Source organism: Thalassophryne amazonica, unplaced genomic scaffold (genome assembly GCF_902500255.1).
Source record: "Thalassophryne amazonica unplaced genomic scaffold, fThaAma1.1, whole genome shotgun sequence".
Lineage (NCBI taxonomy): Eukaryota > Metazoa > Chordata > Actinopteri > Batrachoidiformes > Batrachoididae > Thalassophryne > Thalassophryne amazonica.
Window position 1 is genome coordinate 364 of NW_022986352.1, and position 72,089 is coordinate 72,452.

Genomic DNA, 72,089 nt, shown 5'->3' on the forward strand with positions numbered 1-72,089 from the left:
GACTCGATGCATATCCCAGAAGGCCTATCGTGAGTCAATCAATCAATCAATCAATCAATTTTTTTATATAGCGCCAAATCACAACAAACAGTTGCCCCAAGGCGCTTTATATTGTAAGGTAAGGCCATACAATAATTATGTAAAACCCCAACGGTCAAAACGACCCCCTGTGAGCAAGCACTTGGCTACAGTGCATATCACAAAACGGCTGTCAGGATTCGATGCATATCACAAAACGGCTGTCAGGAGTCGATGCATATCACAAAAGGCCTATCAAGAGTCGATGCATATCACAAAAGGGCTATCACGAGTCGATGCATATCGCAAAAGGCCTATCACGAGTCGATGCATATCGCAAAAGGCCTATCACGAGTCGATGCATATCCCAAAAGTCCTATCACGAGTTGATGCGTAACACAAAACGGCTGTCAGGAGTCGATAAGTATCACAAAACGGCTGTCAGGAGTCGATGCGTATCACAAAACGGCTGTCAGGAGTCGATGCGTATCACAAAACGGCTGTCAGGAGTCGATGCGTATCACAAAACGGCTGTCACGAATCGATGCGTAACACAAAATGGCTGTCACGAGTCAATTCGTAACACAAAATGGTTGTCACAGGTCGATGCACATCACAAAACGCCTACACAGTAAATTTTGCTGAGTAAAATTTACTCTGCCGGGATGACATTTGGTCCCAGTCTTGTCTTTGGTACCATCTTGTGAAATCAAGTGTTTCTACTCCAGTAAGAGTTGATTTTACACTGTGATAGAGTTGATTTAGCACTGTGATAGAGTATATTTAACTCTATTTTGACGGGGACCAAATGTTATCCCAGCAGGCTAAATTTTACTCTGCAAAACTTACTGTTTATCAGGATTCGATGCATATCTCAAAAGGCCTATCACGAGTCAATGCATATCCCAAAAGGGCTATCACGAGTCGATGCATATCCCAAAAGGGCTATCACGAGTCGATGCATAATACAAAACAGCTGTCACGAGTCGATGCATATCACAAAACGGCTGTCAGGAGTCGATGCATATCACAAAACGGCTGTCAGGAGTCGATGCATATCACAAAAGGCCTATCACGAGTCGATGCATATCACAAAAGGCCTATCACGAGTCGATGCATAACACAAAATGGCTGTCACGAGTCGATGCATATCAAAAGGCTTATCAAGAGTCAATGCATATCACAAAAGGCCTATCACGAGTCGATGCATATCACAAAAGGCCTATCACGAGTCGATGCATATCACAAAAGGCCTATCACGAGTCGATGCATAACACAAAAGGCCTATCACGAGTCGATGCATAACACAAAATGGCTGTCACGAGTCGATGCATAACACACAAGGCTTATCACGAGTCGATGCATAACACACAAGGCTTATCACGAGTCGATGCATAACACACAAGGCTTATCACGAGTCGATGCATAACACAAAACGGCTGTCAGGAGTCGATGTATAACACAAAGGCCTATCGCGAGTCGATGCATATCACAAAAGGCTTATCGCGACTCGATGCATATCACAAAAGGCCTATCGCGACTCGATGCATATCCCAAAAGGTTTATCGCGAGTCGATGCATATCCCAAAAGGCCTATGGCGAGTCGATGCATATCCCAAAAGGCCTATCGCGACTCGATGCATATCCCAGAAGGCCTATCGCAACTCGATGCATATCACAAAACGGCTGTCAGGATTCGATGCATATCACAAAACGGCTGTCAGGAGGCGATGCATATCACAAAACGGCTGTCAGGAGTCGATGCATATCCCAAAACGGCTGTCAGGAGTCGATGCATATCCCAAAAGGCCTATTCCGAGTTGTCACGAGTCTATGCGTAACACTAAACGGCTGTCACGAGTCGATGCGTAACACTAAACAGCTGTCACGAGTCGATGCGTAACACTAAACGGCTGTCACAAGTCGATGCGTAACACTAAACGGCTGTCACAAGTCGATGCGTAACACTAAACGGCTGTCACAAGTCGATGCGTAACACTAAACGGCTGTCACGAGTCGATGCGTAACACTAAACGGCTGTCACGAGTCGATGCGTATCACAAAACGGCTGTCAGGAGTCGATGCACATCACAAAATGCCTACACAGTAAATTTTGCTGAATAAAATTTACTTTGCCAGGATGACATTTGGTCCCAGTGTTGTCTTTGGTACCATCTTGTCAAATCAAGTGTTTCTACTCCAGTAAGAGTTGATTTTACACTGTGATAGAGTTGATTTAGCACTGTGATAGAGTATATTTAACTCTATTTTGACAGGGACCAAATGTTATCCCAGCAGAGTAAATTTTACTCTGCAAAACGTACTGTTCATCAGGATCCGATGCATATCACAAAAGGCCTATCACGAGTCGATGCATATCCCAAAAGGACTATCACGAGTCGATGCATATCCCAAAAGGGCTATCACGAGTCGATGCATATCCCAAAAGGGCTATCACGAGTTGATGCATAATACAAAACGGCTGTCACGAGTCGATGCATATCACAAAACGGCTGTCAGGAGTCGATGCATATCACAAAAGGCCTATCACGAGTCGATGCATAACACAAAACGGCTGTCACGAGTCGATGCATATCACAAAAGGCTTATCATGAGTCGATGCATATCACAAAAGGCCTATCATGATTCGATGCAAATCACAAAAGGCCTATCATGAGTCGATGCAAATCACAAAACACCAATCAGGATTTGATGCATATCACAAAAGGCCTGTTACGAGTCGATGCATAACACAAAATGGCTGTCACGAGTCGATGCATAACACAAAAGGCTTATCAAGAGTCGATGCATATCACAAAAGGCCTATCACGAGTCGATGCATATCACAAAAGGCCTATCACGAGTCGATGCATAACACAAAACGGCTGTCAGGAGTCGATGCATAACACAAAACGGCTGTCAGGAGTCGATGCATAACACAAAACGGCTGTCAGGAGTCGATGCATAACACAAAAGGCCTATCGCGAGTCGATGCATTACACAAAAGGGTTATCGCGAGTCGATGCATATCCCAAAAGGCCTATCGTGAGTCGATGCATATCCCAAAAGGCCTATCGCGAGTCGATGCATATCCCAAAAGGCCTATCGCGAGTCGATGCATATCCCAAAAGGCCTATCGCAACTCGATGCATATCCCAAAAGGCCTATCGCAACTCGATGCATATCCCAGAAGGCCTATCGTGAGTCAATCAATCAATCAATCAATCAATTTTTTTATATAGCGCCAAATCACAACAAACAGTTGCCCCAAGGCGCTTTATATTGTAAGGTAAGGCCATACAATAATTATGTAAAACCCCAACGGTCAAAACGACCCCCTGTGAGCAAGCACTTGGCTACAGTGCATATCACAAAACGGCTGTCAGGATTCGATGCATATCACAAAACGGCTGTCAGGAGTCGATGCATATCACAAAAGGCCTATCAAGAGTCGATGCATATCACAACAGGCCTATCACGAGTCGTTGCATATCACAAAAGGCCTATCAAGAGTCGATGCATATCACAAAAGGCCTATCACGAGTCGATGCATAACACAAAAGGCCTACCACGAGTCGATGCATAACACAAAAGGCCTATCACGAGTCGATGCATAACACACAAGGCTTATCACGAGTCGATGCATACCACACAAGGCTTATCACGAGTCGATGCATACCACAAAAGGCCTATCACAAGTCGATGCATACCACAAAAGGCCTATCACAAGTCAATGCATTACACAAAACGGCTGTCAGGAGTCGATGCATAACACAAAAGGCCTATCGCGAGAAGATGCATTACACAAAAGGCTTATCGCGACTCGATGCATATCACAAAAGGCCTATCGCGAGTCGATGCATATCCCAAAAGGCCTATCGCGAGTCGATGCATATCCCAAAAGGCCTATCGCGAGTCGATGCATATCCCAAAAGCCCTATCGCAACTCGATGCATATCCCAGAAGGCCTATCGTGAGTCGATGCATATCACAAAACGGCTGTCAGGATTCGATGCATATCACAAAACGGCTGTCAGGAGTCGATGCATATCACAAAACGGCTGTCAGGAGTCGATGCATATCACAAATCGGCTGTCAGGAGTCGATGCATATCCCAAAAGGCCTATCGCAACTCGATGCATATCCCAGAAGGCCTATCGTGAGTTGATGCATATCACAAAACGGCTGTCAGGATTCGATGCATATCACAAAACGGCTGTCAGGAGTCGATGCATATCACAAAACGGCTGTCAGGAGTCGATGCATATCACAAAACGGCTGTCAGGAGTCGATGCATATCACAAAAGGCCTATCGTGAGTCGATGCATATCCCAAAAGGCCTATCGTGAGTCGATGCATATCCCAAAAGGCCTATTGCGAGTTGTCACGAGTTGATGCATAACACGAAACGGCTGTCACAGTCGATGCGTAACATGAAACGGCTGTCACGAGTCGATGCGTAACACAAAATGGTTGTCACGGGTCGTTGCACATCACAAAACGCCTACACAGTAAATTTTGCTGTATAATTTATTTTGCCGGGATAACATTTGGTCCCAGTCTTGTCTTTGGTACCATCTTGTCAAATCAAGTGTTTCTACTCCAGTAAGAGTGGATTTTACACTGTGATAGAGTTGATTTAGCACTGTGATAGAGTATATTTAACTCTATTTTGACAGGGACCAAATGTTATCCCAGCAGACTAAATTTTACTCTGCAAAACTTACTGTTTATCAGGATCCGATGCATATCACAAAAGGCCTATCACGAGTCGATGCATATCCCAAAAGGGCTATCACGAGTTGATGCATATCGCAAAAGGCCTATCACGAGTTGATGCATAACACAAAACGGCTGTCACGAGTCGATGCATATCACAAAACGGCTGTCAGGAGTAGATGCATTTCACAAAAGGCCTATCACGAGTCGATGCATATCACAAAAGGCCTATCGCGAGTCGATGCATATCACAAAAGGCCTATCGCGAGTCGATGCATAACACAAAACGGCTGTCAAAGAGTCGATGCATATCACAAAAGGCTTATCATGAGTCGATGCATATCACAAAAGGCTTATCACGAGTCGATGCATATCACAAAAGGCCTATCACGAGTCGATGCATATCACAAAAGGCCTATCACGAGTCGATGCATATCACAAAAGGCCTATCACGAGTCGATGCATATCACAAAAGGCCTATCACGAGTCAATGCATAACACAAAATGGCTGTCACGTGTCGATGCATAACACAAAAGGCTTGTCACGAGTCGATGCGTATCACAAAATGGTTGTCACGGGTCGATGCATATCACAAAAGGCCTATCACGTGTCGATGCATATCACAAAACGGCTGTCCCGAGTCGATGCATATCACAAAACGGCTGTCGCGAGTCGATGCATATCACAAAACGGCTGTCGCGAGTCGATGCATATCAAAAAAGGCCTATCGCGAGTCGATGCATATCACAACAGGCCTGTCGTGAGTCGATGCATATCACAACAGGCCTGTCGTGAGTCGATGCATATCACAAAATGGCTGTCAGGAGTCCATGCATATCATAAAACGGCTGTCAGGAGTCAATGCATATCACAAAACGGCTGTCAGGAGTCGATGCATATCACAAAACGGCTGTCAGGAGTCGATGCATATCACAAAACGGCTGTCAGGAGTCGATGCATATCACTAAACGGCTGTCAGGAGTCGATGCACATCACAAAACGGCTGTCAGGAGTCGATGCACATCACAAAAGGCCTATCGCGAGTCTATGCATATCACAAAAGGCCTATCGCGAGTCGATGCATATCACAAAAGGTCTATTGCGAGTCAATGCATAACACAAAACGGCTGTCACGAGTCTATGCATATCACAAAAGGCCTATTGCGAGTCGATGCATATCACAAAACGGCTGTCAGGATTCGATGCATATCCCAAAAGGCCTATCGTAACTCGATGCATATCACAAAACGGCTGTCAGGATTCAATGCATATCACAAAAGGCCTATCACGAGTCGATGCATAACACAAAACAGCTGTCACGAGTCGATGCATATCACAAAACGGCTGTCACGAGTCGATGCATATCACAACAGGCCTATCGCGAGTCGATGCATATCACAAAAGGCCTGTCGCGAGTCGATGCATATCACAAAACGGCTGTCAGGAGTCCATGCATATCATAAAACGGCTGTCAGGAGTCCATGCATATCATAAAACGGCTGTCAGGAGTCCATGCATATCACAAAACGGCTGTCAGGAGTCGATGCATATCACAAAAACGGCTGTCAGGAGTCGATGCATATCACAAAACGGCTGTCAGGAGTCGATGCATATCACAAAACGGCTGTCAAGAGTCGATGCATGTCACAAAAGGCCTATCGTGAGTCGATGCATATCCCAAAAGGCCTATCGCGAGTCGATGCATATCCCAAAAGGCCTATTGCGAGTTGTCACGAGTTGATGCATAACACGAAACGGCTGTCACAGTCGATGCGTAACACGAAACGGCTGTCACGAGTCGATGCGTAACACAAAATGGTTGTCACGGGTCGTTGCACATCACAAAACGCCTACACAGTAAATTCTGCTGTATAATTTATTTTGCCGGGATAACATTTGGTCCCAGTCTTGTCTTTGGTACCATCTTGTCAAATCAAGTGTTTCTACTCCAGTAAGAGTGGATTTTACACTGTGATAGAGTTGATTTAGCACTGTGATAGAGTATATTTAACTCTATTTTGACAGGGACCAAATGTTATCCCAGCAGACTAAATTTTACTCTGCAAAACTTACTGTTTATCAGGATCCGATGCATAGCACAAAAGGCCTATCACGAGTCGATGCATATCCCAAAAGGGCTATCACGAGTTGATGCATATCGCAAAAGGTCTATCACGAGTTGATGCATAACACAAAACGGCTGTCACGAGTCGATGCATATCACAAAACGGCTGTCAGGAGTAGATGCATATCACAAAAGGCCTATCACGAGTCGATGCATATCACAAAAGGCCTATCGCGAGTCGATGCATATCACAAAAGGCCTATCGCGAGTCGATGCATAACACAAAACGGCTGTCAAAGAGTCGATGCATATCACAAAGGGCTTATCATGAGTCGATGCATATCACAAAAGGCTTATCACGAGTCGATGCATATCACAAAAGGCCTATCACGAGTCGATGCATATCACAAAAGGCCTATCACGAGTCGATGCATATCACAAAAGGCCTATCACGAGTCGATGCATAACACAAAATGGCTGTCACGTGTCGATGCATAACACAAAAGGCTTGTCACGAGTCGATGCGTATCACAAAATGGTTGTCACGGGTCGATGCATATCACAAAAGGCCTATCACGTGTCGATGCATATCACAAAACGGCTGTCACGAGTCGATGCATATCACAAAACGGCTGTCACGAGTCGATGCATATCACAAAACGGCTGTCGCGAGTCGATGCATATCAAAAAAGGCCTATCGCGAGTCGATGCATATCACAACAGGCCTGTCGTGAGTCGATGCATATCACAAAATGGCTGTCAGGAGTCCATGCATATCATAAAACGGCTGTCAGGAGTCAATGCATATCACAAAACGGCTGTCAGGAGTCCATGCATATCACAAAACGGCTGTCAGGAGTCGATGCATATCACAAAACGGCTGTCAGGAGTCGATGCATATCACTAAACGGCTGTCAGGAGTCGATGCACATCACAAAACGGCTGTCAGGAGTCGATGCACATCACAAAAGGCCTATCGCGAGTCGATGCATATCACAAAAGGCCTATCGCGAGTCGATGCATATCACAAAAGGTCTATTGCGAGTCAATGCATAACACAAAACGGCTGTCACGAGTCTATGCATATCACAAAACGGCTGTCAGGAGTCGATGCATATCACTAAACGGCTGTCAGGAGTCGATGCACATCACAAAACGGCTGTCAGGAGTCGATGCACATCACAAAAGGCCTATCGCGAGTCTATGCATATCACAAAAGGCCTATCGCGAGTCGATGCATATCACAAAAGGTCTATTGCGAGTCAATGCATAACACAAAACGGCTGTCACGAGTCTATGCATATCACAAAAGGCCTATTGCGAGTCGATGCATATCACAAAACGGCTGTCAGGATTCGATGCATATCCCAAAAGGCCTATCGTAACTCGATGCATATCACAAAACGGCTGTCAGGATTCAATGCATATCACAAAAGGCCTATCACGAGTCGATGCATAACACAAAACAGCTGTCACGAGTCGATGCATATCACAAAACGGCTGTCACGAGTCGATGCATATCACAACAGGCCTATCGCGAGTCGATGCATATCACAAAAGGCCTGTCGCGAGTCGATGCATATCACAAAACGGCTGTCAGGAGTCCATGCATATCATAAAACGGCTGTCAGGAGTCCATGCATATCATAAAACGGCTGTCAGGAGTCCATGTATATCACAACACGGCTGTCAGGAGTCGATGCATATCACAAAACGGCTGTCAGGAGTCGATGCATATCACAAAACGGCTGTCAGGAGTCGATGCATATCACAAAACGGCTGTCAAGAGTCGATGCATGTCACAAAAGGCCTATCGTGAGTCGATGCATATCCCAAAAGGCCTATCGCGAGTCGATGCATATCCCAAAAGGCCTATTGCGAGTTGTCACGAGTTGATGCATAACACGAAACGGCTGTCACAGTCGATGCGTAACACGAAACGGCTGTCACGAGTCGATGCGTAACACAAAATGGTTGTCACGGGTCGTTGCACATCACAAAACGCCTACACAGTAAATTCTGCTGTATAATTTATTTTGCCGGGATAACATTTGGTCCCAGTCTTGTCTTTGGTACCATCTTGTCAAATCAAGTGTTTCTACTCCAGTAAGAGTGGATTTTACACTGTGATAGAGTTGATTTAGCACTGTGATAGAGTATATTTAACTCTATTTTGACAGGGACCAAATGTTATCCCAGCAGACTAAATTTTACTCTGCAAAACTTACTGTTTATCAGGATCCGATGCATAGCACAAAAGGCCTATCACGAGTCGATGCATATCCCAAAAGGGCTATCACGAGTTGATGCATATCGCAAAAGGCCTATCACGAGTTGATGCATAACACAAAACGGCTGTCACGAGTCGATGCATATCACAAAACGGCTGTCAGGAGTAGATGCATATCACAAAAGGCCTATCACGAGTCGATGCATATCACAAAAGGCCTATCGCGAGTCGATGCATATCACAAAAGGCCTATCGCGAGTCGATGCATAACACAAAACGGCTGTCAAAGAGTCGATGCATATCACAAAGGGCTTATCATGAGTCGATGCATATCACAAAAGGCTTATCACGAGTCGATGCATATCACAAAAGGCCTATCACGAGTCGATGCATATCACAAAAGGCCTATCACGAGTCGATGCATATCACAAAAGGCCTATCACGAGTCGATGCATATCACAAAAGGCCTATCACGAGTCGATGCATAACACAAAATGGCTGTCACGAGTCGATGCATAACACAAAAGGCTTGTCACGAGTCGATGCGTATCACAAAATGGTTGTCACGGGTCGATGCATATCACAAAAGGCCTATCACGTGTCGATGCATATCACAAAACGGCTGTCACGAGTCGATGCATATCACAAAACGGCTGTCACGAGTCGATGCATATCACAAAACGGCTGTCGCGAGTCGATGCATATCAAAAAAGGCCTATCGCGAGTCGATGCATATCACAACAGGCCTGTCGTGAGTCGATGCATATCACAAAATGGCTGTCAGGAGTCCATGCATATCATAAAACGGCTGTCAGGAGTCAATGCATATCACAAAACGGCTGTCAGGAGTCCATGCATATCACAAAACGGCTGTCAGGAGTCGATGCATATCACAAAACGGCTGTCAGGAGTCGATGCATATCACTAAACGGCTGTCAGGAGTCGATGCACATCACAAAACGGCTGTCAGGAGTCGATGCACATCACAAAAGGCCTATCGCGAGTCGATGCATATCACAAAAGGCCTATCGCGAGTCGATGCATATCACAAAAGGTCTATTGCGAGTCAATGCATAACACAAAACGGCTGTCACGAGTCTATGCATATCACAAAAGGCCTATTGCGAGTCGATGCATATCACAAAACGGCTGTCAGGATTCGAAGCATATCCCAAAAGGCCTATCGTAACTCGATGCATATCACAAAACGGCTGTCAGGATTCGATGCATATCACAAAAGGCCTATCACGAGTCGATGCATAACACAAAACGGCTGTCAGGAGTCGATGCATATCCCAAAAGGCCTATCGCGAGTCGATGTATATCACAAAACGCCTATCAGGATTCAATGCATATTACAAAAGGCCTATCATGAGTCGATGCATATCACAAAAGGCCTATCGCGAGTCGATGGATATCACAAAAGGCCTATCGCGAGTCGATGGATATCCCAAAAGGCCTATCGCGAGTCGATGCATATCCCAAAAGGCCTATCGCGAGTCGATGCATATCCCAAAAGGCCTATCGCGAGTCGATGCATAACACAAAACGGCTGTCAGGATTCGATGCATATCCCAAAAGGCCTATCGCAACTCGATGCATATCACAAAACGGCTGTCAGGATTCGATGCATATCACAAACGGCTGTGAGGAGTCGATGCATATCACAAAACGGCTGTCAGGAGTCGATGCATATCACAAAAGGCCTATCGCGAGTCGATGCATATCACAAAAGGCCTATCGCGAGTCGATGCATATCCCAAAAGGCCTATCGCGAGTCGATGCATATCCCAAAAGGCCTATCGCGAGTTGTCACGAGTTGATGCATAACACGAAACGGCTGTCACAGTCGATGCGTAACACGAAAGGGCTGTCACGAGTCGATGCGTAACACAAAATGGTTGTCACGGGTCGTTGCACATCACAAAACGCCTACACAGTAAATTTTGCTTAGTAAAATTTATTTTGACGGGATGACATTTGGTTCCAGTCTTGTCTTTGGTACCATCTTGTCAAATCAAGTGTTTTTACTGCAGTAGGACTTGATTTTACACTGTGATAGAGTTGATTTAGCACTGTGATAGAGTATATTTAACTCTATTTTGACAGGGACCAAATGTTATCCCAGCAGACTAAATTTTACTCTGCAAAACTTACTGTTTATCAGGATCCGATGCATATCACAAAATGCCTATCACGAGTCGATGCATATCACAAAACGGCTGTCAGGAGTCGATGCATATCACAAAAGGCCTATCGCGACTCGATGCATATCCCAAAAGGCCTATCGCGAGTCGATGCATATCACAAAAGTCATATCAAGAGTCGATGCATATCACAACAGGCCTATCAAGAGTCGATGCATATCACAAAAGGCCTATCAAGAGTCAATCAATCAATCAATCAACATTTATTTATAAAGCGCTTTACAGCACCGACTGGTGTCCAAAGTGCTTAACATTAAAAACACAAATTTACAAAATAAAACACATATAAAATAAAATTTTAAAACAACACATAAAAAAAGAACATAAAAATAACAGAACATGTCACCTCCCCACTAAGTGTTAAAAGCCAGTTTAAATAAATAAGTCTTTAACTTAGATTTAAAAAGTGCTAGGTCAGGAATAGTACGTAACTCAAGAGGTAGCTCATTCCACAGTCTGGGGCCAGCTACTGCGAAAGCATGATCACCCCAGCGTTTATATCTTGACCTTGGAACATCTAAGTAAAGCTGGCCAGACGCCCTTAACGTCCTACTGTAGGTGCGCAAAGTTAAAATTTCAGACAAGTAGGGAGGTGCAAGGCCATAAATAGCTTTAAAAACAAACATTAAAATTTTAAAATCAATTCTAAAACGAACTGGAAGCCAGTGGAGTGAGTATAGGATGGGCGCAATATGCTCACGTCTAGAAGTGTTTGTCAAAAGACGAGCAGCAGCATTCTGCACCAACTGGAGACGCGCAAGAGACGACTGATTAATGCCCGCATAAAGTGCATTACAATAATCAAGTCTGGAGCTGATGAAAGCATTAATGGCCGTCTCAAGATCACGTCTACTGAGAAAGTGCTTTATTTTAGTCAAGAGGCGAAGTTGGAAAAAACTAGCTTTGACAACAGAATTTATCTGTTGATCGAACCTCAAACAGCTGTCAAATATCACTCCCAAATTCTTGACAGCTGGTTTTACATAGTTAGCCAAAGCACCAAAATTTGGTGTTACCACATTTGGTATGCCAGTGCGCTCAAACACCATGATCTCAGTTTTACCATCATTCAGGTAAAGGAAGTTTCGGGACAGCCACTGCTTCACATCACGAATACAATTAAATAATGATGACAAAGCATCACTCCCATTAGTCCTCACAGGCAGATAGATTTGCAGATCATCTGCATAACAATGAAAGGACAAATTGTGCTGGGTTATAATTGACCCCAATGGCAGAATGTACAAAGAAAATAGAATCGGCCCAAGGACAGATCCCTGCGGCACTCCACAGCACAGAGGAGCAGTTGATGAGGAAAGGTCCCCAATCATGACAGAAAAGCTCCTTTCAGCCAAATATGATCTAAACCACTCAAGTGCAATACCATGAATGCCAATAAAATGTTCCAACCGGGAAACAAGTACTGTGTGATCCACAATATCAAAGGCTGCTGTGAGGTCCAACAGAACCAGCACAGCAGGATTCCCTGCATCCACCGACAAAGTAATATCATTATGAACTTTTAAAAGTGCTGACTCAGTGCTGTGTCGTGATCTAAACCCACTGGAATTTTTCAAGGATGAGATTGTCTTCTAAAAATGATTGTAACTGTAAAAAGACAACCTTTTCTAAAACCTTACATAGAAATGGCAGATGAGAGACAGGTCTAAAATTGGATAAAACTGATGAGTCCAGGTGAGGTTTTTAAGAAGAGGTCGAACCACAGCATGTTTAAAAGCAGCTGGAACAGACCCTGATCTAAGACAAGCATTGATAAAAGTTAGGAGACCGGCCCCAACAGTATTAAAAGAGTCGATGCATATCACAAAACGGCTGTCAGGAGTCGATGCATATCACAAAAGGCCTATCACGAGTCGATGCATAACACAAAATGTCTGTCACGAGTCGATGCATAACACAAAAGACTTATCACGAGTCGATGCATATCACAAAAGGCCTATCACGAGTCAATGCATAACACAAAACGGCTGTCACAAGTCGATGCATATCACAAAAGGCTTATCATGAGTCGATGCATATCACCAAATGCCTATCATGAGTCGATGCAAATCACAAAACACCAATCAGGATTTGATGCATATCACAAAAGGCCTATCACGAGTCGATGCATATCACAAAAGGCCTATCCCGAGTCGATGCATAACACAAAATGGCTGTCACAAGTCGATGCATAACACAAAATGGCTGTCACAAGTCGATGCATATCACAAAACGGCTGTCAGGAGTCGATGCATATCACAAAACGCCAATCAGGATTCGATGCATATGACAAAAGGCCTATCACGAGTCGATGCACATCACAAAAGGCCTATCGCGAGTCGATGCATATCACAAAAGGCCTATCGCGAGTCGATGCATATCACAAAATGCCTATCAGGTTTCAATGCATATTACAAAAGGCCTATCATGAGTCGATGCATATCACAAAATGGCTGTCACGAGTCGATGCATAACACACAAGGCTTATCACGAGTCGATGCATACCACAAAAGGCCTATCACAAGTCAATGCATAACACAAAACGGCTGTCAGGAGTCGATGCATAACACAAAAGGCCTATCGCGAGTTGATGCATTACACAAAAGGCTTAGCGCGACTCGATGCATATCACAAAAGGCCTATCGCGAGTCGATGCATATCCCAAAAGGCTTATCGTGAGTCGATGCATATCCCAAAAGGCCTATCGCGAGTCGATGCATATCCCAAAAGGCCTATCGCGAGTCGATGCATATCCCAAAAGGCCTATCGCGAGTCGATGCATATCCCAGAAGGCCTATCGTGAGTCGATGCATATCACAAAACGGCTGTCAGGATTCGATGCATATCACAAAACGGCTGTCAGGATTCGATGCATATCACAAAACGGCTGTCAGGAGTCGATGCATATCACTAAACGGCTGTCAGGAGTCGATGCATATCACAAAACGGCTGCCAGGATTCGATGCATATCACAAAACGGCTGTCAGGATTCGATGCATATCACAAAACGGCTGTCAGGAGTCGATGCATATCACTAAACGGCTGTCAGGAGTCGATGCATATCACTAAACGGCTGTCACGAGTCGATGCGTAACACTAAACGGTTGTCAGGAGTCGATGCACATCACAAAATGCCTACACAGTAAATTTTGCTGAATAAAATTTACTTTGCCGGGATGACATTTGGTCCCAGTGTTGTCTTTGGTACCATCTTGTCAAATCAAGTGTTTCTACTCCAGTAAGAGTTGATTTTACACTGTGATAGAGTTGATTTAGCACTGTGATAGAGTATATTTAACTCTATTTTGACAGGGACCAAATGTTATCCCAGTAGACTAAATTTTACTCTGCAAAACGTACTGTTTATCAGGATCCGATGCATATCACAAAAGGCCTATCACGAGTCGATGCATATCCCAAAAGGCCTATCACGAGTCGATGCATATCGCAAAAGGCCTATCACGAGTCGATGCATAACACAAAACAGCTGTCACGAGTCGATGCATATCACAAAAGGCCTATCATGAGTTGTTGCATATCACAAAAGGCCTATCAAGAGTCGATGCATAACACAAAACGGCTGTCACGAGTCGATGCATATCACAAAACGGCTGTCACGAGTCGATGCATATCACAAAAGGCCTATCGCGAGTCGATGCATATCACAAAAGGCCTATCGCGAGTCGATGCATATCACAACAGGCCTATCGCGAGTCGATGCATATCACAAAAGGCCTATCGCGAGTCGATGCATATCACAAAACGGCTGTCAGGAGTCCATGCATATCACAAAACGGCTGTCAGGAGTCCATGCAAATCACAAAACGGCTGTCAGGAGTCGATGCATATCACAAAACGGCTGTCAGGAGTCGATGCATATCACAAAAGGCTTATCATGAGTCTATGCATATCACCAAATGCCTATCATGAGTCGATGCAAATCACAAAACACCAATCAGGATTTGATGCATATCACAAAAGGCCTATCACGAGTCGATGCATATCACAAAAGGCCTATCCCGAGTCGATGCATAACACAAAATGGCTGTCACAAGTCGATGCATAACACAAAATGGCTGTCACAAGTCGATGCATATCACAAAACGGCTGTCAGGAGTCGATGCATATCACAAAACGGCTGTCAGGAGTCGATGCATATCACAAAACGGCTGTCAGGAGTCGATGCATATCACAAAACGCCAATCAGGATTCATGCATTACACAAAAGGCTTATCGCGACTCGATGCATATCACAAAAGGCCTATCGCGAGTCGATGCATATCCCAAAAGGCTTATCGTGAGTCGATGCATATCCCAAAAGGCCTATCGCGAGTCGATGCATATCCCAAAAGGCCTATCGCGAGTCGATGCATATCCCAGAAGGCCTATCGTGAGTCGATGCATATCACAAAACGGCTGTCAGGATTCGATGCATATCACAAAACGGCTGCCAGGATTCGATGCATATCACAAAACGGCTGTCAGGAGTCGATGCATATCACAAAACGGCTGTCAGGAGTCGATGCATATCACAAAACGGCTGTCAGGAGTCGATGCATATCACTAAACGGCTGTCACGAGTCGATGCGTAACACTAAACGGTTGTCAGGAGTCGATGCACATCACAAAATGCCTACACAGTAAATTTTGCTGAATAAAATTTACTTTGCCGGGATGACATTTGGTCCCAGTGTTGTCTTTGGTACCATCTTGTCAAATCAAGTGTTTCTACTCCAGTAAGAGTTGATTTTACACTGTGATAGAGTTGATTTAGCACTGTGATAGAGTATATTTAACTCTATTTTGACAGGGACCAAATGTTATCCCAGTAGACTAAATTTTACTCTGCAAAACGTACTGTTTATCAGGATCCGATGCATATCACAAAAGGCCTATCACGAGTCGATGCATATCGCAAAAGGCCTATCACGAGTCGATGCATAACACAAAACGGCTGTCATGAGTCGATGCATATCACAAAAGGCCTATCATGAGTTGTTGCATATCACAAAAGGCCTATCAAGAGTCGATGCATAACACAAAACGGCTGTCACGAGTCGATGCATATCACAAAACGGCTGTCACAAGTCGATGCATATCACAAAAGGCCTATCGCGAGTCGATGCATATCACAACAGGCCTATCGCGAGTCGATGCATATCACAAAAGGCCTATCCCGAGTCGATGCATATCACAAAACGGCTGTCAGGAGTCCATGCATATCACAAAACGGCTGTCAGGAGTCCATGCAAATCACAAAACGGCTGTCAGGAGTTGATGCATATCACAAAACGGCTGTCAGGAGTCGATGCATATCACAAAACGGCTGTCAGGAGTCGATGCATATCACTAAACGGCTGTCAGGAGTCGATGCATATCACTAAACGGCTGTCAGGAGTCGATGCATATCACAAAAGGCCTATCACGAGTCGATGCAAATCACAAAGCACCGATCAGGATTCGATGCATATCACAAAAGGCCTATCACGAGTCGATGCATATCACAAAAGGCCTATCACGAGTCGATGCATATCACAAAAGGCCTATCACGAGTCGATGCATAACACAAAACGGCTGTCACGAGTCAATGCATATCACAAAACGGCTGTCAGGAGTCGATGCATATCACAAAACGGCTGTCAGGAGTCGATGCATATCACAAAACGCCAATCAGGATTCATGCATTACACAAAAGGTTTATCGCGACTCGATGCATATCACAAAAGGCCTATCGCGAGTCGATGCATATCCCAAAAGGCTTATCGTGAGTCGATGCATATCCCAAAAGGCCTATCGCGAGTCGATGCATATCCCAAAAGGCCTATCGCGAGTCGATGCATATCCCAGAAGGCCTATCGTGAGTCGATGCATATCACAAAACGGCTGTCAGGATTCGATGCATATCACAAAACGGCTGCCAGGATTCGATGCATATCACAAAACGGCTGTCAGGAGTCGATGCATATCACAAAACGGCTGTCAGGAGTCGATGCATATCACAAAACGGCTGTCAGGAGTCGATGCATATCACTAAACGGCTGTCACGAGTCGATGCGTAACACTAAACGGTTGTCAGGAGTCGATGCACATCACAAAATGCCTACACAGTAAATTTTGCTGAATAAAATTTACTTTGCCGGGATGACATTTGGTCCCAGTGTTGTCTTTGGTACCATCTTGTCAAATCAAGTGTTTCTACTCCAGTAAGAGTTGATTTTACACTGTGATAGAGTTGATTTAGCACTGTGATAGAGTATATTTAACTCTATTTTGACAGGGACCAAATGTTATCCCAGTAGACTAAATTTTACTCTGCAAAACGTACTGTTTATCAGGATCCGATGCATATCACAAAAGGCCTATCACGAGTCGATGCATATCGCAAAAGGCCTATCACGAGTCGATGCATAACACAAAACGGCTGTCACGAGTCGATGCATATCACAAAAGGCCTATCATGAGTTGTTGCATATCACAAAAGGCCTATCAAGAGTCGATGCATAACACAAAACGGCTGTCACGAGTCGATGCATATCACAAAACGGCTGTCACAAGTCGATGCATATCACAAAAGGCCTATCAAGAGTCGATGCATAACACAAAACGGCTGTCACGAGTCGATGCATATCACAAAACGGCTGTCACGAGTCGATGCATATCACAAAAGGCCTATCGCGAGTCGATGCATATCACAAAAGGCCTATCGCGAGTCGATGCATATCACAACAGGCCTATCGCGAGTCGATGCATATCACAAAAGGCCTATCGCGAGTCGATGCATATCACAAAACGGCTGTCAGGAGTCCATGCATATCACAAAACGGCTGTCAGGAGTCCATGCAAATCACAAAACGGCTGTCAGGAGTCGATGCATATCACAAAACGGCTGTCAGGAGTCGATGCATATCACAAAAGGCCTATCACGAGTCAATGCATAACACAAAACGGCTGTCACGAGTCAATGCATATCACAAAAGGCTTATCATGAGTCGATGCATATCACAAAAGGCTTATCATGAGTCTATGCATATCACCAAATGCCTATCATGAGTCGATGCAAATCACAAAACACCAATCAGGATTTGATGCATATCACAAAAGGCCTATCACGAGTCGATGCATATCACAAAAGGCCTATCCCGAGTCGATGCATAACACAAAATGGCTGTCACAAGTCGATGCATAACACAAAATGGCTGTCACAAGTCGATGCATATCACAAAACGGCTGTCAGGAGTCGATGCATATCACAAAACGGCTGTCAGGAGTCGATGCATATCACAAAACGGCTGTCAGGAGTCGATGCATATCACAAAACGCCAATCAGGATTCATGCATTACACAAAAGGCTTATCGCGACTCGATGCATATCACAAAAGGCCTATCGCGAGTCGATGCATATCCCAAAAGGCTTATCGTGAGTCGATGCATATCCCAAAAGGCCTATCGCGAGTCGATGCATATCACAAAAGGCCTATCACGAGTCGATGCATATCACAAAAGGCTTATCATGAGTCGATGCATATCACAAAACGGCTGTCATGAGTCGATGCATATCACAAATGGCTGTCAGGAGTCGATGCATATCACAAAACGGCTGTCAGGAGTCGATGCATATCACAAAACGGCTGTCAGGAGTCGATGCATATCACAAAACGGCTGTCAGGAGTCGATGCATATCACTAAACGGCTGTCACGAGTCGATGCGTAACACTAAACGGTTGTCAGGAGTCGATGCACATCACAAAATGCCTACACAGTAAATTTTGCTGAATAAAATTTACTTTGCCGGGATGACATTTGGTCCCAGTGTTGTCTTTGGTACCATCTTGTCAAATCAAGTGTTTCTACTCCAGTAAGAGTTGATTTTACACTGTGATAGAGTTGATTTAGCACTGTGATAGAGTATATTTAACTCTATTTTGACAGGGACCAAATGTTATCCCAGTAGACTAAATTTTACTCTGCAAAACGTACTGTTTATCAGGATCCGATGCATATCACAAAAGGCCTATCACGAGTCGATGCATATCGCAAAAGGCCTATCACGAGTCGATGCATAACACAAAACGGCTGTCACGAGTCGATGCATATCACAAAAGGCCTATCATGAGTTGTTGCATATCACAAAAGGCCTATCAAGAGTCGATGCATAACACAAAACGGCTGTCACGAGTCGATGCATATCACAAAACGGCTGTCACAAGTCGATGCATATCACAAAAGGCCTATCGCGAGTCGATGCATATCACAACAGGCCTATCGCGAGTCGATGCATATCACAAAAGGCCTATCCCGAGTCGATGCATATCACAAAACGGCTGTCAGGAGTCCATGCATATCACAAAACGGCTGTCAGGAGTCCATGCAAATCACAAAACGGCTGTCAGGAGTTGATGCATATCACAAAACGGCTGTCAGGAGTCGATGCATATCACAAAAGGCCTATCACGAGTCGATGCAAATCACAAAGCACCGATCAGGATTCGATGCATATCACAAAAGGCCTATCACGAGTCGATGCATATCACAAAAGGCCTATCACGAGTCGATGCATATCACAAGAGGCCTATCACGAGTCGATGCATAACACAAAACGGCTGTCACGAGTCAATGCATATCAAAAAAGGCCTATCACGAGTCGATGCAAATCACAAAACGGCTGTCAGGATTTGATGCATATCCCAAAAGGCCTATCGCATCTCGATGCATATCACAAAACGGCTGTCAGGATTCGATGCATATCACAAACGGCTGTCAGGAGTCGATGCATATCACAAAAGGCCTATCGCGAGTCGATGCATATCCCAAAAGGCCTATCACGAGTCGATGCAAATCACAAAGCACCAATCAGGATTCGATGCATATCACAAAAGGCCTATCACGAGTCGATGCGTAACACAAAACGGCTGTCACGAGTCTATGCATATCACAAAAGGCTTATCACGAGTCGATGCATATCACAAAAGGCTTATCACGAGTCGATGCATATCACAAAAGGCCTATCACGAGTCGATGCATAACAGCTGTCACGAATCTATGCATATCACAAAAGGCCTATCATGAGTCGATGCATATCACAAAATGGCTGTCACGAGTCGATGCATAATTCAGTTCAATTCAATTTGTTTTTTATATAGCGCCAAATCACAACAAACAGTTGCCCCAAGGCGCTTTATATTGTAAGGCAAGGCCATACAATAATTATGTAAAACCCCAACGGTCAAAACGACCCCCTGTGAGCAAGCACTTGGCTACAGTGGGAAGGAAAAACTCCCTTTTAACAGGAAGAAACCTCCAGCAGAACCAGGCTCAGGGAGGGGCAGTCTTCTGCTGGGACTGGTTGGGGCTGAGGGAGAGAACCAGGAAAAAGACATGCTGTGGAGGGGAGCAGAGATCGATCATTAATGATTAAATGCAGAGTGGTGCATACAGAGCAAAAAGAGAAAGAAACAGTGCATCATGGGAACCCCCCAGCAGTCTACGTCTATAGCAGCATAACTAAGGGATGCATAACACAAAAGGCTTATCACAAGTCGATGCATATCACAACATGGCTGTCGGGAGTCGATGCATATCACAAAAGGCCTATCACGAGTCAATGCATATCACAAAAGGTCTATTACGAGTCGATGCAAATCACAAAACACTAATCAGGATTTGATGCATATCACAAAAGGCCTATCACAAGTCGATGCATATCACAACATGGCTGTCAGGAGTCGATGTATATCACAAAAGGCCTATCACAAGTCGATGCATATCACAAAAGGCCTATCACGAGTCGAGGCATATCACAAGAGGTCTATCACGAGTCGATGCATAACACAAAACGGCTGTCAGGAGTCGATGCATATCACAAAATGGCTGTCAGGAGTCTATGCATATCACAAAAGGCCTATCACGAGTCGATGCATATCACAAGAGGTCGATCACGAGTCGATGCATAACACAAAACGGCTGTCAGGAGTCGATGCATATCACAAAACGGCTGTCAGGAGTCTATGCATATCACAAAACGGCTGTCAGGAGTCTATGCATATCACAAAATGGCTGTCAGGAGTCTATGCATATCACAAAAGGCCTGTCACGAGTCGATGTATATCCCAAAAGGCCTATGGCGAGGCGATGCATATCCCACAAGGCCTATGGCGAGTCGATGCATATCCCACAAGGCCTATGGCGAGTCGATGCATATCCCACAAGGCCTATGGCGAGTCGATGCATATCCCACAAGGCCTATGGCGAGTCGATGCATATCACAAAAGGCCTATGGCGAGTCGATGCATATCCCAAAAGGCCTATCACCAGTCGATGCATATCCCAAAAGGCCTATTACGAGTCGATGCAAATGACAACACCAGTCAGAATTCGATGCATATCACAAAAGGCCTATCACGAGTCGATGCATATCACAAAAGGCCTATCACGAGTCGATGCATATCACAAAGTGGCTGTCAGGGGTCGATGCATATCACAAAATGGCTGTCAGGGGTCGATGCATATCCCAAAAGGCCTATCGCGAGTCGATGCATATCCCAAAAGGCCTATCGCGAGTCGATGCATATCACAAAAGGCCTATCGCGAGTCAATGCATATCACAAAAGGCCTTTCGCGAGTCGATGCATATCACAAAACGGCTGTCAGGAGTCGATGCATATCACAAAACGGCTGTCAGGAGTCGATGCATATCACAAAACGGCTGTCAGGAGTCGATGCATATCACTAAACGGCTGTCAGGAGTCGATGCATATCATAAAAGGCCTGTCACGAGTCCATGCATATCACAAAACGGATGTCAGGAGTCGATGCATATCACAAAACAGCTGCCAGGAGTCAATGCAAATCACAAAACGGCTGTCAGGAGTTGATGCAAATCACAAAACGGCTGTCAAGAGTTGATGCATATCACAAAACAGCTGTCAGGAATCGATGCATATCACAAAACACCTACACAGTAAATTTTGCTGAGTAAAATTTACTCTGCCGGGATGACATTTGGTCCCAGTCTAAATAGAGTCAAATACACTCCATTATACAGTGAAATCAGCTCTACCATCTTGTCAAATCAAGTGTTTCTACTCTAGTAAGAGTTGATTTTACACTGTGATAGAGTTGATTTAGCACTGTGATAGAGTATATTTAACTCTATTTGGATGGGGACCAAATGTTATCCCAGCAGAGTAAATTTTACTCTGCAAAACTTACTATCTATCAGGATTCGATGCATATCACAGAAGGCCTATCACGAGTCGATGCATGTCCCAAAAAGCCTATCACGAGTTGATGCACGTCCCAAAAGGCCTATTGCGAGTCGATGCACGTCCCAAAAGGCCTATCGCGAGTCGATGCACGTCCCAAAAGGCCTATCGTGAGTCGATGCACGTCCCAAAAGGCCTACCGCGAGGCGATGCACGTCCCAAAAGGCCTACCGCGAGGCGATGCACGTCCCAAATGGCCTATCGCGAGGCGATGCACGTCCCAAAAGGCTTATCGCGAGGCGATGCACATCACAAAAGGCCTATCATGATGCGATGCATATCGCAGTAGACCTGTTGCGATTAGATGCACATCGTGACAGGTCTGTTGCGTTTACATGCATATTGCAATAGCCCTGTCTGATTTGATGCATATAACTCACTATACATCTGTCACGATTTGATACATATTGCGACAAGCCTATCGTGATTCATTTCATATCACGATAGGCTTGTCGCTGTTTTTTTTGTTAAATTCATTTTATTTAGTTATTTAGTCTGTATAAACAAAAGAAAGAGAAAAAACACGCAGAACCACCGGCCCAGACAAAAAAAGGTGCACACGTCAATACCCAAAATCAGAAAAAGAAAAACAGGATGCATCGTCATAATCTCTGCATATAACATAAGGTGCCAGTTTGTCACTCTTTAATGCGTATTGTGATAGACTCATTGTGATACACTTAACGAGGTATACCTGGTGTGATTAAGTAAATATCATGATAAATAATTACGTCGCTGTTGACACTATGTTGAAAGTAACCTTTGAATGTTTAAATTTAAAGAAACAAATTATTCTGAAGTATGAATTCCAGTTTTTAATGTTATCTTTTTCCTATTTGTATATTTTACAAATAATTTTATAATAATTAATAATAACACTATGTAACACAATTTTTGTTCCTGGCTTCTGAGTGTTATATTTCAACTGCTTATGTCTAAAGTCTATGGAAAAATGACTACATTCAGCACAAACTTCAATTTTTTTTTTTTTTTAACGTTCTAGAAAGTTCTAAAACTTTCTTGAAATTTCTAGATAATTCTGGAAACTTCTAGAAAATTCTGGACAGTTCTAGCAGTTAAAGAATGTTCTATAAGACTACTCAGTAGTAGTGAAGGCGAATTGAGAATATTCTTGAAAACAGACAAATTTCAAAATATCATTGTCCTGATCACAGAAGCAAAGTTTCTGTGGAATAACAGCTATTTTCTATTTATTTAAGGCATAACAGGTTAGGAAAACACACTGTGTACCCAGGAACAAAACAAAAATAAAAATTTGTTACATAGTATAATTAATAATAGTTATTATACGAGGGCTGTCCATAAAGTATAGGTCCTTTTTATTTTTTTCAAAAACTATATGGATTTCATTCATATGTTTTTACGTCAGACATGCTTGAAGCCTCGTGCGCATGCGCAAGTTTTTCCACGCCTGTCAGTGACGTCATTCGCCTGTGAGCACTCCTTGTGGGAGGAGTCGTCCAGCCCCTCGTCGGAATTCCTTTGTCTGAGAAGTTGCTGAGAGACTGGCGCTTTGTTTGATCAAAATTTTTTCTAAACCTGTGAGACACATCGAAGTGGACATGGTTCGAAAAATTAAGCTGGTTTTCGGTGAAAATTTTAACGGCTGATGAGAGATTTTGAGGTGATACTGTTGCTTTAAGGGCTTCCCACGGTGCGAGACGTCGCGCAGCGCTCTCAGGCGCCCTCGTCAGTCTGTTTCAAGCTGAAAACCTCCACATTTCAGGCTCTATTGATCCAGGACATCGTGAGAGAACAGAGACGTTTCAGAAGAAGTCGGTTTCAGCATTTTATCCGGATATTCCACTGTTAAAGGAGATTTTTTTAATGAAAGACGTGCAGACGGGTCCGCGCGTCAGGACGCAGCCGACGCGGCGGCACAGGAAAAACACCTCCGTGTTGATAACCATTTGTTAAAATCCAGGTGGCTTTTGATGGCTTTCAGTGGAGTGAGTATATGAGAAATTGTTTATCAGCTGGACATGTTCCAACTTGTCCTTAAGGCTTCCAACGGAGGTGTTTTTCCTGTGACGGAGCGTCGCTGCGGCTGCGAGCCGACGCTGCAATCCGCCCGCACGTCTTTCATTAAAAAAATCTCCTTTAACAGTGGAATATCCGGATAAAATGCTGAAACCGACTTCTTCTGAAACGTCTCTGTTCTCTCACAACGTCCTGGATCAATAGAGCCTGAAATGTGGAGGTTTTCAGCTTGAAACAGACTGACGAGGGCGCCTGAGAGCGCTGCGCGACGTCTCGCACCGTGGGAAGTCCTTAAAGCGACAGTATCACCTCAAAATCTCTCATCAGCCGTTAAAATTTTCACCGAAAACCAGCTTAATTTTTCGAACCATGTCCACTTCGATGTGTCTCACAGGTTTAGAAAAATTTTGATCAAACAAAGCGCCAGTCTCTCAGCAACTTCTCAGACAAAGGAATTCCAACGAGGGGCTGGACGACTCCTCCCACAAGGAGTGCTCACAGGCGAATGACGTCACCGACAGGCGTGGAAAAACTTACGCATGCGCACGAGGGTTCAAGCATGTCTGACGTAAAAACATATGAATGAAATCCATATAGTTTTTGAAAAAAATAAAAAGGACCTATACTTTATGGACAGACCTCGTATAATAATTTTTTCTGCAAGCACTCATTATTTCTTACATGCAATAGTTGACTTTTTATAGTATCACAATGCTCATTTCAAAAATGTGACTATTCTATGCAGGCCCCACGATATGATGATCAAAATACACAATATATTGTTCCCCCTCTCAAATCTACAAACTCTGGATTTTTCTAAATATTCAAGCCAGCCATTGGTTTAAGTGTTTTAACATGCTTAGAAAATTGCAGACTTGATACAAGCTGAGGACGGCTGATGATTATGAGTAAGATGCTTTGCATTTTCCCAAGTTTTACCTTGTGTGTGCTTTTTATGTGTTCATGTACCGGGCCGGCTTATGTGTGTTGTGTGTTATGTGTGTGTCGTCTGTCGTCATGAGGCCGGTCATGGTTTGCTCAGCCCTGCTGTTGACCTAAGGCAGGATATACATCTGGAGCTGGTCCCCGGGCACCTAAAGGCGACTTCTGCTCCTAACTGGCAATTAGGACGGGTTAAATGCAGTAAACACATTTCATTGTGCAGGGAACATGTTCCTTTGTGCATATGACAATAAAATTCTTTTGAATCCTTTTGAATCCTTGAATCCTTTGAAATGAAACACCTGACTGATGTCACAGGTTCCACATCAATCCAGGAGCTTTTGAAGTAGGAAGCTCTTGTCAAGCCCTGTGGACCGTCCAGCTGGAGCTTTGCTCTGGTTCCTGTAGCATGGAGCAGTCTGAGTCTCCCTGGTGGAGACACCACTCCATTACAAGTTACTCCTCAGCTCACAATAGACGGGGACAATGCAGATAGCCTCAAGTGGACACGCCTGAAATCAGGCTCCTCTCAGAACCCCATTTCTAATGAAGTAGGTTGAGAATAACTGATGTTTTGTTGATGTTTGGATTAAAATTTCTCTGTCGTAACCAGCTGCTTCTCCACCACTGCACTCAGTAAACAAGTGGTGCTAAACCTTGTGTAAAAGTAGTATATTCTCCACCTGACGGTCTTCAAATGTGGCTCTCTGCAGTAATGTACTGGCTTAAGTCTGTAGTCTGGTTTGTCCGTGTTGCTGCAGATGCAGAACAAGTCCATGGGACCGTTGCAGTGTTTGGCTGCTGGTCTCGCAGGCAGCGGTGGTCAAATTCCCTGTCGTCCTCTCATCAAAAACAACAGAACATCCAGTTTACAGTCTGCAGATGTGTTGTATTCGTAGAGAGTAGAACGACTACTGAGCCATAACAATGACATACACTGAGCGAGGTGGAGCCAAAATATGGGTTTCCCAAAACCAGTGGTTCCTGAGCTTTCTCTGCAGGGCCCCCTTTTATAGACCAGAATGTTTTCAAGCTCCCCCGATGACACATACAGTCAGACAAACAAGTATTTGATCCACTGTCGATATTGCAAGTTTTCCCACCTCCAATGAATGTTGGAGGTGGGAAAACTTGTCATTTTTACCATAGGTTCACTTCAACAGTGAGAGACAGAATCTAAAAAAAAAAAAAGAAAAAAGACAAAATCACATTGTATGATTTTTAAAAAAATTATTTTGCATTTTATTGCATGAAATAAGTATTTGATCCAATAGAAAAACAGACTTTAATATTTTTTACAGAAATATTTGTTTGCAGTTCCACAGGTCTGATATTTGTTCGTTGTAGTTCTTGACCAAGGTTACACACTGCAGCAGGGATTTTGCTCCACTCCTCCATACAGATCTTCTCCAGATCTTTCAGGTTTGGAGTTTCAGCTCCCTCCAAAGATTTTCTATTGAGTTCAGGTCTGGAGACTGGCTCAGCCACTCCAGGACCTTGAAATGCTTCTTACGGAGCCCCTCCTTAGTTGCCCTGGCTGTTGTTTGGGGTCATTGTCATGCTGGAAGACCCAGCCATGACCCATCTTCAATGCTCTTACTGAGGGAAGGAGGTTGTTTGCCAAATCTCACAATACATGACCCCATCCATCCTCCCTTCAATACGGTGCAGTCGTCCTGTCCCCTTTGCAGAAAACCACCCCCAAAAATTATGTTTCCACCCCCATGCTTCACGGTTGGGATGGTGTTCTTGGGGTTGTTCTCATCCTCTAAATATTTTAAGTGGAGTTGATTCCAAAAAGCTCTATTCTGGTCTCATCTGACCACATGACCTTCTCCCATGCCTCCTCTGGATCATCCAGATGGTCACTGGTGAACTTCAAATGGGCCTGGACATGTGCTGGCTTGAGCAGGGGGACCTTGCTGCCCTGCAGGATTTTAAACCATGACAGCATCATGTGTTACTAATGTAATCTTTGTGACTGTGGTCCCAGCTCTCTTCAGGTCATTGACCAGGTCCTCCCGTCTAGTTCTGGACTTTCTCAGAATCATCCGTAGCTGTCAAGTTATACAGTGTTTAAATTATTCAACTTCTGCCCAAGCTTGAAAAAGACCTGGCAAAACCATGAAGAATGAGACGGATCAACTCTTCCTCTTCTTGATTTTTCATTTGGTGGATTGTTAGGTTGAAAACTTTCAACAAAACAGAAATTTACATTCATCATCAAATCATTTTTCAAACCAAAACACTTATCATTATCATTTAATTTATATATTTCAGTCCATCCATACCAGTAGCCTCTTCACAGTTTGCCCAAGCTGAACAGTTGTGTCTCCTCTGATGTCTGAAGCCAAGCTGAGGCAGTGATCCTGCTGACAACCCACCAACAGGTGTCTTCAGTCAGCTAATCAGCTGGAGTCAGATTGGGGAGGAAGCTCATTCCTTCACTCTTCCTGCAGGTGGCATACTATGACCGACTTTGACTGACTGATTTTTGACTTTGACTCAACAGTAGCCCAGGAGGTGAGATCTTACATGGAGCCCCAGACTGAGGAAGATTGACAGTCACCTTGTGTTTCTTTCATTTTCTAATAATGTTACCAACAGTTGTCTTCTCACCAAGCTGCTTGCCTGTTGTTCTGTAGTCCATCCCAGCCTTGTGCCGGTCTACAATTTTGTCCCTGGTGTCCTTAGACAGCTCTTTGGTCTTGTCCATGGTGGACAGGTTGGAATGTGATTGAATGAGTGTGTGAACAGGTGTATTTTATACAGGTAACAAGTTCAAACAGGTGCATTTAATACAGGTAAAGAGTGCAGAATAAGAGAGGCTTCTTAAAGAAAATGTTATGTGTCGGACGCGGGCGGAGAACCGACCCAGCGTTTGACAGGACCCAGCATAAAAGAAGCAGAGCACGGTTCAAAGGAAAACAAATTTTAATTAACATAGTGTATTAAGTGATAATAACCCAAAAGTCAACAGTCTGGCGAGGTGAAAAAACGGCGCACTTCCAGCAGCGCAAAAGGACCGGAGCCACAGCAATTCTGGACCCAAGGACCCCGCCAACACCCCCCAGGTGGCCGCGACAAACCGAGTCTGTGAAAGAAGAAACCGTAAGGTGAGTCCAACACTCTCCACACAGAGAGACAACTCAAAGGTGCACACAATCAGCAAAACACTTCCTGGCCTAAATGTAAAATCAGCTTCTCTCCCCGCAGGCACAGAACAACTCAGTTCAAAACTCCACTGCAGTAGAAGCCAATTTAGGCGATTAGCATAGCATAACAGCTCAATATAACAAGGTGTGAGGGACACCAAATTTACTGACTTTACTTCATGAAAGTCACAAAAACCAAAATACCTCAGGAAGTGTGCTGAAGAGCGTGAGACCTCACCCAATCCTCTTTCACAGACCGTGGCGTCAAACCTGGAGCGGTCTCTGCATCCGTAGTAGTGAGATTGTTCTCCCAACGTCGATCTCACACGTCTGGTCACAAAGTCGAGTCTCTGGCAAATACACACTGTATTCCAGGTTTAAATGCAACATGCCCTGATCAAGACAGATGCACCACAGCTGTGAGTCCTGATGAACTGCACGTGATAACAAGCCTCCAGGTGATCAGGGTGAGGTCCTCAAACTCAACCCCACGTCAGTCACTCAGTCCTGAACGCATACCACCTGTTGGGAGAAACAGAAAACAAAAACAAAGCCAGCCAAACACCCCAGCCCACAACAGAAAAATTAACAGGTCTGTGAGAGCCAGAATTCTTGCTGGTTGGTAGGTGATCAAATACTTATTTCATTAAATAAAATGAAAATTAATTATTTACAAATCATACAATGTGATTTTCTGATTTTTTTTTTTTTTAGTTTCTGTCTCTAAATCTGTCTCTAAATAACCTCTAAATCTGAGGCCATGGTTCTCAGCAGGAAACTGATGGATTGCCTATTCTGGAATACGGCCTTGCCCCAAGTGAAGAAGTTCAAGTACCTCTGGGTCTTGTTCACGAGTGAGGGGATGATGGAGCATGAGTCTGGCCGGAGAATCGGCGCAGCAGGGGCGGTATTGCATTCGCTCTACTGTACTGTTGTGATGAAAAGGGAGCTGACCCACAAGGCGAAGCTCTTGATCTACTCGGCGATCTTTGTTCCTGCTCTCACCTATGGTCATGAGAGTTGGGTCATGACTGAAAGAACTAGATTGCTCGTACAAGCCGCCGAAATGGGCTTCCTCAGGAGGGTGGCTGGTGTCTCCCTTAGGGATAGGGTGAGAAGTCTGATCATCCGTGGGGAGCTCGGAGTGGAGTCGCTGCTCCTTCACGTTGAAAGGAGCCAGCTGAGGTGGTTCGGGCATCTGGTAAGGATGCCTCCTGGGCACCTCCCTAGGGAGGTGTTCCAGGCACGTCCATCTGGGAGGAGACCCCGGGGAACACCCAGGACTAGGTGGAGAGATTATATCTCCACACTGGCCTGGGAATGCCTCAGGATCCCACAGTCAGAGGTGGTCAATGTGGCACAGGAAAAGGAAGTCTGAGTTCCCCTGCTGGAGCTGTTGTCCCCGTGACCTGAACCCGAAAAAGCGGTTGAAGATGAATGAAAAAAAATTGTCTCTCACAGTTGAAGTGTACCTACGATAAAAATTATAGACCTCTACTTTCTTTGTAGGTGGGAAAACTTGCAAAATAGACAGCGTATCAAATACTTAATTACCTCACTGTATGTACCCGTCTTTTGCTTCCAAACACCACAGAAAGTTTCCCAAAGTGGAGGAGTTTAAGTATCTCCAGGCCTTGTTCATGAGTAGGGGTAATTTGGAGCATGGGCCCGATTGACTGATTGTGGCAACATCTGATGTTTTACGGACGCTGTACCAGGTAGTTGTGGTAAAGAAAGAGATGGTAAATGGACTGCATTTCCATCTGCATCAGACACTCAAAATGCTTTACAATTATGCCTCACATTCACCCTGATGTCTGTTGCCATACAAGGTACTCACTACACATGGGGAGCAATAGAGGATTAAAGGCCTTGCCCAAGGGCCCTTAGTGATTTTCCAGTCAGGCGGGGATTTGAACCCATGATCTTCTGGACTCATGCCCAACACCTTAACCACTAGACCATCACCTCCCCTAGAAGCTTGACTATCTGGGAGAGACTCTGAATAGAGCTGCTGCTTCTTCACTTCAAAAGCCAGATGCCCAAACCACCTCAGCTGGCTGTTTTTGAGAGAAAAGAAGCAGATATTTGAGTTTCTCACCTCGTCCTGGAGTGTAAGTCCAGATACCTGACAAGGAATCTCATTTCCATGGGAATCTGACCCTCTGGCTCAAGTCTTTCTTCACCTTGATCATCAGGTACGGTGTCCAGAGAACATCAGGCACAGGCCCAGTCTGTCTATAGATGTCATGCGCCAACTTACCCCCACTTGTGAGTAAGACCCCGAGCTTCTTGAACTGCTCCACTTGGGGTAATAACTCCTCTGACCCACCACCCGTAAGGAGAGTGCCAGGATCTGGTGTGCTGCTCTGTGGGCAGTGGACCAGATCCCATCTGACCCGGGTCTTTAAATGAGCAAATTCAGCTGTCGTGCTGCTGATCTGGAGGTCTGGATCGAGAATTGACCAATTTTGGTTTGTTTCGTAATTGTTTATAAAACTTCCTGTATTTGTTGTCTGGTTCCAGCAGCATTCCCATGTTTATTTCAGGAAGACGTGCACGTTGGTGGCTGTGACCTCCGTGAGGACTATGGTCTGGCTGATGGGATGCTTGGATGCTGGACAGGGTGGTGGGGGGGTGGGGGATCACCTTTACTCCGTTTCTGGATCTGCAGCATGATGCTGAAATGTTGAACAGTGGAGTGGGGCAGAGTGGAGTGTTTGTCTGTCGGTGTGGTAATGATGAGGATGATGATGATGATGAAGATGAGCGTCATAACAAGGCCTGCTTTTAGGGGCTCATTAATGTGGAGTCATTCATTAATGCGCTGTGCGCGCTCACTTGCTATTGTAGGTTAATGTGATTGTTTTTTACTTTATTGAAGCTCTGACACAGATTCTGCAGTTACACAACGCTAATCCTCTCTCTCTCTCTCTCTCTCTCTCTCTCTCTCTCTCTCTCTGTGTGTGTGTGTGTTTGTGCGCGCGCGCACTCACACAACCAGATTCAGGAAAACTATCACAATGTAACTGAAAGCTGCATTATGGTTCTTGTTTGTATTTTACTATCTCCAACAAGGAGATAATTTTTATTTAGGTTTTTATTTATTTGTTTGTTTGTTTTTTAGCCCCACCTGTTTGTATGTTGGAATTTGCAGGATCCAAAATAAGTTGCTGGACGTCATCCAGCTGACACATGGGTACTGTGAGTGCTGTGCAGAGCAGGTGTTGAGTCTCATTTATTCCCTCTGAATTCTGGTATTCCTCACGGGTGTGTTATGGGTCCTTCTCTGTTCAGTTCTTACATGGACTGGCTGTTGGACCGGGTGTTGGACTGGCTGTTGGACTGGATGTTGGGTCAGATTGTGGAAAACAGCAGTTTAGGTGCCTTTGTTGTTGAGGAAAGCTTTAGTGACCTCAAATTTGCGGATGATGCTGTGATCTTTGTGGAATCATCAATGGATACTCTGATTGAAGAACTCGAGAAGTGGAGTGAGGAGACAGGGTGACAGGGTTTGGGATTGTCCTGGATCAAGGCAGATCAATTCTTTCAGTAACTCCTTGGACTCGTCATCAGAAGTGTGTCTGTACACAGAGAAAGTGTTGAACTTGTGGAGACATTCACTGATCTCAGCAGGGACATTCATGTCTCTGGGTCCACAGCCTTTGAGATGCCTTGGAAGATATTATGAAGTCATGAGGTCAAAGGTCAGAGATATTTGGTAATGCTGGTATCTTTGCAGGAGAACAGAGGTCCAAGTCTTTAAGGTCCTGGACTATGTGGTTTTCAGACTTTGAGTCAAACCAATGTCTTAAGTTGAGGACTGGATGTTTTTGGTACCAGGTCTCTGTGGAAGATCTTTGGGTCCCGCTGTTATGACTTTGTGTCCAATGAATGGTTACTTAGTGAGACTGAGATGAGGAGGATCACTGACACTGAGGGAACATCAGACACCACATTTAGTCCATGTGGTGAGTTTCTCTGGACATGATCCAGGATACAGAAGTCTCAGTGTGGAGGACCCCAGTGGATGGAGAAGGTCATGGACATGGACATGTGTCACCTAGCTTTAAGGAGTTGTGGATGGCCTGCTGGTCTGTCTGGGCAGTCTCACTCATCCATGGATGCAGCACCAGGACCTGAAACTGTTCTCCTGTGTGTTTGTTTATCGGCTCCAAAGCAAAAATATTCACATTTTAGAAGCTGAAATCAGAGAATTTGGACAGTAAAAAACAAGCAAACCTCAAAACAAGTAATTGATGATGATTCCTGGGAAATCATATATAAATAGTTATTATTATTAATTAATTTAATTTTTCGATTATCAATTGCAGGACCTCCCAGACTTGTAAAAAAAAACAAATAAACAAAAACATGACTTACACTCCAGAAAATACTGTGATTACTTTCAGAATTGGTGTCCTTATTTTCCAGAGTGTAAGTTGCAGTTTTTTGTTTCTTACTAATTTGAGAGGTTCTGTGACTTATATACCGAGAAAGCACACGTTCTTTAAATAATAGTAGTCTTAATAATACTAACAGCAATAACAGTTTATATCAGACTTTCCCAGGACTCAGTGTACTAAACAAAACAAAGTCCAGTAATAAAGGTGTGATACAACAATACAAAAAAATCCCAAATTAAAGAGCTGATTAAAATAAATAAATAAAAAATCAAATGGATATGTTTTTGTTGTTGTGTTTCCAACACTATGGGTCAGCAATCCATGTACATTTGTGATAAAATAGCACACAATCTTTTGTCCTTGGCACATTTATTTGTTTGCCTAGCTTATTTTGGAATTTAATAGTCCTTACTGCACACACCACAGGTTCGTTCACTCACTCACTAACTCACCTTCAACCTCTTACTCCAATTAAGGGTCACAGCGGGCTGGCGTTTATCCCAGCGGTCATAGGGCGTGAGGCAGGGTTCACCCTGGACAGGACACCGGTCCTTTCCATTTATGGCCGGGCCATATATCAATCAATCAATCAATCAATTTTATTTATATAGCGCCAAATCACAAAGAGAAACTTTATACATGCTTCCCTTAGGCAGTATTATTAGACGGCATTGCTTAAATTTTCATTGTTACGCAGATGATACCCAGCTTTATCTATCCATGAAGCCAGAGGACACACACCAATTAGCTAAACTGCAGGATTGTCTTACAGACATAAAGACATGGATGACCTCTAATTTCCTGCTTTTAAACTCAGATAAAACTGAAGTTATTGTACTTGGCCCCACAAATCTTAGAAACATGGTGTCTAACCAGATCCTTACTCTGGATGGCATTACCCTGACCTCTAGTAATACTATGAGAAATCTTGGAGTCATTTTTGATCAGGATATGTCATTCAAAGCGCATATTAAACAAATATGTAGGACTGCTTTTTTGCATTTGCGCAATATCTCTAAAATTAGAAAGGTCCTATCTCAGAGTGATGCTGAAAAACTAATTCATGCTTTTATTTCCTCTAGGCTGGACTATTGTAATTCATTATTATCAGGTTGTCCTAAAAGTTCCCTGAAAAGCCTTCAGTTAATTCAAATGCTGCAGCTAGAGTACTAACGGGGACTAGAAGGAGAGAGCATATCTCACCCATATTGGCCTCTCTTCATTGGCTTCCTGTTAATTCTAGAATAGAATTTAAAATTCTTCTTCTTACTTATAAGGTTTTGAATAATCAGGTCCCATCTTATCTTAGGGACCTCATAGTACCATATCACCCCAATACAGCGCTTCGCTCTCAGACTGCGGGCTTACTTGTAGTTCCTAGGGTTTGTAAGAGTAGAATGGGAGGCAGAGCCTTCAGCTTTCAGGCTCCTCTCCTGTGGAACCAGCTCCCAATTCAGATCAGGGAGACAGACACCCTCTCTACTTTTAAGATTAGGCTTAAAACTTTCCTTTTTGCTAAAGCTTATAGTTAGGGCTGGATCAGGTGACCCTGAACCATCCCTTAGTTATGCTGCTATAGACTTAGACTGCTGGGGGGTTCCCATGATGCACTGAGTGTTTCTTTCTCTTTTTGCTCTGTATGCACCACTCTGCATTTAATCATTAGTGATTGATCTCTGCTCCCCTCCACAGCATGTCTTTTCCTGGTTCTCTCCCTCAGCCCCAACCAGTCCCAGCAGAAGACTGCCCCTCCCTGAGCCTGGTTTCTGCTGGAGGTTTCTTCCTGTTAAAAGGGGAGTTTTTCCTTCCCACTGTCGCCAAGTGCTTGCTCACAGGGGGTCGTTTTGACCGTTGGGGTTTTACATAATTATTGTATGGCCTTGCCTTACAATATAAAGCGACTTGGGGCAACTGTTTGTTGTGATTTGGCGCTATATAAATAAAATTGATGATGATGATAACCACTAATCCGGTAACTGAAAAGTCACCTTTTATAACACTAAACCAATAAACTGCTAAAAAATTTAGTGGAAGTTCCAGCTAACTGCTAACTTTTAGTATTGACTCAGTACACTGTCGGCTACTGATGAGTTAGTTTCAAGTTTAAGCATCGCAGGGGCTTCTGAGTAAATTCAAAGATGATCACAAACCCAAAACAAACACATGAATAAATAAATAAATAAATATTTCCCAAACACTGTCATCATTTTTCTCAAAAAAAGACAGTTTATCTCTATATTATACAGTGTAGCAAGCTGCGTGAAAGAACGTGCCAGAGCTTTTGTCTTTATGCACCCTGCTGGCTGCTGCAAAGACGTCTTATTGACTTCACACACAACAACACAGACAGCGGCGTAAGACATCAAACGCAAGGCACTTTTCACTCATGGTCACAACATAACTCTTCACCAAACTAACGACACTACTTGAACTACAAAAACACAACAAATCTATAACACTAACAACACTGCTAAACCAACATGCATTACAATAACCTATCACTCACTCACTCACTCACTCACCTTCAACCGCTTTTCCGGGATCGGGTCATTGGGGCAACAGCTCTAGCAGGGGGCCCCAGAATTCCCTTTCCTGTGCTGCATTAACCACCTCTGACTGGGGGATCTTTAGGTGTTCCCAGGCCAGTGTGGAGATATAATCTCTCCACGTAGTACAGGGTCTTCCCCGGGGTCTCCTCCCAGATGGACATGCCTGGAACACGTCCCTAGGGAGGCGCCCAGGAGGCATCCCTACCAGATGCCCGAACCACCTCAGCTGGCTCCTTTCAACATGAAGGAGCAGTGACTCTACTCTGAGCTCCTCACGGATGACTGAACGTCTTACCTTATCTCTAAGGGAGGCACCAGCCACCCTCCTGAGGAAGCCCATTTTGGCCGCTTGTACCAGCGATCTAGTTCTTTTGGTCATGACCCAACCCTCATGACCATAGGTGAGAGTAGGAACAAAGACTGACCAGTAAATTGAGAGCTTCGCCTTTTGGCTCAGCTTCCTTTTCATCACAACATTACGGTAGAGCGAATGCAACATCGCCCCTGCTGCACCAATTTTCAGGCCAATCTCATGCTTCCATTGTCCCCTCACTTGTGAGCAAGACCCCGAGGTACTTGAACTCCTTCACTTGGGGCAAGACCTTATTCCCTACCCGGAGTAGACAATTTATCGGTTTCCTGGTAGAATCATGGCCTCAGATTTGGAGGTGCTGATCCTCATCCCAGCCGATTCACACTCAGCTGCGAACTGATCCAGTGAGTGTTGGAGGTCTCAGGCAGATGAAGCCAACAGGACCACATCATCTGCAAAAAGCAATTATTATAATAACAATAATTTAAAAAATAAAACAAAACCCCAAACTCCCATAATGCATTGCAGCAGCAATCGACAGTGTGTCTGCTTTAAAGACTGTGTGTACACGCAAATCTTTACTTTTTTAAAGTGTACAGACAATTAATACTGTATTTTTATGTAAAGACAAAACTTACATGGGTTTTCTTTGGTGGGGAAGCTCATGATAAGGTGTAGATTTCACCAGTCTCTTTGAATGCAACACAGGTGAGTCGTTCCTGAAGCTACTGCAATGCATTATGGGAGTTCAGTTTTTTTTTATTATTTTTATTGTATGTTAGTTTAGCAGTGTTAGTGTTATAGATTTGTTTTGTTTTGATAGTTCAAGTAGTGTATTCAGTTTGGTGAAGAGTTATGTTGTGACCATGGGTGAAAAGTGTCTTGCATTTCATCTCTTCTGCCAATGTTTGTGTTGTTGTGTGTGAAAAGTAAATGACACTTCTTTGCTGCAGCTGTCCCGCTCCTCACAGTAGAGGTGGGCGATACCGGGAATTTTGGTATTGATCCGATACCAAGTAAATACAGGCCCAGCATTGCTGATACCGATACTTTTTCATATTGAAGCTTCATAGATCCAAAGGATCCAAAAGACCTAGTATAGAATTTCGCCAAACATTGTACGTGACAACAAAATACTTTATTATCACAATCAACATTTTTGTTTAAAAAAATATCACTCAACACAAATTAAAACAAAATCTCCTGAGGTAGAGGGCTGACAAACCACAATACAACAAAATTAACACACCACAACAAAATTGGCTGGCGATGCTGAGCCACGTGACTGCGCAACAACAAAAGACCAGAGGGGGGAGAGTGTGCTGCTCTGTGTTGTGTGACACAGCACAGCGCTGCTCTTACAGACAGAGAGTAGACTTGATGAATCTGCGTGCGCAGCAGTCAGTGCGTGCGGGAGAGAAAAAAAGCTTTAGTATCAATCTTTTTACCTGAGGATTGTTCAATATCAATACTAGTGTTGGTATCGATATTAGGATTGATCCACCCACCTCTACCTCACAGCGGCCTGACTGTTGTAGACACACAACAGACAGGAACTAATATGTATGATTTTAGGGTTTACAAACGTTTTTTGATCGTTAAGATTTAGTTACTTTACCAGCAAAAAAATAAATAAAATAAAAAATTTAGTGGACTGAGAATTAGCGGAACTACATTTAGCAGAAGCCAATTGGTCCACTGATAGTTTTCAAAGTAAGCTGAAAAGCTAATCCGTTAACAAAAAAGTTAGCTTTGGTAATTAACGGATTAGCGGACCTGTGCCCACCACTGTGTCTTTGGATGTGGGAGGAAGCCAGAGCCCTCAGAGGGAACCCACGCAAACATGGGGAGAACATGCAAACTCCACACAGAAGGGCCACAGGTGGGAATCAAACCCATGACCTTCTTGCTGTGAAGCAACAGTGCTAACCCCTAAGCCACTGTGCCGCCCACTACAGGTTCAATTCAGTTCAATTTATTTTATTTGTATAGCACCAAATCACAATAAAGCTGCCTCAAGGTGCTTCACATGTGTAAGGTCTAACCTCACCAACCCCTCTGAGCAAGAACACAGGCAACGGTGGTGATGGAAACTCCCTCTGGTGATATTGAGGAAGAAACCACAAGCAGATCAGACCCAGGGGGGCGACCCACTGCTTAGGCCATTCTAACAGTCACAAGGTTTTTTCAGATTGTACGAGGGTTTCTTTAAAACAACAAAAGCAACAAAAATAGAGTCCTTAATTGAAACTAAGGACACAGATTGAGGGCTGCCTGTTCACGTCTCCATTTGTGTTTTTTGTTGTTGTTTGCTTGTCTAAACTGCATCAAATCAGATCCATTATGCTGTCCAACATACATTTACAGTATTTGTCTGCCTTTTTGTAATTTAATAGCCCTTATGTTAAGTAATGGCACAGACTGTGGTGTGCACATGTGCTACACTGAGTTCCTGTCCATTGTTAATCTTGCCCCCACAAAAACACTGTCTTAAAAAGTGAGTTCCACATACAGAAAAATAGTGCTCCTTCTACTCTGCTGTGACTTGTATATGTTTTTTTCCCTCTTCAAGACACATTTTTTGACAGGTGCAACTTCTACTCTGTAAAATAGTGTAATCACTTAGTCCCTGAGTGGAGACGCTGTAACTCATTCTGACACAGATGATTTCAGTTGTAACTGTGGTGTATTTTAGCTACACAAATCTATCCAAGCAGAAATAAATCTGTAATAAATCTATGATGGAAGATTTGGATTGATTATTGATTGCTTCAGATCCCTCAGGTGAGCTACGCTTCAACAGCGCCAGAGCTGAGTGACAACAACCGCTATGACTTCTTCTCGCGGGTTGTTCCTCCAGACTCGTACCAGGCTCAGACCATGCTGGACATCGTCAAAGCTCTGGGCTGGAACTACGTCTCCACGCTGGCGTCTGAGGGAAACTACGGTGAGAGCGGCGTGGACGCCTTCATCCAGATCTCCAGAGAGGCTGGTAGGTTCCGATCCGCTGCTGCACCGCCGCCTTTTCTGTTTTACTGCAGGGAGGTCGTAAATAGGTCTCTGTTGGGACCACTTTCTGTAATGTATCTCATTATATCACTGGTTTTTATCTTACTATCTCACTTTTATCTCATCAATCTCTTATCTGTTCATTTCTGTTTATTAATTTACATTATGCTATCAATTTGATTTCTTCTTTAAATTGAAGCAGATCATTTGAAAAAATATTTTGCATTAATAAGATTGAATGCTTTTATGTTGATTGCGTTCTTTTTATCAGCACTGCATTGTCTCGGGTAAATGTGTCTTTTTTTCTTTCTTCGGTCTCAGGTGGGGTTTGTATTGCTCAGTCGGTGAAGATTCCCCGCGAGCCGACAGATGGCGAGTTTGACAAGATTGTCAAACGTCTGATGGAGACGAGCAATGCTCGAGGAGTGATTATCTTTGCTAATGAGGACGACATCAGGTAAATATGCACAGAGATACAACAGCTACACTCCACCACCTCAGTGTTTGTAAGGCGAGGGTTACAATTTCAACCTTGGAGCCATGGCGTCACATTTTATGTTCTAATGACCCTGAGGTAAAAATGATAGTAGAACATGATAGCATCTGGGCTAAAGTGTATCCCCGTCACTTCTAGAGATGTTTAAAGTTTTTTTTGCTGTGCTTTGATCATCATGCTGTGTTAACATGTCGGCAGTAAGCAGCAGATGGTAAACAGGAAGTTCCATTATTTTCAAAGAGCGGTTGACTGAAAAATTCCACCACCTCGGGCTGTGAGTGCGGCAGCCGTGTACTGCAATGGAATTTGCCATTAAAACTTAAAAATTTTCAACTTTTGCTGCTGACTGCAGCAACAAGGACAAACTGGATGTTGTTTTATCTTTAATGAGGAGGCCAAATGGACAACGAGACATGGATAATTTAAGTGCAGAGAGTCACCTGGTTTTAAACAGGTAAATATGAATGATTTGTGTGATATTGCAGAAAGTTATTCATTTATAACCTCACAAACAGTCGACTTATTTTTTTTTTACTTTGTTAACTTTGTTATTGGGTTTTATAAAAGTATACAACTGTATCAAAACATTTATAACAAGTTGTAAAGTGTAGATTTTCCTGTCAAGAAAATAAAGGAAAAAAAGAGAAAAATACAACTGACATATTGCTACATACCCAGACAACCTATCAAAAGTGAACACAACAAAAACTAAAGGGAAAACAGCAAACATCAGTGAACAGAATCTAGATCAAATCTAGATTCTAGATCAAATCAAATAGCAACAGAAACCATCAGTCAGAGCAGCCGTTTATTTGCCACCTCACCACCAGCATAATATCACTACTTGAAGCAACTGCTTCAAATGCTTCAGTCAAGGATGAGTGAGTGATCTGTTCTTTTAACAAACTGAAAAAATGAGCCCCATATTTTCCTGAATTTATTGGAGCAGCCAGATAATGACAGTCCGATTTTCTCCAGTTTAAGAAAATAGAGAGTATGTCTCTAATCCAGTGGGAGTGATTGGCAGTACAGTTGATTTCCAGTTGGTTAATATTAATCTTCTAGCCAACAAGGTGGCAAAAGCAAAAACACCTTTCTTTGATTCAGTGAGAGAGAGTGCGCTTGTTACGTTGTGCACGCTCTTGTTACATTGCAAAACAATACACTTGTTACGTTTAGTCAGAGTGAACCCAAATATGCAGGCAGCAAGCAAACGGGAGATAAAGTGAAAAACACAGGTGATAGTCTGGTCTGTTCGGGAGATTTTAAAGAGGGATTGTACACATTTGTTTACAATCATGATAACTGACACACTTATAATTTGTGACATGCTGAATTTAAATTTACCAGGAGTACAGATTTATTTGTAAAAACTAACACCACACGTTACAGTAATGTGTGTTGTTGTTTTTTTTTTTTTTTTACATATAACCAAACCAACCAACCACTGATGGCAGGAAGCTCATTTTCCCATAGTGCGTTTTGGCATGTGTGTCTGTAAAATGCTCAAACCTTCAAAATTAGTGCATTACTTTAAAACTAAAACATATAGCTGATATTTTCACTTTGTAAAAATGACAGAGGTGACATTAATGTTGATAACCTGTCTGGAATTAGTTTGTTTAAAATTTTAACCATGAGTCAAAACTACCTTGCTGTGCATGTCTCCTGCTACACGTCTGTAAGACTCTATGGCTGTGAAAATAAATTATCTTTTTTTCTTCTCTTCCTTTCTCTCTGGTAGCCAGGTCTCCTCTGCTGAGGATTGAGCTCTACCTCTCGTAGCTGTCTGTTGGCTACAAAACACGTAACAGGCAGGAACTAAAATGTATGATTTCAGGCTTTACAAATGTTTTTAACTGTTAAGCTTTATTCACTATGCCTGCAAAAAGATATTAGTGGTCTGAAAGGAGTTATCAGAACTAAATTTAGTGGAAGTTAATTGGTCCACTGATGGTTTTCAAAGTTAGCCGAAAAGCTAATCGGCTAACAAAAAAAATTATCTTTGGTAATTAGCGGATTAGTGGAACTGTGCCCACCACTGATTATATGCCAAATGTGACTTTTTCTTGGAGAGTAATTGAAAAGCCTGTTTTGGGGGTGGTGGCCATTTTGAATTGTCCAATGTGGCGACCCTACTGAACCACTGGCTTTGACTCCCAGCAGATTTGGGTTAAGCATGTCAAAAACCACAAGTGTGGTTTTCATGCTTGTAGACAAATTTGCACAATTCCCCTAACAGATCAGACTACGTACAAAAAATCTAAATCCAGTCCAACAAACAACATGAGTGTGATGTGGGTAAAGAGAGTCCAAAACAACACAGAAACAAAATCGAACCAGAATGATACAAGAAACAGTCAAAACGCAAAACTAAACAAAACAAACAACTAAACAGATGACATGCATGAAGGAACCAAGAAGGAACTGGCAAACAAACAAGGAAAAGGTGCAGGATTAAATACAGAGGGGAACAAATGAACAAACGAGCGGCAGGTGTGGAGGGTGAACGGAAATGGGGGAGATGGGGTCGAAACACACATGCTGAACTGAATATACAAAAGGTGACTAAAAACGAAACAGGAACATGGGGTGAGTAGAACCAAAACATAAAGATAATGAAACACAACATAAGAAGGAAATCACAAAGCCAAAACACAAAACCAAGTACACAGAGGCAAAAACAAACATGGAATTCAACAGTGTACAAAGTGCAAACAGGGAAACAAAACATGATAAACCGAAGAACACATAATGAAGACCCAATGCCACAAAACACAGAGACATGGACAGAGGACAGATCACAAGGACAATGACAAAACAGACCACCGACACAAACAGGGGACAGACCACAAAGATGACACCCACGGATGACTGGCAAAGACAGGTGCAAGAACACAAGGAATACAAACAGAAAGATACAGACAGAATCTAAAGACAAAAAAGCACACAGCAAATCCTAACAAAAGGACACAGACAAAAGACAATGACAATTAACACAGACAAAGGACTGACCAGAGATACAGACAGGGGACACCAAGAACATTAACATCTGGACACAAACATGAACAGAGAGCACACCACATTTGGTTCCACCTCTCCTCCCCCCGTCACCTCTGACAGGGTGTTAAACATCTCTGTCCAGTAATTATGTAGGGATGGACAAAGCCAGAATGTATGCATCTGATCTGCAGGGGACTGCAGATGCCTATCAAAGCAGGGGACACGTCCTCATCAGTCTTCAACAAGACCGTGTCTTGGATGAATAGAGGACAGATTTTAGGATGTCTATCCAGTGTTCCTCAGATATAACCAACCACCCCCATATCTTCCTCACAGAGTGACTTTGTAGAGTTCAGTGGCTCTGGAAAAAAGAGATTAATTTGACTGTAAATGTGTAACTGAGGCTTTCAGATTTGGGAGCGTGTCAGAAAACCATCTAAAACAGAGTCATTAGGTAAAATGGGAAATTTGTCACGAACAAACCTACCTACGTGTTAATATCTAAAAAAGAAAAAAAAAAGTTCCTTGGGGATTAAAAATCTGTCTGGCAGTTGCTGAAAAGAAGCAAAGACATTATCAATGTATGCCCACCTCAAGAAAGCACTGTCCCCTAAAGAGGGAGGCAAGGAAGGTGTGATTAGCTGCTGATGGTGCGTAAATAGAAAATGACTAGCCTAAAATAGCACTTAAACTGAACTCAGATCTTAACTGAAGTTTTGTCAATCACATTTTCATAAAACAAACAGTGGAAGAATGGACAGGCGAGTACAATACAGCCTTTAAAGTCACTGGACTGATAGAGTTTCCTCACGCTGGAGGAGGATCAAAGGCCTCGTACTGAAGCCAGTATTTAAGAATCCTGATATTGGTGGCCAGTAGTAGAACCTGAAGTTTGGTAAAGCCGGTTCTCCAATCAGCTTAGGCCTTGCAAGCACTATGTAGCCTACGGACCTTCTTATTCCAAATAAACTCCAGGATCGGGTTATCCACTTACAGAACAAGGACCGAGGGAGGAAAAGTGGTATACATTGAACCAGGTATGAAAACCAAGGGAGAACATTCATTTTAACAGCACTGACACGTACAGTTAAACACAGATTAAGCAGAGACCAGCATTCAAAATCTTCCTGGATTCAGGTCAACAAACAACCTTAGCTTTGTAGAGATCTTCAAATTTTTGTGCGACTTCATCTCCAAGATATGTAAAGCTATTATCTGCAACTTTTAAAAAGGTAAACTGTGTAGAGTGTAATTCTTAGCTGCTGAGCTGATGGGGAATATCTCACTCTTGTTTAGTTCAATTTGTGTCCAGATATTTGACCAAATTCTTGAAGAGTGGGAAGGCAGCTGAGACTGAGGCGGGCGGATTGGAGACATATAACAGGAAGTCATCCGCATAAAGAGACACCTTACGTTCTACATTGTTCTTAAGTATGTCTGTAATGTGAGGGTTATATTGAAGGGCTGTTGAGAGAGGTTCAATAGCGACTGCAAACAATAAAGAGCTTAAAGGACGGCCTTGTCTCGTAGAGCTACAAAAACAAAGGTTTTCTGATTGGATATTATTTGTGCTAACAAAGTCCTGTGGAGCAGAATAGAGCAACCTGATCAATGAAATAAAACTGTTCCCGAATTCAAGTTTCCCTAAGGTGTAAAAATGGCATTTGCAATCGACTCTATTGAACGCCTTTTCAGCATCCACTGATATCACGGCTTCTTGTGTGTTAGATGGGAAACATTATACAGCATGTTGAACCCAGTTTATTCCGAGGAGATAATAGTGGGGAGAATAGATTTCAGCCATAAGGCCAGTAACTTGTATAACAACTTAGTCAACATGCAATAGACTTATTGGGTGGTAGGAAGTGCAGGCAAGATGATCTTTGCCCTTTTTAGGATGAGAGAAATAGAGGCTTGATTAAGAGCTTGAGGGAGGGGACCAGACTTAAACAACTCATTAGACATTTCCAGTAATAAGGGGACCAGCTTGTGCTAGAACTTTTTTAAACAATTCAGGGGACTAGACATCTGGCCCAGGGCACTTCCCACTTTGTAAAGACAATACAGCTGCATTAAGTTCAGCAAAAGTAATTGGCTTCTCCAAATCTTCTGCAGCTGATCGATCAACCAAGGGGATGTCCACATTACAAAAAGAACCCCGTTAAAATAAGTAGCAGGGCCTTGATCAGATGAGTACAGAGAAGTATAAAATTCTTTAAATACATTGTTAATTTCTAAAGGTTCAGTAATGTTACCTGATTTTGTTTGAATCTGATAGGAAGTTGATGTCCGGCGTAACCGATGTACTAATAACTTGCTGGCCTTATCCCCATGTCCATAAAACTGGGATCTCATTTGGAGTAGGTGTTCAGGGGTCCGACGCGTCGTGAGAATATCGAATTCTGCCTGTAGGGAGACGCTCGTTAAAAGTCTCTGTGGATTGGGAGGTAGCGTAGATTATATGAGTTGGGATATACGTTGTACCAATTTAAAAAGTTTATTTTTTCTAGTTTTTCCTTCACATCCTTTGTAGGGAATAACCTCCCCCTGAGCCTTTAACCCTAACTCCCAGCAGTGAAGCTGACACGCCACGATCACAAAGAAATCAATTTGTAGTGAGACGAAGTTAAGAAAATCCTCATTTAAAAGTAAATGGGTATTAAGACGCCATGGTGGATGTGCTGCAGTAAACTCTCTAAAGCATATATTCATAGAAAAAAAAATGATCCGATAAAACAATAGCATCATATTTGCATGCAGACACAAATGAAAGTAATCTGTGGTCAATCAGACAATAATCAATGTGGGTGGAAGTATGATGAACATGGGACAACAAGGAATATCCCCCTTTAGAGGGATTCAAAAAGCACCAGGCATCAGAAATGGTGAATTCCTCCATGAAGGACTGGTGGACCTTAGTGGACTTTGATGGTACTCAAACTTTGGGAGCAGAGCAATCCAGCTGAGGGCCAAGCCAACAATTAAAGTCTCCCCCCAAGATTAGACAGTATAATGACATATCAGGAGGAGTTAGAAAGAAATGTTTAAAAAAGCATCATCATCATAACTCTACCACTGGGATTTCATTTCATTTCATTCTTGGTTTATTTGACAGGGGCAATGCATATTAATGAATGTACAATTGTTTATATATATATATATATATATATATATATATATATATATATATATATATATATATATATATATATATATATATATATGGTGCACAATTTAACCTAAATATGCCAGATGTAGCATAATGCTAATTTCCATCCATAGTCCCCAGATATAAAATATAAAGCACAGAGCATTTAACAAGCATAAAAACACATTGATAATTTACAATATAATACACTGTCATATTTGAATATAACCCAGAGCCATATAAAGGGGAAATTATCTGTTCCGATCAAGATGGAGGTTAAAATGCTGTTGTGGCAGTATAAAGTGCAGGCCTATGTGCAGGAAAGTACTGAGGTAGAATTCAGTTGCAGGTGTGTACAGGTACAGTCAGTTTTATTATAAGGTGCTGAATTAAAGTGTTTTGTTGCGATAGTAAAGTGCTAGATACAACTGCAGTATCTCTTTAAAGTGCTGGTGTGCATAAGCTTACCTATGTGTTGTTGTGTGCGTGTATATGAAAGTATATTGTTCTCACATGTCTTTAACTCGTCATGATTACAGGTTTGGTTATCTTTCAGCCATGTTTTAAGCTGTGTCTTGAATAAAGCAAATGTGGGGCTGAACCTGATTGTCGTTGGCAGAGTATTCCATGTGCTACTGCCCCTAATAGAGAGTACATTTTGAGCAAAGGCAATTTTTCTAAATTTGATCTCGCAATCACCCCTAGCGGAGGATCTGGTGTTAATTTAATTGTTACTTTTCCTGTTAAAATAGTTCCTCAGAGGAGGTAGAGCCAAATAATAGTATCCTCCGAAAAATTAAAATGTGAAAGTTTAGCCAAGAGAGCTTGATGTCAAATGCTTTCTTTAAGTCTAAATATACGGCTCCTACACAGAGTTGTTATCTAGTAGATGTTTAATCTTTTCGATAAAAAAGGAATTTGCAGTCTCTGTGCTGTGATTAGCTCGAAACCCAAACTGCATTTCATGTAGTGTCGTGTGACTTTTGTTAAGGTGTTCAATTAGCTGATTTGCTATCCATTTTTCAGCGACTTTAGATACTATTGGCAGGATACTAATTGGCCGATAGTTGGCAGCCTGTGATTTAAGTCCGGATTTGTGGATTGGTGTCACATTAGCCTCCTTCCAAGACGATGGAAATTTCTTTTGTGTAATTGACTGATTAACTAAAAACATGATGGGTTGCACCAACACATCAGAGTGGGCCTTTAAGAAGCTGGTGTTGATGTTGTTGACATCTTTTGCTTTGGAGCTTTTGAGTACTGCAATAACCTTTGCTACTGCAGACTCTGTTATCGTTTGCAACTGAAAAACTGGCTGATCCTCCTTTAATGGTTGATTCAAAATCGTGGGTGGTTTAAAAAGGCTTGAGATTTCATTTATGCTATCTATAAAATAATTGTTAAAAGCACGTGCTACCATCATAGGGTCCCTGATTGGGATGTTGTTTACAACCAATTCTGGGGTTCTATTTTCACATTCTTTGTGTTTATCCAATAATTTATTTAAAATTTGTCATGTTTTTCATCCATTGCCCTTTGTGTTTTCTATAAATGATACAAAAAAAATCTTGCTTTTGCTTTTCTAATAGTTTGTATAGCTTTATTGCGCGCACGAGTGAAATTTTGTCTATCAGTCGTCAGCCCAGATTTTATGTATTGTTTCAGTAGTACGTCCTTTAGTTTTTGCATACTTCAGCAATCAGAAATAGTTTTTGAATGTGCAAAAGGGACATATTTATGTAACGAAATAGCCACACCCCTTGATTTGTACGGGAATGATAAGTTTGCCCTACACATCCCTTCTTCAACTTTGAATGACCCCAAACTTTGAGATGAGTTTCTTGTTAAAAAAAAAATGATGTGAATGCCATGTGATGAAGATGGTTCAATACTTTACTTTGTTTAATTGGATTGTTGAGCCCTTTACACTTGAAACTGGTGACTCCAATGTCGTCCCCTGCTGGAGGGTGTTGTTTGGCTGAAGCATCCCCCCTAAATAGGAAGCACGCAGTACTCCCTGGAATAGAAATTAGCTCTCACGCCTAGAGCTAATCTAATACTGGACAATCAACAATTTACAGCTACGTGGACGTTGGAATTGTGACAATGATTTACTGCGTAAAACTGCACAATAATAAATGTAGTAATAATTAAGCCGGAATGTCACCAAAAAGTGCAAACAAAAGTCTTATTAAAAGTCTTATTAAAAGTCTTATTAAACAGGTAAAGAAAAGCACCGAAGACATATATATATATATATATATATATATATATATATATATATATATATATATATATATATATATATATAGTCACAGCAACCAATGTCGAAGAGAACAAGAGAAAAAAAAAAGTCACATTAAAACAGTCAAACACCGGTTGCCTTCTCAAAACAAAGGCACCACGGATGAATAATAGATGTAGCCCTGATGGCCGACAGCAGGCAGCTAGCAACTTAGCATAACTGCCAAACAGAATCAGGAGCTACTCCCTTTTTAAAAAAAAAAGAAAAAAGAAAGTCCCTTCAGCTGCTCCCTTGTTTTTACTCGTGGTCACCACAGGTGGATCTGCATGTTGAATTGGCACAAGTTTTATGCCGGATGCCCTTCCTGATGCAACTCCACATTACATGGAGAAATGTGGCAGGGGTGGGGTTTGAACACAATTGGAAGTGACTCCCTTATGCTTGAGGTCACGCAAATAACCATTGAACCAACGTGACAGTGTTTTTTTGGGGGGGGGGGGGGGGGGTTAATATAGGTGACGCAATCATGTCAAGTGTAGTTTTGAATGGTGAGTTTAAACTATCTACAAGACTGTCGGGCATTTTCCAAACGGGAGGATATCAGGCAGTCTAGCTTCACGTTCAGTCGTAGTTGAGGAGGTGATGCATCACCGCAGTGATAAATAAGGTTGTTGTTCCACTAAACAAGCAGCGAAATTGTAAACCTAATAAGTGAGTGATCAGAGACCACCGATGCAAGAGGCATGATGTCGATATTTGTGACAGCAGTACCATGTGCACGAACCAAATCCAGGGTATTTCCGCTAATGTGCTTCAAGTCCTGAATGCATTGCTGAAATCTGAAGCATCCACAATTTCCATAAATGATTTGCAGAAGGGATCAGAAGGCTTATTTATATGAATGTTGAAATCACCTATAATCAGAACATTATCTGCACTAGTTAACAGGTTAGAGATGAACTCACCAAATTCATCTAAGAATTCAGAGTATGGGCCAGCAGGCCTATATACTGTGACAAACCAAGACAGCTGATTTTTATTCTTCTTGACCTTGTCAATACGTAGCATCATGGGCAGAGTGGAGAATTGGATGCTCAGATGAGTGAGATTTCTGACCTCAACAGTTAATAAACTAAACCTTTTATGTTATTGTTGTGTTCCCACTTTGCACGTGTTGAATGTAAAAATTTATGACTTACTTTGTCTCTGCAATTACAACTGATTTCAGTGTAAGACGCATTTTAAGGTAACGCCAAAGGAATCGTCTTAAACAAGCTCTCACACTGATGCATGCCCTCTTAAGTTCCTCCCCTTTTCCCGGATAGGCAGGTCCTGGAAGCAGCGAAGCGAGCCAACCTAACGGGTCACTTCCTGTTTGTGGGGTCAGACAGCTGGGGAGCCAAAAGTTCACCGGTAACAGAGCTGGAAGATGTCGCAGAAGGCGCGGTCACCATCCTTCCCAAACGAGCTTCCATAGATGGTAAGTTGCAACATGCTGTGGTAATGAACCGGAGCTGGCTTGGTGTTTACGAGGTTCCCTGTGTGTTCTGCAGGCTTTGATCAGTACTTCATGTCTCGCTCTCTGGAGAACAATCGCCGGAACATTTGGTTCGCTGAGTTCTGGGAGGACGACTTCAGGTGTAAGCTGACCAGACCGGGAATCAAATTGGACCCAGACAAGAAGAAATGCACCGGTAAGTCTGGATCTCTCAGGCTCAAGCCCACGCCGAAGCGGCCTGCTCCAAAGGTCTTCGTGGCCGGCGTCACGCCGGCAGCAGTTGTTGATTGTTTGTGTGACCTTCCTGCAGGAGAAGAGAGGATTGGGCGGGACTCATCCTATGAGCAGGAGGGGAAGGTTCAGTTTGTGATCGATGCCGTTTACGCCGTCGCTCACGCGCTGCACAACATGCACCAGGATCTGTGCCGCGGCAGCTACGGTGTCTGCAGCAACATGGACCCTGTGGAGGGCCGCTTGCTGCTCAACTACATCAGAACCGTCACTTTCAACGGTGAGAAAACACACACTCATCTTCAACTGCTTAGTCCAATTAAGGGTCGCGGGGGGCTGGAGCCTATCCCAGCAGTCATAGAGTGTGAGGCGGGGTACACCCAGGACAGGACGTCAGTCTGTCACAGGGCCACAAACAGACAAACAAACACATCCACGCCCACTCGCACACCTACAGACAATTTAAAGATTCCAAACCTGCATGTCTTTGGATGTGGGAGGTAACCAGATCACCCGGAGGAAACCCACAGAAACACGGGGACAACATGCAAACTCCACACAGAAAGGCTACAGGCGGGAATTGAACCCATGACCTTCTCGCTGTGAGGCAGTAGTGCCTTTGATAGCCACCACTCCTTTGATATCTTGGCTGTGTGCTTAGGGTCATTGTCCTGCTGAAAGATGAACGTCAGTAGTGAGTGAATAATAACGGCCAGTCTTTCTTGTTAGTGCAGCGACGTTTCCCATCGGACTCTTTGGGCGCGCTGTTGGACAGGGGGCGTGGCTACTGAACAATCTTGACAGACAACGCAGTCACCGAGAAATCGGCATCATTCAGCAACGTTATTGAAATGTCTGACCAAACTGTTGAAATGTCAGGGTTTTTTTTTTTTGTTTGTTATCTTCACTTGTGAGTAAACAGACTGTGAACTTTAAGTGCTGTCAGTCATCATCACTTTAAGGGGATTTTTTCACATCTGATTGAACTTGCTATGGACAAGTTTTGTTTCTAAACACCTTCTCAATAACAGGTGTGAACTTTAACATGAGCTTGTCCCTGTAATAATCAGAGGTGGCATTTCTCTTTCACAATAAAGCTCTTTCCTTGCCCTCTCTATCACACTCTCCATTACATTCACACACATGGACTCAGTATGGGTCTGACTGACTTTCATTCCCCTTCTCTCCAGAGCATATCTCCACCTCTCCAGACTCGTCTCAACCTGCTGTCGACTCTCACTACAGATAACAGTGTCATCTGAAAACATCAGAGTCCATGGAGACTCCTGTCTGATCTCATCAGTCAACCTGTCCATCACCACTGCCAACAACAAAGGACTCAGAGCTGATCCTTGATGTATTCCCACCTCTACCTTAAACAAATCTGTCATTCCTACTGCACATCTCACAGCTGTCACACTGTCCTTATACATGTCCTGCACCACCCTCACATACATCTCTGCCACTCCAGCCTAACTCATAGAATACCACAACTTTTTTATTGTAGGTTTTCTCTAAATCCACAAACACACAATACAACTCCTTCTTGATAAATTTAATCTTCTCATAATTCTTACGTCTACCAAGATTTTTTTCCCACAATTTTCTGATTGTTTTCAGGATTGCACAAAAACTAATGAACATATTTCAGTGGAACATGGTGTAATGAGAAACAAATCATCAATAACACTGGTCAACACAGTTTTTCTTGCATGGAGTTTTTCAGTGGATTTTGGGTAATTTAGGCGTGCTGAATCCGAATCTGGTGTTAAGTTTTGCCGGTCACATCAAAAGCTGCAGTCTTGCACACCTCTTCAATGCCATAAACGATATTACAGCTCTTTGTTCACATTTCGCAAACCTGGTTCATAAATAATGCTTTTGAAGGTGCTTTTGTGTGATTAGTGGCATCAAACTCATGATCGAATGAGCAACCTTTGCATAATCCATCAATACGGAACACGCAGACGGCAAAAAACGTGATATGATTGAAGAAATCTGAGCTCAGATGGTGGTGGATCCAAGAATATTTTACAATTTTTATTCCAGCGTGATATCCAAGGGTTTTGGATGTTTTGAATAATTTCTTCAAAATGAATGCATATTTGTCCCGCTGTTGTCTGTAAGTTGACGGATGTGACCTTATTCTGGAACAGCTGGGCTCCCATAGTGTGGAGTCAGGATTGGAATTTGGTTTGGAGTTTACCCCTAAGGGGACCATGGGGGAGGTCTTTTTTGTACTGTTGCTATGGTTACTAAGAATTACAGTGTGATTTGGACCTTTTATTATTTGACAGAAACAGTTTTTTGGTTTCCTCGTCCTCAGGTTTTTCGAGGACCAGGGACACACAGTATGGAGGAATATGCGCCCGGTGTGTTTTTCAGTGGGCATTGAGGAGGAAAACCAGCTGTCACGTCAGCTTACAGTCCTTTTAGCAAATCAGATCTATATTTCATGAAGATGAGAATCTGCAACATCTGGGAGGAGAAGAAATTTTCTCTCCAAACAGCTGAAGCTGCACCTCAGGACAACGTGTCTCCCTCACTGGTTTTGGTCTTTTCAAATGTTGTGCCACGCTGCCTTCTGAATATTTAATCAGATAAGTGGAGTTAAAGCATGTTCTTACTTCCAGTCTTCATGTACTTTGGTTTTAAATGACATATTTGGCTCAAAGAGATTAGGAGTGCGGTCTGAACAGCCATGTTTGGCTTTGACTCCTGGGCCCAGCACTCAGGCAGACGGACTGAGACGCAGACTTTGTACTCAAACTTTAGTCAAAGAGTAAAAGTGCAGCAAGCTGAATACAGTGAGGTTAATGCGGCAAGATTAATACAGTGGGATTAGTGCAGTGAGATCAATGATCAATGATCAATGAGACTCGGGTGGCGATATTAATACATGAGATTAATGCAGGGTGTGGTGAGATTAAAGTAGTTAGATAAATGCGGTAAGACTGATGCAGTGAGACTATTGTGGTGGGATTAATATAGTGAGATTAATACGTTGAGAATAATGCAGCAAGATTAATGTGTTGAGACTAATGCAGTGATACTAATGTGGTGAGGTTAATGCAGTGGGACTAATGTGGTGAGACTAAGGCAGCGACAATAATGCAGCAAGATTGACGCAGTGAGATTAGTACAGTGATATTCATCTGTTGAGACTAATGCAGTGAGATTAATGCAGCGAGAACAGCGCAGTAAGATTAATGAAGCAAGATTAATGCAGCGAGACGAAAACGGTGAGACCAATGCAGCGAGATTAATGTAGAAAGATTAGTGCAGCAAAATGAATACAATGAGATTAATGCGACAAGATTAGTGCAGTGAGATTAATGCAGTGAGATTAATGAAGCGAGATTAATGCGGCAATACTAATGCAGGGAGATTAATGAAGTGAGATTCATGCAGTGAGGCAAAAGTGATGAGACTAATGCAGCAAGAATAATGCAGCAAGATTAATAAAGTGAGATTAGTGCTACGAGATTAATGTAGTGAGATGAATGAAGCGAGATTAATGCAGTGAGATTAAAGTGGTGCGACTAATGCAGCGAGATTAATGCAGCAAGATTAGTGCAGAAAGATGAATACAATGAGATTAGTGCAGCAAGATCAATACAGTGAGATAAATAGTGATATTAATGTAGTGATATTAATACAGTGAGATTAATGCTGCAAGGTCAATACAGTGAGATTCATGCAGTGAGATCAGCACATTGAGATTAGTGCAGCGAGATTAATACAGCAAGATTAGTACTGCGAGATTAATGCAGTGAGATTAATGAAGTGATATTAATACAGTGAGACTAATGCGGTGAGACTAATGCAGCAAGAGACATGAGAGATTAATGCGAGATGAAGATTAGTACAGTTAGACGATTGCAGTGAGACTCGTGGCAAGATTAATACATGAGATTAATGTGGTGAGATTAATGCAATGAGATAAATGCGTTGAGACTAATGCAGTAAGAATAATGCAGCGAGAATAATGCAGTGCAGTTAATGCAACAAGATTAGCGCAGTGAGATTAATGAAGCGAGATTAATGCGGCAAGACTAATGCAGGGAGATTAATGTAGCGAGATTAAGGCAGCAAGACTAAAGCGGTGAGACTAATGCAGCAAGAGCAATGCGAGATTAATGCAGCAAGATTAGTGCAGCAAGAGTAATACAGTGAGATTAATGTAATGTAGTGAGATTAATGCAGTGCGATTAATACAGTGAGATCAATGCAGTGAGATTACTGCAGTGAGATTAATGAAATGAGATTAATGCAGCAAGACGAATGCAAGGAGATTAAGAAGCGAGATTAATGCGGTGAGACTAGTGCAGTGAGATTAATGCAGCAAGATTAGTGCGGCAAGATCAATACAGTGAGGTTAATGCAGCAAGATCAATACAGTGAGATTAATGTGGCGACAATAATGCAGTGAGATTGATGCAGGGAGAGTAATGCGGTGAGACTAATGCAGTGAGATTTATGAAGCAAAATTAATGTGGCAAGACTAATGTGGTGAGACTAATGCAGTGCGATTAATGTAGCAAGATTAATGCAGCAAGATCAATACAGTGAGATTAATGCAACGAGATTAATGACACAAGATTAATGTAGTGAGATCAATGCAGTGAGACTAAGGTGGTGAGACTAATGCAGTGAGATTAATGCAGCAAGATTAATACAGTGAGATTATTGTAGTGAGATTAATGCAGCAAGACGAATGCAGGGAGATTAATGAAGACATATTAATGCAGTGAGACTAAAGCGGTGAGACTAACGCAGCGAGATTCATGTGGTGAGACTAATGCAGTGAGATTAATGAGGTGAGATTAATGCAGCAGCATTAATGCAGCGAGATTAATACAATGAGATTAATGCTGCAAGATCAGTGCAGCAAGTTTAACACAGTGAGATTAATGCAGAAAGATCAATGCAATGAGATCAATGCATCGAGATTCGTGCAGCGAGTGTAATACAGCGACATTAATGCAATACAGTGAGATTAATGCAGCAGGATTAATACAGTGAGATTAATGCAGCAGGATTAATACAGTAAAATTAATGCAGTGAGATAAATGCAGTGAGACTAATGCGGTGAGACTAGTGCCGGGTTCACACGGAAGGATAATTAGGCTGATATCGGACCCGATCTTTCCCTTCCGACAGTCTTAAGGACGCCCTGACAATCGTGATGATGCTAAAGATAATCTTATCAGATATTCCTGCTGTGTGTGGTGTGTTAAGAGCGCTCTGATCTGCTCAGAAGGACATCAGGGGCGCTCCGATCGCAAATCGGGGATATTCAACATGTTGGATTGTCTTGGCCCTATTTTGCAGTGTGTTGTGTCCCCCGACCACAAACAAGCACGCAGCCTGCTGATTGTGACATGTTGCCAATCAGAAAGCACGGAGCGGAAAATAGAATCAAAACAGCTGTTCTGATTTATCAGAAGTCCGGTGGTTGCGCTGTCTCCACTCCTTTAAAGAACGCCTTTTCTTTTTGTGTCATTTTTTCCCCCTCTGTTTTAAATAGTCCACAAAGTGTCTCCGTTTGTTTACTCTGAAGTCACGTTTAATCTCGAGAGATTTTGCAAGATTTCCTGTCTGACCTGAGAATATTCGTGTGTGAAATCTGTTCGTGTGTGGTGGTGTTGTCTTTACCGTGTGGCTGAACACCACACACTGTACAACCAAACCTGTTAGATCTATGATTTTTTTTTTTTTTTATCTCCACATGTGTGGTCTGTCAGGTTTTGGAAACCTACAGATAATTTTAAAATCCTGCCATGTGAACCAGGCTTAATGCTGCAAGATTATTATAGTTAGACTAGTGTAGTGAGACTCATGCAGCGAGATTAATATGTGAGATTAATGCAGTGTGATTAATGTGGTGAGGTTAATGCACTGAGACAAATGTGGAGAGACTGATGCAGTGAGACTAATACAGGGATTTAAGAAGTGTAAAAATACCATCATAAAAACATACATGCCACATACAGGAAAGAAAATGGACCTTAAACATGTTTTAAGTGTAAGTTTGTAAACGAGGGTCCAACAACAAGACTGGAACAACACAGTTTTAATTAGGAATAGTTTGGGCCATATATCATCCTTACTTATCACATTACGGGGTAACGTATGTCACATGTCATAGAATCCAATAGATGTAGACCTTGTTTGACCTTTACTTTGGAGACCAAACATTCAACACTGTCAAAACTATTCCATTTATTAATCCTATTAGCTCAACCAATAATTTGCATCACTTTTTACCAAAATTGGAGCAACTTTAACTTTTGACCCCTGTACAAAATGAAACTGACCTTTGTCACCATTCTTCCTGTTTTTATCCCATAACTACATAGAAGTCAGTCACAGATAGTCCAAACCATACCTTTTTGGAATCTTTATGATCAGGCAGATAATGTGGAATATTTTTCAATATGATTGGAGCATCTTTTTATTTTGACCTCTGTGTAATTCTTCAATTGACCCCTAACTGACCACCGATTGAAAAGTCAAGTTGTTAGGTTTAAAACCACCTAAACATCATAAAACTGTAACAGAGAAAGACACAACAGTCAAATAAGAGTCAGAGAGTAGAATTCAATTGTAAATGCTCGCGAGGAGTGCAGCACAGAGACAAACTATTCTAACAATCTCCAAACTGCACTAAACTCTGGCTGCACTCTCGTTCTTTTTATTAGGACGTCATACAGGTGCGGTTGTCAGCATACGTGGCATAAGCAGTTGAGCAATCATAAACAGGTCTTGCAACTACAGTTGAGCAAGATTTGCGACTTCTGGTTTCTGCGACCTCAGGCTACTGGTTTGGGGAAGGTGCGGTCAGGACTTCTCTCCTGGGCTCCATTCTTCAGGTGTTATCTTCAGTCAGCACATGTCGGTTAACTTTTTGTTCTTTCCTGTGGTTGAAACCACATGCGTGCAGTAGAAACATCATTTGGCAACACAGCTAGTAACACAATTTGCAATACAGCATACTTTCTTTTGGAATCATATTCAATCTTTACAACTCTTTTGCACAAAAGCAATTCATATGATCATATACAAACATTTTCATTCCTTATTATTTATTTTATATTTTATTATATTTTTAATGGTTTGATAAGTTGTTTTGGACATCAACTCTTCTGACCTCGCTTTGCGACATCACATAAGTTCCTTTTTCTCTCTAACTGCAAGGATAAAAACAACTCATGTAATCATTCATTTGTAACATACTTTATCAAGAGGTCATCAAGAAGTCAGCAACAGACTTCTAACAGATACAATGAGTTTATTTCCATTACTAAAGTATTAATAAAAGAATGTATAATATAAGGAATATAGACTAGAAGAATGTATAATAAAAGAATGTGTGATAACTGACATATCCATATATACATAAATCCAACATTTCCCCCCTGTTTATCATGCATTCTTACGGTATAGAACATTCACCCATGAACAAAATTTATTCCAACAACCACTTCTTTTCAGATTTTCAGTTGTGGGATCATCCAACAGTGGTAAGGGTGCATTTACACTCGGGAGGCTTGGAGGTCATTGTCGTCATCAGGTTCACCGTAGTCACCTGGGTCTGGGAACAGGTCGGGCAAGTGCACGCTGTCATCAAAGTCATCATGACAGCAGCCTTCTTTATCATCTGTGTCAGGGTTGTCTCCTAAGAGGGGGTACATCTGAGCATTGTCTTTTCCTGCTGGTGAGATAGCAGTGGTGATCATTCTAGTGATTAGAGATCGTAGACAGGGTATACAACAACATCCACACAAGGTCAAAATAGCAGCAAAGACAGCAATAGAAATGAGTGCAGATGAGACTAACGTGCGATATCTCCCAAACATATCCAACCACGAGTCCCAAAACGCAGTGTTAACTCCGCTGTGCTCCTTCATTTTATGATTCAGGGTGCGCAGACCCTCGATAGCCAGGGTCAGGCTGCCATTAGCCGCTGTATTGTTTGGAATGAACGTACAACACTGTTCTCCAAACATGGCGCAACCCCACCCTTTTCAGCCAACAGCATGTCAAGGGCTATGCGGTTCTGGAATGCCATCAAGGATGTGGCGGCTAGTTGGGAGCGCACTGCTCGGAATCCTTCCTCAGTCCAATTGCTTAATCTTTGAACATTGTAATGGATGTAATTGATCCTATCTACATTTTTGTTAACAGTACACCACCAACAAATAGAGGATTCAAAACCAGCTGCGATCTGATCAGCTAATTTATACTCATCTGGAACCCCTCTAGGGACCCCTATGGCGTCAATGTAAGTTGGATCTCCAGCAGTCTTCCATGCGTTTCGCTTAGTGCGGGTCCAATGTTCAGGGACGACTGCTTTGGCATTTAAAGTTAGTTCTTCACCAGTCATGGGCAACACTTGTACAGGCAAAAGGAATGATACTAGAGTACAGTGACCCGAGGCATCGTTTGGTAATCTATCAAAAATCCTATTATCTCCACACCACCACCACACATCGCTTCTAGCAATGGGTTTAAAAGGGCTTGGTGGTGTGAGAGTGTGGCTACACCACACGGTCTCATTTAGTTCCCCTAACTTTTGACCAGTACCTGGAAGCTTAACACAGGTAAAATTTCCCTCTGCCACATCTTCAGAGAACAGGGGTTTATTTTTGGCCATGTTGGCCACAGGATAGATGGTATCCCAACTTATGCACCTGTGATTCAAAGGAATGAACGTGTTCACCATAATTTCAAGCAAACAATCGGAGGTCAAAGGGGCTGGTACTACACGCAGTATTGGACGAGGCCCTAAGCACACTACACAGTCTTTTTTGGCAGGTTTTGCTGCCTGCTCTGCCATGAGCAACCAATTGTTTCTTTGTCCACTAATTCCTGTGGTCACCAAAAACCAATCATCGGTTTCAATTTTCCCATTTATGATCTGAATTTTTGTCACAGACGTTTGTGGACCCAATGACAGTCCTACCGCTGTGGGTGTCGTCGGAGAAGAGTCAGTTCGTTTTGTTATGTTAGTACAAATTGAGAAGTCGGTATGTGGGTCAGTGTAAACACCGGGCCTGTACACAAATAATGTTAAATGATAACAAGATGCCTCTGTATATGAGTGTATTCTGGGAGGTTTTTCTAGAAGCGGCTGATCGGTAGTATTAAACGACAGCAGGAGATGGTTATCATGTCGAGTCAGAGTTAGTCTACGCTTCCACTCTTTGGCATGCTGGGTGGTAGGATATGGTGTCCAGTCACTACCAGTATACGTAAAAATTGTTCCCCAATCTTGGTCCCAATCAACACTGGAGAGATACCATTCATGCCATTTCCAGTGAGTGCCGGAACTCATTTCTGGAGTGGCCTGTCCTCCCACCCGTATGATTGAAAAAGGTATAACAATTTTTGAAACAAACTGAGTGGCATTGTAACAGACATAAAGGTCTCTGGTAATGACTGTATCAGTTGTAGTCGGGGAGCAAGGATTAGTGAACTGTCTGGCCCCAGCAGTCCCAGTACATCCTCCCCTACAAAAAGAGCGTCTCACTCTGTTGCGATTATAATCATCAATTGCAGGGTCATAATCATAATTGTTAACCGTAGGATCATACTCATGGATCACCTGTTCAGTTCTATTTACAGTGTCAATTGTCCAATTTTCAGCCAATTTCCCCCTTAGGGGTATTCTTTTACACGAGTACCGTTGTGAAATCCATGAGTACCATCCCCAATAGATAAGTAACAGGAGTACCACCTGTATACTTCCTGTGATACACATCAGTTTAGGTAAGGCCATCTTGTCAAAGCCGGTGTCAGCCTAAGTTCAGGTCAGTGGCAGTAAAAACTTCACTGGCTTTCGTGTCAACCCTGGATCTTAACACCAGAATCCCACACTATTACCAGACTTTGCTTCACTTCCCTTACTTGATTACCGGGTTTGCCCAGATGACTCTTTTAACATGTGTGAGGTGTACCCAAGTTCCTCTCTCTGCTATTTTAAGGGCTGTTGGGGTTGTCAACAGGACCTGATATGGTCCTTCCCACTTAGGTGAATGCCAACATTTCCTCTTGATGCTCCTGATTAGAACCCAGTCACCCGGTTTCACCAACAGGTCGTCCTGCGGAGAGATGGGGGTTTCTTCATCAGTGGGTGTTTTCTGTTTCTCGAGCATTTTTTCTCATATAATCTGCTAGGTTAGGTTCATCTTCTATGTCCCAGGGACTTTTAAAGTGAGGCAATTTAAATGGTCTTCCAAAAAGGGTCTCAAATGGTGTCAATCCTATAGTACTAGTGATGTTCATGTACAGCTGTACTAGTTCAAGACACTGAGTCCATGGTCTCCCTGTTTCTTCCATTGTCTTTTTGAGTCGGTTTTTTACTGTTCCATTTGTTCTTTCTACTAATCCTGCGCTCTGAGGGTGGTACGCACAGTGGTTTTTTAGTTCAATGCAAAACATAGTTCCTATGTTTTTAATGACTTCATTTACAAAATGAGCGCCATTATCACTATAGATTCGTTCAGGTATGCCATAGCGGGGTATGATGTTTTTGCATAACGATTTGGCTACAGTCAATGCATCAGGTCGTTTGGTTGGAAAAAGTTCTACCCATTTGGAAAAGGCATCCACAATTACTAAACAATATTCTTTGCCCTCACTTTTACTTAGTTGAATGTAGTCCATATGTATAACCTGAAAAGGATATTGTGGAGTGGGAAATTTTCCTCTTTTAGGTCTCAAATTGCCTTGGGAGTTGTGTTTGGCACACGTGAGACATGCTCTGCAAAAATGTTTAGAGTACGTGTTAAATCCAAAAGTTGTATAGATGGCATTAATCTGGCTCATCATCCCCCCTGTGGAGACATGAGAAATTCCATGGCTCAATATGGCAGCCCATCTATACAAATTTTTAGGTAAAATGGGTTTCCCCAATGGTCAGCAATAAATGCCATCACGGATAGTAGCTCCGCGTTTAGTCCATAAGTCCTTTTCTACATCTGAACTCTGATGTTGCATATCAGAGAGAACTTGAGAAGATAAACTGTTTTTGTCAACAGGAAGTGTGACGTCCTGTACTGGGTCAACATGGAGTACACTAAGCTCTCCTGCTGCAGCAGCCTTTGCAGAAATATCTGCATAATGATTTCCTTGAGATACAGAGTCAGATTTCCCTGTATTTCTCCCTACTCTTCCTCTCACCTTCTCGTCTTTGATCTGCAGCTTCCTCCCATGCAATAATTTTGTTCCATCCCTCCTTCATCATTTTCCACTCATCATTTTTGTTTTTCTTTTTAATAGATTCTCTTAATTTTGACAATGATGGTCTGTTTATTTGGCCGTCGAATCCATGTTTTGTAATCCATGTGTCTAAATATGAGACATGTGTAGGATCTTTTTGTTCCATAAATTTCCAATCTTTGTTACCTAGACGGTCCCGCGGAGCCTGCCTTTGTGTCTTACTGTTTGACTTCCCCATTTTTACGTTATTTTTATCTTTTTTGTTTTTATAAAGATAAAATTTAGACCAGTGGGTTTTCAACACCTACAGTGTTCTAAACACTGGTTATGTGCTTCTTACGGGACAGCGAATTTAATTTTCCACCAGCCAGTGAGTTCCCTTTCTCCTCCCCGAAGGAAGCGGGAAATCCTTGCCTCTGCCTCTGACCAGTGGTCGCTGTTTACTTTCCCGTAATTTTATATAGAGGAGGATCTAATGACCCGTCACTCTCATTCAGTCACCTTTATTACACTGTCACACTTTTTCACCGGTATTAATTTAGACACCAGAGGAGCCCGTGCCTCCTAATACAGAGTTTAACTAGTTCGATACTAGAGGATTCTGTTCATCCTTACGGGGTTTAACTGCGTTTAACATTACCTGACATTGTCTAGAATTCTCAGGGTTTTAACATGACTTCCTGTCACTATTCACTGTCCTGTCCGTTTATGTGACTACCTGTCACCACACATACTTATAGTTTGTTTTTCAATTAAAATTCTACTCACTCAACCGCTGTCTTCCCCTCACGGATTAGTCTTCAACCTTCCGGATCCCAGCCGGCGGACCGAGCCAGTCCCGTCAAAGGGTCTCGGTACCTTGGCCAAGGATTTTCCTGGTGTCAGTCTCGTCCGCTGGAACCCTTCAGGTATGTTGACATCCGGCTCGAAGGACCAAAGTAATGTTAGGTTTAAAACCACCTAAACATCATAAAACTGTAACAGAGAAAGACACAACAGTCAAATAAGAGTCAGAGAGTAGAATTCAATTGTAAATGCTCGCGAGGAGTGCAGCACAGAGACAAACTATTCTAACAATCTCCAAACTGCACTAAACTCTGGCTGCACTCTCGCTCTTTTTATTAGGACGTCATACAGGTGCGGTTGTCAGCATACGTGGCATAAGCAGTTGAGCAATCATAAACAGGTCTTGCAACTACAGTTGAGCAAGATTTGCGACTTCTGGTTTCTGCGACCTCAGGCTACTGGTTTGGGGAAGGTGCGGTCAGGACTTCTCTCCTGGGCTCCGTTCTTCAGGTGTTATCTTCAGTCAGCACATGTCGGTTAACCTTTTGTTCTTTCCTGTGGTTGAAACCACATGCGTGCAGTAGAAACATCATTTGGCAACACAGCTAGTAACACAATTTGCAATACAGCATACTTTCTTTTGGAATCATATTCAATCTTTACAACTCTTTTGCACAAAAGCAATTCATATGATCATATACAAACATTTTCATTCCTTATTATTTATTTTATATTTTATTATATTTTTAATGGTTTGATAAGTTGTTTTGGACATCAACTCTTCTGACCTCGCTTTGCGACATCACATAAGTTCCTTTTTCTCTCTAACTGCAAGGATAAAAACAACTCATGTAATCATTCATTTGTAACATACTTTATCAAGAGGTCATCAAGAAGTCAGCAACAGACTTCTAACAGATACAATGAGTTTATTTCCATTACTAAAGTATTAATAAAAGAATGTATAATATAAGGAATATAGACTAGAAGAATGTATAATAAAAGAATGTGTGATAACTGACATATCCATATATACATAAATCCAACACAAGTGGCCAATTGTTTTTTCAAAAGAGGAGTGTCTAAGGAGTATTTCTGCCAAATCTGATGCTTTTATCACCATTTGCATGATTGTTTCAGTTATCTGCTGCACTATATAATCATATTGTGTTTTTTAAATCCACAGGAGACATTTTTCAACAGGCCACTATAAGTAAGATTGACAAATACATGCATTTGTAGGCCTGATTGTGCAGCAGAGGCATGGGGAAAACTTGGTTTTATTATGAATTTCTTTTGTAGAACAAGCTGAAAACAGCAGGTGGCCATGTTGTTTCATGCATATTCGGGATGAAGGAGAGAAGATGCAGCTTGCAAATAAAAAACTATGAACTCAGCAGCCAAAGAACACAAAGATAAGACCTTTCTTGAGCAAAAACAAGCAAACTAGGAAAAACTGACAAACAGGGCAGCCATTTTGTTTTATGCAAATTAGACAGTGAAGGAGTAGAGATACAGTACGCAAACAACAATATTTGAATTCTGCAGGTCAAAATACATAAGAATCAGCCTGTTGTCTGCTTTTAACAGAAAATGCCTTGGGTAGTCTACTTATCTGAAAATAGAACAGAACTATTACTGAGAAATACTGGAAGCATGTTAAGAAGCTCTGCAGCTCACCATCAAGCAAAAATAAAAAAGACATTAATAATAATAAATAACTTATTTGAATGTGCACATGCCCAAATGTGCCCGTGCTGGTTTACATTCAGATCACACACACACACACACACACACACACACACACACACACACACACACACACACACACACACACACACACACACACACACACACAAACTCAAGTCTGCAATATGTGAACTTTGTTGCTCTGATATGAGAGAAATCCACAGACATTCATTTTCTAAACCCATTTACTCCAGTTAAAGGTGATGGGGGTGGAGCCTGTCCCAGCTGTCATAGGGTGAGAGGCGGGCTTACACCCTGGACAGGGCACCAGTCTGTCACAGGGCCACATACAAACAAACATGGGGTGAATATAGAGTCACCAGGGGCCTGTACTACGAAGCGGGGTTACTGGCTTATCAGGGTAACTTCAGGAGTAAGTTGATGACGTGTGGAGTGACTTCCCGGTTAACCCGTACTACGAAAGGTGGATAGGTTTTGATCGAGGTATGCTGCCATGGCAATTTATGCTGTGTGCCAAACCTGCTCCGAGCAGGTTATGTTCTCGGTTAGCTTGAGGTTTTCGCTTAACCACTCCCTTTATAACACCCACCTTCAATCACTCCGAAGACAATGCCGGCCTACCTGGATGATCCGTTTGATATTGGGCACAAATTGTGAGGGGCTCTCTTCTCAGGGTGAGGGTTTTTAAAGACAGAATCTGCTGACATACCCGGACGATATTCTCTATGAAAGATATAGATTCTCAGCCGAGGGAATTCGTTATCTTTGTCATCTGATTGGGCCAGAAGTCTGTAACATCACCCATTGTACACTGTAAAAAAAGACTGTTGTTTTTACAGGAAAACACTGGCAGCAGTGGTTACCAGGGAATTCCTGTAAAAAATACAGCAGTTAAATGTGCAAAAAAGAGAGCTCTTGTTTGTAGATTTAACAGTTCTTTTAATGTGAGTCAGCCGTGGTTCATTCACTGTAAATCTACTGTGCTGCTGTATGTTTTACAGGAATTCCCTGGTAACCACAGCTGCCAGCGTTTTCCTGTAAAAACAAGTCATTTTTTATAGTGTAGCAATGCTCCGACGATCGAACCTTGTGCCTATTTTGCCAGTGGATAATTTATGTATTCCATCGGTGATGCTGAACATCTGAGCAAGAATACTGTATGTCGTATGATTTGCAAGGTAGTACTTGCTCTATGTAAACATGATGCATTTGTCGTTTTCCCTGGCCATTTATTCACAATGCAAATCAAAGAAGGGTTTTATGCAATCGTGGGTAATTACTAATATCAAAATAGGTCTAATGCATGTCCTTTAATTAGGCGAAGTGGGGCTTATCAAGCTATGAATATAAACCTACCGTTCTGAAGGATGTTTTTATATTTCATCTTCACCTGCTGCCAGGTGCGTTTGGCACTGCTATTGCATCTGACATATTGACAGGATTAGGAATAGCAATCATACAGTCAAGGTAGCCTATTTAGGAAACATTAAATTAACCTAACATTTATTAGTAGGCCTATGCCCACTTCTGAATCGTGTTGCATCTGTACGTAATTAATTCCACATTCCACAGGTTAATCATCTGTAACAGATTTGGAGAACAATTGAATTGTATTTACGCATTTACCCGATCAGCAATACGTTGCCAACAAGCCTGTCTTGCTTTATTGGCAGACGATGTGTTCGATTTCCCCCTTAACATTAATTTAAATTCCTCGTAGCTCCACATAATAATCGTGCATTCATCTACGGTAAAGTAAGGTGACCGCGCCATCATTGAAAAATGGTGACGTGTGCTGCAACCCGCCCCTTTTATGTGAACGTGCACAAACTCCACTTAGGTTAACACAGGTTCAACAAATCAACATCTTATTCAGCGTCGTAGTACCGATTAACACCACTTGAGAAAACCAGGTTTTGTCAACCCCGGTTTAAGAGGCTGACCCTGGGTTACATCTGAGTAAGTTAACCCCGCTTCGTAGTACAGGCCCCAGTTCACCTAACCTGCATGTCTGTGGAAGTGGGCGGAGCCGGAGCACCTGGAGGGAACCTATGAGAACACGGGGAGAACATACAAACAACACAGAAAGGCCACAGGCGGGAATCGATCCCACAACCTTTTTGCTGTGAGGCAGCTGCTAATCCAGCGTGTCTACAGACTCAGATCCAGGTGCGCTGTTAGTGCATGTTACGTGCGTCCTCTGTGGACCGCAGCGTGCACGTGTCTGCATGTGTGCATGTGCTCGCGAGTGTACACGTGAATAATGGAAATGAGCAGCTGGCTGATGGGAGGACCGAGTGTGAGATGAGTTATACACACTTTGAATTTCTCCTATCACATCTCGAAGAAACATCCGAGATTAAAAATCTCGAAACACTGTTGTGTTTCTGCTGTAAGATGTAAAAGATGTAAAGATGAAGAGAAAATGAAACTGAGATACACTAGGTTTAAACCTGCACAAGGACCCAGAGACCACTCAAAGTGGCATTTGAAGTATTTAGACACAGTTTTACCGACAGTGGAACTGAAATAAAACAATCCAGATGTTCTTGTCACGTCGGCGTTCAAATTTAATTCAAAGGTTTGAACAAAAACACATGTTACAGTCGTTTATGTACTGTGTCCATTTTCAGAGTCCATCAGTATTTGGACAGACTAAACATAAGAATTACTATGTAAACAAGTCACTTTTCGGCAAAGTTTTCTTTAGACTAGTCAGAGGATGAACGCATGGACATTTTTTTTTACTTAATTTCCATCATTACGACATGCAGACAGGTACTGTAGTTCTCAAAAACTTTACAATAAGGAGACAAGTGAGGGAAGCCACCAAAACACCAGGACAATCCTAAAGGAGCTGTTGGCTTCTCAGACTGTCGCACTGCAGTAACCTGCACTCCAGTAACTCCAGTAACCTTTGAATGGCACTCTAAATGCAGTTTAGAGCACCATTCAAAGGAAGTGAAGCAATTGACATGCCATCTGTTAAAAAAATTAAATACAAAAAAAAAAAAAAAATCACAAAATCAGGACGGCTCAATTTGTGGCCCGAGGGGCAAATTTGCCCCCATTCTCCTCTGTTTGGCTCCCATCGTCTCTGTTTAGTTCCCATCGCCTCTGTTTGGCCCGCATTGCCTCTATTTGGTCCCTGTCACCTCTGATTGGCTCCGCTGCCTCTGTTTGGCTCCATCTTTCCTGTTTGGCCCACATCACCTCTGTTTGGCCCCATCGCCTCAGTTAGGTCCCCATCACCTCTGTTTGGCCCCATCGCCTCAGTTAGGTCCCCATCACCTCTGGCTCTTATCGACTCTGTTTGGTCCGCATCGCCTCTGTTTGGTCCCTGTCACATCTGATTGGCTCCACTGCCTCTGTTTGGCTCCATCTTCCCTGTTTGGCCCCCATCACCTCTGTTTGGCTCCATCTTCTCTGTTTGGTTCCACTGCCTCTGTATGGCTCCACCGCCTCTGTTTGACCCCCATCACCTCTATTTGGTCCCCATCACCTCTGGCTCCCATAGACTCTGTTTGGCTCCCCATCGCCTCTGTTTGGCTCCCCATCGCCTCTGTTTGGCTCCCCATCGCCTCTGTTTGGTCCCCATCACCTCTGTTTGGCTCCACCTCCTCTGTTTGGCTCCACTGCCTCTGTTTGGTCCCCATCACCTCTGGCTCTTATCGATTCTGTTTGGCCCCCATCACCTCTGTTTGGCCGCCAATGCCTCTGTTCGGCTCCCATCGCCTCTGTTTGGCTCCTCATCATCTTTTTTTGGCTCCCATCACCTCTGTTTGGCTCCACCGCCTTTGTTTGGCTCCATCTTCTCTGTTTGGCCCCACCTCCTCTGTTTGGCTCCACCGTCTCTGTGTGGCCCCCATCACCTCTATTTGGTCCCCATCACCTCTGGCTCTTATCGACTCTGTTTGGCCCCCATCACCTCTGTTTGGCCGCCATTGCCTCTGTTTGGCTCCCATCGCCTCTGTTTGGCTCCTCATCGTCTCTTTTTGGCTCCTATCGCCTCTGTTTGGCTCCCCCGTCGTCTCTGTTTGGCTCCATCTTCTCTGTTTGGCTCCACTGCCTGTTTATCCCCCATCACCTCTATTTGGTCCCCATCACCTCTGGCTCCCATCGACTCTGTTTGGCCCCCATCACCTCTGATTGCTCCCCATCGCCTCAGTTTGGCTCCCATTGCCTCTGTTTGGACCCCACTGCCTCTGTTTCGCCCCCTAAGCCTCTGTTTGGCTCCACTGCTTCTGTTTGGCTCACATCACCTCTATTTGGTCCCTATCACCTCTGTTTGGCTCCGCTGTCTCTGTTTGGCTCCACTGACTCCGTTTGCCCCCATCACCTCTGTTTGGCTCCACCTCCTCTGTTTGGCTCTGCTGTCTCTGTTTGGCTCCACTGACTCCGTTTGGCCCCCATCACCTCTGTTTGGCTCCACCTCCTCTGTTTGGCTCCACCGCCTCTGTGTGGCCCCCATCACCTCTGTTTGGCTCCCATCACCTCTGTTTGGTCCCCATCACCTCTCTTTTTCTCTCATCACTTCTGTTTGTCTCCCATCGTCTGTTTCTCTCTCATAATCTCTGTTTGGCCAACATCACCTCTGTTTGTCTCGCATCATCTCTGTTTGGCTCCCATCGCCTCTGTTTGCCCCATCACCTCTGTTTAGCCCCCATCACCTCTCTTTGGCTCCCATCGTCTCTGTTTGGCTCCCCCGTCGTCTCTGTTTGGCCCCATCACCTCTGTTTGGCTCCATCTTCTCTGTTTGGCTCCACTGCCTGTTTATCCCCCATCACCTCTGTTTGGCTCCCATCACCTCTGTTTGGTCCCCATCACCTCTCTTTTTCTCTCATCACTTCTGTTTGTCTCCCATCGTCTGTTTCTCTCTCATAATCTCTGTTTGGCCAACATCACCTCTGTTTGTCTCGCATCATCTCTGTTTGGCTCCCATCGCCTCTGTTTGCCCCATCGCCTCTGTTTGCCCCATCACCTCTGTTTAGCCCCCATCACCTCTGTTTGGCTCCCATCGTCTCTGTTTGTCTCCCATCGCCTCTGTTGGTCTCCCATCACCCCTGTTTGGCTCCCATCGCCTCCGTTTGGTCCCCATGGCCTCTGTTTGGTCCCCATGGCCTCTGTTTGGCCCCCATCACCTCAGTTTGTCTCCCATTTCCTCTGTTTGGCCCGCATCGCCTCTATTTGGACCCTGTCACCTCTGTTTGGCTCCCATCGCCTCTGTTTGGCTCCCCCCGTCGTCTCTGTTTGGCCCCCATCGCCTCAGTTTGGTCCCCATCACCTCTCTTTTTCTCCCATCACTTCTGTTTGTCTCCCATCATCTCTGTTTCTCTCTCATAATCTCTGTTTGGGCCCCATCGCCTCTGTTTGTCTCGTATCATCTCTGTTTGGCTCCCATCGCCTCTGTTTGCCCCATCACATCTGTTTTGCCCCCATCACCTCTGTTTGGCCCCCATCACCTCTGTTTGGCCCCCATCGTCTCTGTTTGGCTCCCATCACCTCTGTTTGGCTCCTTATCGTCTCTTTTTGGCTCCCATCGCCTCTGTTTGGCCCCCCCCGTTGTCTCTGTTTGGCCCCCATCGCCTCAGTTTGGTCCCCATCACCTCTCTTTTTCTCCCATCACTTCTGTTTGTCTCCCATCGTCTCTGTTTACTCTCATAATCTCAGTTTGGCCCCCATCGCCTCTGTTTGTCTCGCATCATCTCTGTTTGCCCCATCACCTCTGTTTAGCCCCCATCACCTCTGTTTGTCTCCCATCACCTCTGTTTTCTCCCATCACCTCTGTTTGGCTCCCCCCGTCGTCTCTGTTTGGCTCCCATCGCCTCTGTTTGCCCCATCGCCTCTGTTTGCCCCATCACCTCTGTTTAGCCCCCATCACCTCTGTTTGGCTCCCATCGTCTCTGTTTGTCTCCCATCGCCTCTGTTGGTCTCCCATCACCCCTGTTTGGCTCCCATCGCCTCCGTTTGGTCCCCATGGCCTCTGTTTGGTCCCCATGGCCTCTGTTTGGCCCCCATCACCTCAGTTTGTCTCCCATTTCCTCTGTTTGGCCCGCATCGCCTCTATTTGGACCCTGTCACCTCTGTTTGGCTCCCATCGCCTCTGTTTGGCTCCCCCCGTCGTCTCTGTTTGGCCCCCATCGCCTCAGTTTGGTCCCCATCACCTCTCTTTTCTACCATCACTTCTGTTTGTCTCCCATCATCTCTGTTTCTCTCTCATAATCTCTGTTTGGGCCCCATCGCCTCTGTTTGTCTCGCATCATCTCTGTTTGGCTCCCATCGCCTCTGTTTGCCCCATCACATCTGTTTTGCCCCCATCACCTCTGTTTGGCCCCCATCACCTCTGTTTGGCCCCCATCGTCTCTGTTTGGCTCCCATCACCTCTGTTTGGCTCCTTATCGTCTCTTTTTGGCTCCCATCGCCTCTGTTTGGCCCCCCCCGTTGTCTCTGTTTGGCCCCCATCGCCTCAGTTTGGTCCCCATCACCTCTCTTTTTCTCCCATCACTTCTGTTTGTCTCCCATCGTCTCTGTTTACTCTCATAATCTCAGTTTGGCCCCCATCGCCTCTGTTTGTCTCGCATCATCTCTGTTTGCCCCATCACCTCTGTTTAGCCCCCATCACCTCTGTTTGTCTCCCATCACCTCTGTTTTCTCCCATCACCTCTGTTTGGCTCCCCCCGTCGTCTCTGTTTGGCCCCCATCGCCTCAGTTTGGTCCCCATCACCTCTCTTTTTCTCCCATCACTTCTGTTTGTCTCCCATCATCTCTTTTTGGCTCCATCTTCTCTGTTTGGTTCCACTGCATCTGTATGGCTCCACCGCCTCTGTTTCGCCGCCATCACCTCTATTTGGTCCCCACCACCTCTGGCTCCCATAGACTCTATTTGGCTCCCCATCGCCTCTGTTTGGCTCCCCATCGTCTCTGTGTGACTCCCATCACCTCTCTTTTTCTCCCATCACTTCTGTTTGTCTCCCATCATCTCTGTTTCTCTCTCATAATCTCTGTTTGGGCCCCATCGCCTCTGTTTGTCTCGCATCATCTCTGTTTGTCTCGCATCATCTCTGTTTGTCTCACATCATCTCTGTTTGTCTCGCATCATCTCTGTTTGGCTCCCATCGCCTCTGTTTGTCCCATCACCTCTGTTTAGCCCCCATCACCTCTGTTTGGCTCCCATCACCTCTGTTTGGCTCCCATCACCTCTGTGTGGCTCCTTATCGTCTCTTTTTGGCTCCCATTGCCTCTGTTTGGCCCCCATCGCCTCAGTTTGGTCCCCATCACGTCTCTTTTTCTCCCATCACTTCTGTTTGTCTCCCATCACTTCTGTTTACTCTCGTAATCTCAGTTTGGCCCCCATCGCCTCTGTTTGTCTCGCATCATCTCTGTTTGCCCCATCACCTCTGTTTAGCCCCCATCACCCCTGTTTGTCTCCCATCGCCTCCGTTTGGTCCCCATGGCCTCTGTTTGGCCCCCATCACCTCTGTTTGTCTCCCATTTCCTCTGTTTGGCCCGCATCGCCTCTATTTGGCACCCATCACCTCTGATTGCTCCCCATCGCCTCAGTTTGGCCCCCTAAGCCTCTGTTTGGCTCCCATTGCCTCTGTTTGGCCCCCATCACCTCTGTTTGGCCCCCATCACCTCTGTTTGGCTCCCATCATCTCTGTTTGGCTCCCATCACCTCTGTTGGTCTCCCATCACCTCTGTTTGTCTCCCATCACCTCCGTTTGGTCCCCATGGTCTCTGTTTGGCCCCCATTGCCTCTGTTTTCTCCCATGGCCTCTGTTTGGCCCGCATCGCCTCTATTTGGTCCCTGTCACCTCTGATTGGCTCCGCTGCCTCTGTTTGGCTCCATCTTCCCTGTTTGGCCCCCATCACCTCTGTTTGGCTCCGTCTTCTCTGTTTGGTTCCACTGCCTCTGTATGGCTCCACCGCCTCTGACCCCCATCACCTCTATTTGGTCCCCATCACCTCTGGCTCCCATAGACTCTGTTTGGCCCCCATCACCTCTGATTGCTCCCCATTGCCTCAGTTTGGCCCCCACTGCCTCTGTTTGGCACCCATCGCCTCTGTTTGGTTCCCCATCATCTCTGTTTGGCCCCATCACCTCAGTTTGGTCCCCATCACCTCTGTTTGTCTCCCATTGCTTCTGTTTGTCTCCCGTCGCCTCTGTTTGGCTCGCGTCGCCTCTGTTTGGCTCGCGTCGCCTCTGTTTGGCTCCCATCGCCTCTGTTTGGCTCCCATCGCCTCTGTTTGGCTCCCATCGCCTCTGTTTGGCCCCCATCGCCTCTGTTTGTCTCCCATCACCTCTGTTTGTCTCCCATCACCTCTGTTTGTCTCCCATCACCCCTGTTTGTCACCATCATTGTCTCCGTTTGGTCCCCATGGCCCCTGTTTGGCTCCCATTGCCTCTGTTTATCTCCCATGGCCTCTGTTTGGCCCGCATCACCTCTATTTGGTCCCTGTCACCTCTGTTTGGCTCTGTTGCCTCTGTTTGGCTCCACCGCCTCTGTTTGGCTCCATCTTCTCTGTTTGGCTCCACTGCCTGTTTATCCCTATTTGGTCCCCATCACCTCTGGCTCCCATCAACTCTGTTTGGCCCCCATGACCTCTGATTGGTCCCCATCGCCTCTGTTTGGCTCCCATTGCATCTGTTTGGTCCCCACTGCCTCTGTTTGCCCCCCTAAGCCTCTGTTTGGCTCCCCATCGTCTCTGTTTTGCCCCATCGCCTCAGTTTGGTCCCCATCACCTCTGTTTGTCTCCCATGACTTCTGCTTGTCTCCCATCACTTCTGTTTGTCTCCCATCACCTCTGTTTGTCTCCCATCGCCTCTGTTTGTCTCCCATCACCTCTGTTTGGTCCCCATCGCCTCTGTT

At 43.6% G+C, this 72,089-nt stretch overlaps 1 protein-coding gene across 1 annotated transcript; it reads left to right on the forward strand.

Moving 5' to 3' along the window:
* Window positions 1-31,903: 31,903 nt before the first annotated feature.
* LOC117506110 (metabotropic glutamate receptor 6-like) lies at window positions 31,904-51,956 on the forward strand. The gene is made up of 7 exons (XM_034165619.1): window positions 31,904-32,035; window positions 38,643-38,863; window positions 39,148-39,333; window positions 49,094-49,248; window positions 49,322-49,462; window positions 49,577-49,805; window positions 51,824-51,956. Exons 1-7 carry the CDS (start codon window positions 31,904-31,906, stop codon window positions 51,954-51,956), a joined length of 1,197 nt encoding a protein of 398 aa, XP_034021510.1.
* The last annotated feature ends 20,133 nt before the right edge of the window (window positions 51,957-72,089 follow it).

Bases quoted from the DNA above. Each gene is read 5' to 3' on its own strand.
- LOC117506110 (XM_034165619.1), top strand. From the start codon at position 31,904: ATGGACTGGCTGTTGGACCGGGTGTTGGACTGGCTGTTGGACTGGATG. The intron at 38,864-39,147 runs GTTCCGATCCGC...TCTTTTTATCAG, and splicing joins ATCTCCAGAGAGGCTGGTAG to CACTGCATTGTCTCGGGTAA. The intron at 49,806-51,823 runs GCTTAGTCCAAT...CCTCGTCCTCAG, and splicing joins ACACACACTCATCTTCAACT to GTTTTTCGAGGACCAGGGAC.